This window comes from Sorex araneus, chromosome 2 (assembly GCF_027595985.1).
Source record: "Sorex araneus isolate mSorAra2 chromosome 2, mSorAra2.pri, whole genome shotgun sequence".
NCBI lineage: Eukaryota > Metazoa > Chordata > Mammalia > Eulipotyphla > Soricidae > Sorex > Sorex araneus.
Genome location: NC_073303.1, coordinates 291,617,193 through 291,688,705, shown reverse-complemented (window position 1 = coordinate 291,688,705; position 71,513 = coordinate 291,617,193). Strand labels below are relative to the sequence as shown.

Below are 71,513 nucleotides of genomic sequence, written 5' to 3'. Positions count from 1 at the left end.
CAATGGACTAACTCACCATTTTACAGAGTAAACCCGAGGCTCAGAGCTGTCCTATAGAGGCAACATGGTGTACCAAGAGTCCTGATCTGGGAGTGAGAAAATATTGATCCAACTCCTGTATTTGCCCCCACGAACTCTGTGAATATGGGCCACTTTTGTCTCCAGTCTTGCCCATCTTCTTTCTCCGTAGGGTAGGGTGAAAGGCCGATGGTCCTATGGCTTCCATAGTTCCAGTCATCTCAGATGCTAGAAAACCTCTTGGTGATCCCTGTAATGAAATTAGAATGAAAATCACAAAGGAGGAGCAGAGGCACCCAGCAAGAGACTCTGGCGGGATACTTGCATTTGTTCCTATGTTGAATTTGGTTCACACTTCTACGATTCTACAATTACAATGTCTCTGTCAAACAGCCACTGCTAGAGTGCCATGAACAGTCCTCTGGGAAATAAGAATGCCAAATCGCTAATAGCACCCTGGGGGCCTCGCACTTCAGGCTATCATTGCCTTAGATGGTTTTGAAATCATATTTGAGTTGATTAAAATAGCAATTTTTTTGTGGTTAGAAACATAGAAGTCTATGCCAACACACAATGGCAGAAAACGCTGTCCACCAGAAGAGGCCAGCTCACATGGGTGTCTACTTCAACCTGTTGGAAACTCTGAAGGACCCTGCTCTGATGGGCTGCACGAAGCGGTTGCGGGGGGGAGGCTTTGAGTTTCACAGAATATCTTGGGTAAAGCTGTTTACCCAAGTGCAAGTTAGGATGAGTTAAAGCAGAGGCTCGGTGAGCATGGGTGGAGGTGAGAAAAGAATTAACAGGATTTGGATCTGGGCTGCTACTTGTGGCTCTCTGAGCCAGCAATTTCCTCGCTCTACACTTTGGTTTTCTCATCTTCAGAACTTCTGGTTGAGAAATGCCATCAAAATTGAATAGGCTTGGGGCCGGAGTGATACCACAGCAGGTAGGGCATTTGTCTTGCACGTGGCCAACCTGGGTTCGATTCCCAGCATCCCATATGGCCCCTGAAGCACCGCCAGGAGTAATTCCTGAGTACAGAGCCAGAAGTAACCCCCGAGCATCGCTGGGTGTGCGAACGCCCTACGCGCTGTGCTATTGCTCTGGCACCAAAGTAAAACCAGTTTTTATTCATAGTGAGAGCTTCACTGACATGTCACCTCCTGGGGATGCTGCCTATGTCCTAAGAGTTTTACAGAATACCTTGGGTAAAGCTGTTTCATCCACAAAGAGAAGACAGGTCTATCCAAGATAATGATTTCCAAGGAGTAACGGCTTCCTGAGGAATCCAAACCCTGAAACCTTTATGACTGACAGTGGGACACTATTTAAGAGTCAAGTAATAAAGTAATAGAGTAGATTCCCTCCTGCCATCACTCATTTCTTCTTATCAGGATCTTTTTTTTTATTAGTTTATTTTTAATTTGAGAGTCATCGTGAGGGTACAGTTACAGATCCATACATCTTTGTGCTCATGTTTCCCCCATACAAAGTTCGATAACCCATCCCTTCACCAGTGCCCATTCTCCACCACCAGTAAACCCAACATCCCTCCCCCCCTCCCCAGTCCCGTCTCCCCCCACCCCACCCTGCCACTATGGCAGGGAATTCCCTTTTGTTCTCTCTCTCTGATTAGGTGTTGTGGTTTGCAATAAAGGTGTTGAGTGGCCATTGTGTTCAGTCTCTAGTCTGTATTCGGCCCGCATCACCCTTCCCCCACATGACCTCCAACCACATTTTACTTGGTGGTCCCTTCCCTGAGTTACCCAGAATGAGAGACCAGCCTCCAAGCCATGGAAACAATCTCCTGGTACTTATTTCTACTATTCTTGGGCGTTAGTCTTATAGTCTATTATTCTATATTCCACAGATGAGTGCAATCTTTCTATGTCTGTCTCTCTCTTTCTGACTCATTTCACTTAGCATGATACGTTCCATGTTGATCCACTTATATGCAAACATCATGACCTCATTTTTTCTAACAGCTGCATAGTATTCCATTGTATAGATGTACCAGAGTTTCTTCAACCAGTCATCTGTTCTAGGGCACTCAGGTTTTTTCCAGATTCTGGCTATTGTAAACAGTGCTGCGGTGAACATATAAGTGCATATGTCACTTCGACTATACTTTTTGGCTTTTCTGGGATATATTCCCAGCAGTGGTATTGCTGGGTCAAATGGGAGCTCAACCTCTAGTTTTTTGAGAATCGTCCATACTGTTCTTATCAGGATCTTTTTGTTTTCAACTGGTAGACTAAAATTCAAAGGGGTGCGGAGGGTGACAAATTTCAGTCTCTGTAAGATGACTTTGAGGGAGTCTCTGTGTGATCTTTGATAAATTAAGCTGTTATCTTCCAGAGAAATCTTGGGGCCAGAGAGATAATACAGTGGATCAGGCTCTTGCCTTGCATGTGGCCAACCCAGGTTTGACCCCACAGTATCCAATATTATCTCCCAAGCACTACCAGGAGTGATTCCTGAGTCAGGAATAGCCTCTTATAATTTCCAGTTGTGCTTCCCCCAGAAAAGAAATATTTAAAATTCCTAGCCCACTTGTAGCTGTATGAAAACCACCTAACACATAACAGGTGCAAGATGAATGTCCACATAAAATCAGACCGTTGGTGGCATCAGAACAAGATGCCATCCTCAATAAGTTCATGGTCTACAGAGGAACAGAAATATTGAGAGATAACCACAATTCAGACTTTGATAGAGGGGTGGATTATAGGAACACACAGAGGCCATTTCAGGAAGGGAGAGATTGTTGAGAAAGACTCCTCTGAGGTGACTCAAAGAAAGAAAAGGAATGAGAAATCCTAGGGCAAGAAGATGAAAGGGCTGTTTGGAGCCAGATGAGGCACCTCAGGGTGAACCACCAGTGTTCTGAGCAAACTATGTTGAGACCTTGGTTATGAGTCATGGTCCAGGGTATATGGATCCAGTTCAGAGCAGAAAGAACCTGGGAGACTGGAAGGGTTTGAACCAAGAAAGTGATGCAGTCACAGTTGTGTCCAGAGTCTAAGTGGAAAGCAGAGAGGCGGTGACCCAGTAAGGAGTGAGAGACAGCAGGGAGGACAGAAGCACAGGTGAGGCGTGGAGGCAGAAAGGAGGCTTGGAGTATTCTGCCAAAGGCAGATCATGTGGGATTTGGTAACCAGGTGAGAAGGGGGAAGAAAGAATGAGGACAGATGATGACCACATGCTGGAGCTCCAACACGGTGGCTGAGCAGACAGTGATCAGGAGCCCTATCTATGGAGGAGAGAGAAGTTAAATCCACCAGAAAGAAAAATGGGAGGAGACTGTAGAACATCGCTGGTATTTCAGAGATGGAATAATGTGGCCTGAACGGGCAAGGAGCTGAGCAAACTCTGGCCCTCTAGTCTCTTCTCCCTACTGAGCCCTGGAGTTGGCAACGGAGGGGGGCAGGGCAGAGTCGGGAACTTGAGGGAACGAGGAGGAAACAGCTGCCATGAGAGTGGGTGAGGGAGTTGATTGGGGACACAGGAAGGACTGCCAAGCACGGATTGTTTTCTCCTGGCCTGACAGCTGCTGTCACTCAGAGTACCAGATGGAATAATGAGGTGAGATTCTGCCAGCACAGAAGCTCCATGCTGGGAGCAGAGCAGGTACTTTTAGATACAGAATCCGAGCCTCGAAGCCACTAGAGGCTGCTGGTGTCGTGCAGCTAGCTGCTAACTGCACAGACAGAGGCTTGATCCAGCTCCCTGATGCCCTGGGGTACCCACCAGGAGCAGGGACTTTCTTGTTGCAGAAGACTTAAAGAAGACTCCAGCTGGAGTATAAACTATACCGGATGTCTAAACATTATGAACTATAAATTACGAGATTTCCATCCAGGGCCTCAAAATCCTTCCCAGGATCTACCCTAACTTCCAGGGACCTAACAGTGGTCAACGGTCCCTCGGTTCACTCTGCCCCCATGAGCCAGAGGAGTGGTTCAGATCTGCTGAGTCGTGATGGAACAGAAGCCGGACCTGGTGCAGGAACACCCACTGATGAACAAACCATCGAAATCCATGGCCAAAACTGACACAAGCTCCAGGAAGCCAAGGAAATTGGCTTTCCCTCCTTTGCATGTCTTTTCAACAGCTCCTGCTTTCCAGAAGGTGCTAAGCACCTCAGCAAAGCACATCTACCAGGTAGAGAAGGAAAGGAAAAAAAATCTTAGCTGCCTCGTGGAAACTTCTGTAGGTACAACTCACTTTGAGTGATTGGAAGTAACCATAAATAAAGCAGAACTTCTGGAAATAATTCAGTCTCCTCCATCTGATAAAGAGTAAAATAAAATGTGTTACATCCATATAATAGAATATGGCTCCATGATAATAATAAACAATACAATATTTAACAATAGAGATACATCTCAAAAGCATCATATTAAGTAAAAGAAGCACAAACTCATTATTTCATCTACTTGACACTGGGGAAAGTTGGGAGGGGGGTGAGCAATAGTTTGTGAGGAAGGAGAATCAAGGGTTAGACTGCAAAGGCATTGAAAATGTTCTGTATCTTGATTATGTTGGTGGTTATACAAGTGTGCGCTGTTGTCAATACTCATCAAATTAAACTCTTATGAACATTAATTTTTATATTTGCTTTTGTTTGTGGGCCGCACCTGGCAGTGCTCAGGGCTAACTCCTGGTTCTGTGCTCAGGGATCACTCCTGGTGGTGCTCAGGGAGTAGGTGAAGCACCAGGGATAGAGCCGGGCTGGCTGCATGCAAGGCACGTGCCTTCACCCCTGCTGTATCTCCCAGCCTGTGTGAATTTTATAGTTTGTAAATGATAGAATAAAGCTAGCCTCCCCCAAAAGTAAACGTGTAAACCAATCAATCACCATCCCCTCTCCCTCTGGTTTTGAGGGCAGAGATTGATATTCTCCTCACTCCCCCGTTCCACTATTCTGAGATGCATCTCCCAATCTATGGGCTCCATTCTCATTCAAGTCAACATTTCCGGTAATTACTCTTTACTCAGTTGACCATTAAAGCAGAGAAAGATATGTCACTGTCACTGTCATTCCGTTGCTCATCGATCTGTTCGAGCGGGCACCAGTAATGTCTCTCATTGAGAGACTTATTGTTACTGTTTTTGGCATATCCAATATGCACGGGTAGTTTGCCAGGCTCTGCCGCTTGGACTTGATACTCTTGGTAGCTTGCTGGGCTCTCCGAGAGGGGCAGAGGATTTGAACTCAGGTTGGCCGAGTGAAAGGCGAATGCTCAACCGATATGAAAAGAGAGAAAATGGAGGAGTAAGAGAGATAGAGATAGATTTAGACAGAAAAGGGAAAAAATACAATAATTTGTATTTTGGAATTTGTGAAATCTAGAAACTTCCTACATGTGGGCCCTAAGGCACCCCACAACAGTCTTTCCAGGGTCTGAGAATATATGAGCATGCCATAGAGAAGAAACTCAGATCTGGGTCTCCCTTAACTTCTGCCACCCAGTAGACTCTCTTTCATTTCACACACAGCTCTTAAACCTTTTATGAGCACCAAATTTTGATTCAAATCAAATTCTGCATTTTATAAGAGTTTCACTTTTTTAAAAAAGGGAATTCAATAGTTTTTTTTTTTTTGCTTTTTGGGTCACACCCAGCAATGCTCAGGGGTTACTCCTGGCAGTGCTTGGGGGACCATATGGGATGCCGGGGATCGAACCCGGGTCCGCCGCGTGCAAGGCAAACGCCCTACCCGCTGTGCTATCGCTCCGGCCCCAATAGTCATTTTAAGTAAAAAGTTTCCTGTTTAATTTCCTTGTCTTGAAATTTGGAATTTCTCATAGATTGCATTTGCTTAAAAGGGAAGATATAGGCTGGAGTGATAGTACAGCAAGTACGGCACTTGCCTTGCACGTGGCTGTCTCAGGTTCAATCCCTAGCATTTCATATGGTCTCTCGAGCACAACCAGGAGTGATCCCTGAGTGCAGAGCCAGGAATAAACCTTGAGCACAGCTGGGTTTGGCCGAAAGAACAAAATAAAAAGAGAAAGAAAATGCATGAAGGGTAAGCTACTAAGAACAATACCCCTCCCCCAGCCCCTTCTTGCTTAATAGACTCATTGTGTGTCTTTTCACTATGGCAGACCTTACAGGAAACCAGAAAGATGGGGGACCAGACAGGAGGAGGGAATGCAAAACACAAACATCACCACACACTTGATGCCTGTTCACTGAGAGAGATACATTTCCCCCTGCCCAGCTCCTCACCACCCACTGGCGTTTCACTAAGATTACCTATAATCAGAGGCGACACCTGCTCTGAAAGAACGCTTTGTACTTCTGATAAAATGGGGGGAATGGCTTCTGAAAAACGTGATCTCATAGGGAAGCCTTTTGGCAAGAACACATGACAGCAAGGGATCCAGGAAGTCTGCAGCCCCTCCCCCTAATGTCAGACAGTTTCCGTGAGTCACTTTTCAGTAACTGTCTCTCCTTTTCTCATAACTGAAGGTCAGAGGAGATATGGTATGGGGAAGTGCTTTATGCACTCTGAAATAATGCCTGTCAATGTGGCTGGTGCTGAGTGGATATAAGACGCAGCCAGGGCCCATGAAAACATGACTCCTGTCCTTGAAAGGAGCGCCCCCCCCCCAATGTTAGCAGTTGGTCTTCTTTCTATTTCCCCTTTAGAACCAGTGTGCAGGGCACCCTTTTCCTCCAGGCAGACCCTATGTGAAGGGCCTTAGACAGGAACCTAATCTAAAGATTTCTGGATCCTGTAGCCACTTGTCAGGTTGGCCGGAGCTCAGCCAGTCATTGGTGTGTTCTGAGAATTCACAGCGGTCAGCACTAGAGCTGGACCTCCATTGTGCGGCCCTGTGGTTCAGTGGACTGGCTAATGGGGCCAGTTCACGGCGACCGGGCACGAACAATGCCCGGGAGCACAACAACACCAGCTGTGTTCCCGGGGGCAACCTGCCGGGCAGGATTTCTCTAGGAGCTCATCAATTCCAGTCACTCAACCAGGATGAGGACCCCTGAGGCCCAACTCACAAGGGGCCCCACTGGTGCTGGAGAGACAGGAAGTGAAGGGGACATGAGATCATTTAGCACAGATCCTTAAGGACCAACAGGGCAGTGTTAGGTGGGCAGAAATGAAATGAGAGAAATTAAGTTGCCATTTTCTTGGCAACTTGCTCCTCCTCTCAGCTGCACAGAGCTCTCTGGCTCTCTGCAAGTCCCCCCACCCACCCACCCCTCACCTTCCCTCCACTTGCTAAATGGGATTTAGCTCCAGATACCTCAGTCATTGCCCATGAAAACACGGGGGAGCCAGAGAGACCAGCAGGTAGCACCCGGTATTTTCTCCCCCGTGCTACCTTTATTGAGTACCTCCCCTTTGGCTGGTTCCCTGAGCTAAGAAAGCTCTTCTCATTCGGTGCCAACAAAACCACTGGGAAGTAGGTATTACTATATACGGATTTCACATATGAGAGCGTCATGGTAAAGGGAGAAGTGTTGGAATGAAATCCTACACAGAGTTGGAAGTTTGGCTTGGAATGAAATCTGTATGGCTTCAGGACGTCACCATGCTAATCACATTTAAGAATGAAACTCAGGGGTCCAAGGGATGGCTCAGTGGCATGAAGCATTTGCCTTGCAAACATGAGGCTCAGTGCTCAATGCTCAGGGTCTCTTCCATGCACAACTCTGCTGTCTGTCCCTGCCACCCCCAGAGCCACAATAGGGCCAACACAGTGTGTGATCTCCAAAGTGCTGCAGCCAGGTGTATTCGAGCACCTTGGCTAAGGTGCATACCCCTGGCGAGTACTGCAGCTGAAGATGTTGGGGTTCTGTGACCAGGAATGTGTCTGAACACCACAGAGATTCCAGGCAAACACTATAACCAGTACCTGCACAAGCACCAGAGCTAAAGAAGTACAGTCCCCAGCAGCAAACACAACGTCAAATGTTTAAGCACCAAAACTCAAGTGTGTGTGTATGTGTGTGTGTGAAAGAGAGAGAGAGAGAGAGAGAGAGAGAGAGAGAGAGAGAGGAAGAGAGAAAGAGAGAGAGAGAGAGTTCATTGATCATCACAACAATAGATGCAAAGGGAAGGGAGAGGGATAATAAAAACAAGAAAGCTTATGCTTCTAGCAATTGAACTTTTAGGCATATACTTAAGAGAAGTGATGTGGAGCAGGTTGACAGACACTGGTGCAGATAAGACCTGACCTTGCAAAGCAGCCCAGAATTGAAGCCTCACACAAGGGAGTATCTGGGAAAAGTTGGCAAGAACAGGGTGTCAGCCAGCACTGGGTGTTAAGCCTTGAGCCTCACTTGACCTCCTAGTCACATGAGCCCGAGACACAGAAACTGTTACTTATGCTTAGCAAGTTATCCTAACTGCAGCATCTAGCATTGACTGGGATTGGACCGGGGCATAACAGAGAAGGAGCGGTGATAGGCCAATAATGCTGAACTTCATGTGATTGGACTTGCTTGTAAAGCCAAGACCGTCTATAATATCTGTGTGCATTTGGCAGTAAAGTGAATACCCATCACCTGCTCCTGGAGGGTGTTTCTCCACGTGCCCATTTTCCTTCACCCCACATCTGCCTGGACCCGGTATGCAACATGTCTGGGCACCGTTGGGGGGAAAACTGTTCCCCAACAAAGTAGAAATGTTATATATAAAATATTATACATAAAAGTATGTACATATTGGGGCCGGAGCGATAGTACAGTGGGTAAGGCATTTGCCTTGCTCGCTGCTGACCCGAGTTCGATCCCCAGCATCCCATATGGTTCCCGAGCACCTCCAGGAGTAATTCCTGAGTGCAGAACTAGGAGCAATCCCTGAGCATTGCTGGGTGTGACCTAAAAAAAAGTACATACTGATTAGCAAGGTTATTTATAAAAGTAAAAAAGCAAAAAATGAAAACAGCTTCAATGTCCATCAGCTAATGAATGTCACAAGGTCAGTGATGCTAGAGTGTATGCCATACATGCAGGAACCCTTGGGTTGGGTCACAGCACCACACACACACACACACACACACACACACACACACACACACACACGAATCATCGACCCACTGAAATTTACTTGGTTATAAAAAGGAATGAAACACGTACAGGTGCTCCACATGGATGAACCAGGGAAATATTTTGCTAAATGAAAGAAACCAATCACAAAACAATATCATTTATTATTTCATTTCTCTTACATAACGTGTACAAAATAGGCAAATACATAAATTCAGAAAGTAGATTAGTAATCGCTGGGGGTTGGACAGGGAAATGAAAGAGGAGTGGTGAACTCTAAAAGATACGGGGTTATTTCCTATATGGTCTAAAATTCAGGCCAGAGAGCTAGCACAGGAGGTAAAGCTCTTGCCATAGAGCCAGCTCCACTTCAATCCCCAGCACTGCATACGGTCCCCTAATCACTACTGCCAGGGCTCACATTGAGCACAGAGCCAGGAATAGCCTTTGCGCACTACTCGGTGTGACCCCCAACACAAAGACATATTAAAATTGACATATTAAAAAGACATATTACCAACAAGATAGTAAAGTTGAATAAAGTGAAAGAAAAAGTTTTCTTTTAAAAAGAGAAAGAAGGGCAGAATCTCCTGCCCCCACGCCAGGCTGTCTTCACCAGGGCCCCCTCAGAGGAGGGCGGGTTGAATTTCCCTCCCCACCCCAAGCAGAGCCCCGGCAACTGAAACCTCCAGAACCCAGTCACAGTCATGCTCAAGGCCACTCTCCACATGCTCAGATGAGCCTCACCCATGAGGGAACCAACAGAAGAACGAAGGTATGCAGGACCCATGGCTGAGATCTCCAACCCTGCTTGGATTGGGACTGGGCCTCCTCCACCCAGATCTCCATTTTTCCAGTAGCTTGGCAGTCACACCCACAAACTGCCCCTGGAGCCATGTAATCTCATCAATGGCCAAGATCCAGAGACTATAAAAAAAAGCTCCAGGAAGAGAGCAACGCACCATCTACCGAAAGCAGCACACATATGTTCGGTTTTAACATACTTGCTTGTATTCTCTTATATACGGGCTTAAAGAATGAAATCAACAACCTTTACACACTTCCCTCTAATTATGGTTAGAAGATGCTTGCTGGTTGGGTGGGTGTTTGAATATCATATGAAATGAACTATTGTGAACTACTTAATGAAAATTTAATGTATAAAAATTGCAAAAATTTTTAAAATTGCAAAAAAATAAAATAAAATAAAGAAAGGACATGTTCTAAAATTAACTGATGAAAGACCCTAATCCTTGACTTCGTCTAGGATCCCTGATTCAACATTCATCTGAGTGCACCATCTTTATAGGATGTAATTCCCCCCAATCAAGGGGATCAGACCTTATTTCATTTTAAAGCCCGATTTATTTTGCAGAGAAAAAAATTATTTGCTTGTATTTGCTAATCTACTAACAAAATTGAGCTGTATGCTCTTAATGAGTGAACCAGGTATTTCATCTAGATAAAGCTATTATAAAGGAAATACCTTATGTGAGAACTGATAAGGGAGTGAGGTTCTATCTGGTGATTGTTGAGAAACAGAAGCTTTAGAACCAGTGACCTTGGACAGGTTGTTTAGCTTCTCTGAACCCTAGATCCTCTGTTATAGTGTATGGGAAGCCAATCTCACCCCACCATCACTCCAGTTCTAAAAGCACACAAAGTTGCTAGAGCAGCAGTGCAAGGGATAGGCACTTGCCTTGCATGCAGCCAAGCTGAGTTTGATCCCTGGCATTCCAAATGGTCCCCCTTGAGCCTGCCAAGAGGGATCCCTGAGTGCAGATCCATGAGTAAGACTCGAACACCGCCTGTTGTGGCCCCAAAACCAAAAAGGGCATGAATTTGAGATCTGAGGCTTGAATGCAGAGGTAGAGGATGGTTGTGTATGAGGAACATAGTGGTTCTCTTACACTGAAGTCAAATTACAGATTCTCTCTCCAGCTGACCCACCAAAGGGCTGGACGGAGATCTGGGTGATTCACTGCCTCTGTCACTTGAGAGCGGATATCGAAGAGGAGACAGTGAGTAAAGGTTAGATGACCAGGAGGATTTGTGTGGACTCCAGGAAACCCTGCTGACCTTTTAAACCAGGGAGGGGCTTGAACTGGGAAGGAGACAAGTGTTAGCCTGACTCCTAGTAAAATGTGATATTTTCTCAAAGGTAGTGTTGGGTTTCCGCTCTACTTCTTCCCAACAATGAAGCATCTGCCAAAAAATGCAGAGATGCTCTTCTGAAAGCAACTGGGGAACAGAAAGAGACTTTGTTTTGTTTGGGGGCTGTAGGATAACATAGCCTCAGGTAGTTTAGGTTTATTGGGTTACTCCCGCTACAGAGCTCCTATTACTCTTTGTTTATTTGTAGCTTCTTTCTTAGTGTTCTGTTGACTTGTAAACAATGTTTTTCTCTTCTCCTTGAGTCCTTTACATAGTTTATTCATAGCAAGTCCTTTTAGTATGGACACAGGAAGACTTAAGAAATGTTATGCTTTTGTAACCTGGGAGTCATTTGACTCTACATGATATTTTCCTCCAGGGCATCTGTTCTCTTGAACTAAGCTTCAGCTGCCCTTACTTCCTAGCATCCCCAAAGCAGGGTCCCGACGACGTGGGACGAGAAGGACCCAGGGCAAGCGGTGAGTTGTGTGCTACCCTGGCATTGAAATTGGCCTATCCAAAGTGCCTAATGCTTAACTATAAGTTAAGAGCTTGATCATGGACAAATGTTGTCAATGATCCAAACAGTGATAACTAGATTCGGACCCTGCTAGGGTGAGGAATGATTAATCTGGCCTGAGTGCTGTGGTCTGAGCCTGTGGCAAGATGTTGTCAGGAGAGCTGCCTTGCAAGCCTCAATGTATCCCTTGCTATGTCCATACAAAAAAAACTAGTATTAAGATGTTAATAAGTTCCTGGACTAAGGAAAAGAAAAAAACCTTAAGAGTGAGGAGGGCTTTGGAATGCCCAGCCCTCAGGAAGGGCTTTCTTATGTTGATTTTGCTACCTGGCTGGGTGTAGCCTAGAAGGCGAGGGGGGAGAGAGAAGGAGAGATGAGAGAAGCCAGGGAGAGGGAGAGGCGGCAGTTGATCCAGAGAGAGGCAGGAGCTGGGAGTGCAGGAGATGAGAAAGATGGAAGATTGAATAAACGGTAACTAATCAGTAACTATCTTGGTCCTCGTTCTTCCTTCGCCTGTCCTTGACCACCAGCCGTCCCGATCCAGTCCATATACTGCAGTTCCAGGGCACCGAACGCGGGCGGTGAGATAGAACCGCCCGGAGAGCCCGAGAGTGCACTCACCCCTCAGCGAGCCTTAGTTTTTTACAGAGGGCCACACCTGGCTGTGCTCAGGGCTTACCCTTGACTCTGTTTACAGGGATCACTCCTGGCAGTCGGGGGTGGCCATATATGAGGTACCAGGGAAAATCCCTGGTCGGTTGTGTGCAAGGCAAGCACCCTGCCCACTATACTGAAAGTGGCTTTTTTTTTTTTTTTTGCTTTTTGGGTCACACCTGGCGATGCACAGGGGTTACTCCTGGCTCTGCACTCAGGAATTACCCCTGGCCGTGCTCAGGGGACCATATGGGATGCTGGGATTTGAACCCGGGTCGGCCGCGTGCAAGGCAAACGCCCTACCCGCTTTGCTATCTCTCCAGCCCCATGAAAGTGGCTTTTTTTAAAAACTAAATACCTGGACATGTGGAGTTCTTGAGCCTGAGACCACACCATCAGGGCCATGGGGAAGTGGGGCTTGGCTTTTCCCCTTTCCAATTAAGTTGTTAGCCAAGTTTAAAGAAACAAGAAGAAAGGAAACCCAACAACTTGGTAACAGAAGTACTTAAGTATGAGGGACTTGCCCTAAAGTAACTATGGGAGAATAGTATAGTTGATCTTCATTGTTTGCTGATTCTGTTTGTGAATTTTTTAATGTATATAGTTTTGGGACCACAGCTGGCTGTGCTTACCCCTGGATCTGTGCTCAGAGACAAGTCATGAAAGAATTCTGAGCACTCATGTGGTTCTGGGGATTGAACCTGACATGGCAACCTGCAAGGCAGGTGCCTAACCTGTTGTACTATCTCTCTGATTCCTAAAATGTATTTATAGTCCCCCAAACCACTAGTCATAGGGCTTTCTAGTTCATTGATAATGGGTGTGTTTAGAGCAGTGGAAAAGTGAGTTTTCTCAGTGTACATGTTCCCGGCTAGGGTAAACACCCTGCCTTATTGTCTCTCTACCCATACTATAAACCAGTGGCCTAAGTCCTATATATATATATATATATATATATATATATATATATATATATATACTGCTTTTTGGGTCACACCTGGCAATGCACAGGGGTTAATCCCGGCTCTGCACTCAGGAATTACTCCTGGCGGTGCTCAGGGGACCATATGGGACGCTGGGAATCGAACCCGGGGTCAGCCACGTGCAAGGCAAACACCCTACCCGCTGTGCTATCGCTCCAGCCCCTAAGTCCTATATTTTTTGCATTGTTTCCTCTTGGTGTTTTCACTGTATATAACAATCCCAAATGTGATGCTGAAATGCTGTCAGCTGTCCTTAAGAAAAAGAAATTTCTCCCATGCCCTTCAGAGAAAATAGTATGTTAATCTTCATCAGGCACATGTTGGCTATGAATACAATGTAATCAATCAACATGATTCTATATTCAATAAGTTTCTTTAAACAGAAACACATACTTTTTAAAAAGAAAGGTTATGGAAGAATCTGGAAACAACCTGAGTGTTTGAACAGATGATTGGTTAAAGAAACTATGGTACATCTACACAATGGAATACTACACAGCTGTTAAGAAAAAAAACGAAGCTATTACATTTGCTTATAAATGGATGGACATGGAGAGTATCATGCTGAGTGAAATGAGTCATCAGGAGAGAGATATAGAATGACCACATTCGCTTGTGGTATATAAAAAATATATAGTAGAAGATTAATATCCAAAGCCAGGGAAAAGAAGGTCTAGGAAGACTGTCAATAGTTGGAATCTACCACAACTATATGTGGGGTGGAAGATAGGTAATATAGAGAAGGGACCAGTATGACAATAACAGTTGGAAATAATTATGCTGGACAAGAACTGAGTGTTAAAAGTTGGCAAAGGAATATACACGACAATCTTTCATTATCTGTATTGCAAACCACAATGCCTAAAATCAGAGAGAGAGAGGAGACAGAGAGAGAGAGAGAGAGAGAGAGAGAGAGAGAGAGAGAGAGAGAGAAGTACCTGCCATAGAGGAAGGCTGGGGGTGAGGTGGTGATGGGAAGGAAACAGGGGACACTGGTGCTGGGAAATGTACACAGGTAGAGGGATGGGTGTTGGAACTCTGTATGACTGAAACCTAACCATGAGCAGCTAGGCAAGGGTCTAACTCACAGTGATTCAGTAAGAGAAATCTTGGGGCAAAATAAGTAAATAAAAGTTATGGATACTAGAGAGATAGCATTCAGCAATTAACACATTAAAGAATTAAGATATATGCAAATATTCAGACAATAAGGGATTAAGACACATACTGTGCATATGACTGACCCCAGATGGATCCCTGATACCACATGGTCCCTCAGGCTTGTCAGGTGTGACTCTGGATGCTCTCTGAGCACCACCAGGTACAACTCTGCAGGCTCCAGAGCACCCCTGGGGTGGCCTTAGGTAATCCCCAGCATCACAGTGGAGTACCACATCCTCAGGCCCTTCTACTGAACTGCCAGCCCAGTTGGCAGAAAATTGCCAGGAGGGGTCCCTGGGACTTCTAGGTATCATTTGGGAGGCCCCCGAAAAATACTGTGAACTGATCAGTTAGTAAACATGTGAGTACAAGCCCATAGAACTCTAACCCCTTATTGCCTCTAGCAACACTGGTTCAGCATATACCATTCAGTGCTCAAGAGTTTTTGTAGAATGTAACCACCAAAATAACAAGAATCATACTTCATCTCATTTTAATGCCCACAAGTTGTGATTTTCTTTATGGATAAGGAAATTGGGATTATGCTCAGAAGATTATGTGATTTGGAGCTGCCACCAGGAAGCGGTAGGATTAGGATCCATTTCTCTCTAACTCCCTAAAGGAGAAGAGAATGCTCTAGACTTTGGACTGCGCCAGTCCTTGCAAGAGGGTGGCAAGTCTGTCTCTGAGAAGGTAAAAAAGGGCACAGCAGATCTGATCCTCATTAGCAGCTGAATATCCGAGAAAGGAAGGGAAAGGAAGTGAATGACAGTGAACTCCAGAGAGAGTCTGCTCTAGCTAGACCACAGCACCACAGAGAAAGACAGCCTGCAATCAGCAAAGTGAGGCACCAGAATGGGAGAGAATCTGGGAACTCACCACATCAAGGGGAAAAAACAACAGAAAGAAGAGGAAATGTTAGTCTAGTAATGACAGCGTAGAGGTGAATAAGTGAGATCTTTAACGGAAGACCTAGTTTGTGTGCGTAACTAAATAGAAAACAAAAACTTGCTCAGCCAATTGAAGGTTATAGAAAGCAGATTTTTGCTCATTGCAAGGAATATTTTCTGATACAGCCCTCCAAACAGCCAAAATTGTAAAATGGAAGCTCACAAGATAAATCTCAATACACATTTTCTCTCTTTTTTTTTTTTGTTTGTTTTTGTTCAAAGTATTTGTTTGAAACATATGTTTTTTTGTGGTGCTGGGGATTGAAGCAAGACCCATGTATGTAAGGAAAATGATCTTAGACCCCATTCCTAGCCCTAAAAATTACATTTGAATGCCCTTTTGTGGGGCATGTGCTATCATTTTCACAGCCAGTATTTCTTATCTGAGACACCCACATCACTCATACATACTTGCCCGTGGAGCAGGGTGGACAGACTTACTACATAAAAAGACAAAAATGCAAAGATAAATATAAATTGCAAAAGATAAATAACTTATTATACTCTGATTATGCTGCAGGCAATATTTGGGACGCTTTTATATTATATTCATATGTTATGTGCCTAAAATTGCGACTTATGAAGACTGAACTACTTAATCTGGCAACCCTACTCCATGGGCTTTAAGCAGGAGGCCCTGATGTTCCATTTTGAGGAAGTGAGCTACATAATTGAGAAGTATTTCCAGACTCTTCTGTAAGAAATGCTCAAGATAGAAACAGGGCCAAAAGGTCTGAACATGCCCTGGCCAGGCCCCTATTTCAGATCAATAATACAAAATGGTAGAGGGATATTATCTTGGAATAACAACTTTGGGTGTGGTGCATGACTTCTGGCACTACCAGAACGAGATAGATTGATAAAGACATAGTGCTTTTGACCTCTAACATCAATCACTAGTAAAATGCCTTTTTAAGTGCATGTTGACTGATTTGTCTACAGCTGGGTAAAATGGGGGTGATCTCTTTGTGGGTCGGGGCATGAACCAAGAAGCATGCTACATCCTCAAATTACAGTCCTGCTCTGTCTGTCAAAAGCCACTTGCTACTTCTCTGAGACTGTGGTTAGTCATCCTGGCACTTATTTTCTTAGCTTGCTGCCAGAATTGCTTCTCTGTTGTTTTGGACAGACTGTGATTGACTTACCAGTGTTTGGAACATGGTGACAATTGGTATGAGAAAAGAGACAGGCACCAGCTCTGTGACTACAGACTAAGTTTCCCTGGCACAAAAGGAAGGGCAGGGCCTCTGAGGTCACGTTTAGAAATTGTGCCTCTAAAAATGAGTGCTCTATGGTTATCAGCTATGTCTCTTAGTATCTGGTCCCCCAGACATTTAGAATATTTAGGTTTGACAGATAAGAATTTTCATCAAGCAACTTGTTTAAGCCAGTCAGTTTGGAGATCAGGAAAGTTGGCTTCAAAATAGGTTGACCAGGTCCAGAACTTGAACAACCTTGCAAATGGCCTCCATTCCTCTGCTTTGGTTCCTCGTGTCTCCACTGCCTCTACCACAACCTCCTCTTAATTTTCTTAGTCCCTCACCTCAAACAGAAGAACAAAAAATCAGTAAATTTGGGACCAGATTGTTAGTACAGCAAGCAGGGAGCTTGCCTTGCTTACAGCAGATTCAGACTAAATCCCTAGCATCCCACGTGGTCCCCCAAGCCCATGAGGGTGATCCCTGAGCACAAAGCCAGGAATAAACCCTGAGCATTGGCAGGTGTGGTGCAAAAACAAACAAAAAATTAGGGAAGTTAACAAAGTGAATAAAAATATTTGGGAGAGAGTAAGCCCTACACACTAGAGTATAAACTAGTATAAACAAAGAAAATCCTTAGCAATTCTAGTTTGTCCTTTGGTGTGATATTATTCCCTAGAGATAGGGGCTTTGTTATTTTCTTTAAAGACAGGTGTATTTAGTACATCCCCAAATTGACCTGGATTCTCACTAAATATTCCCAGGGATGCTATTTCTCTCCTTATTAAAATAAGAAAAGAAACTTTCAGTGGTTGCTCAAAGTATAACTCAATAAAATGTTATTTCAAGTATGATAGAGACACATTGTTGATGTTTGCCTTTATTTATTTACTTACTTTTGCTTTTTGGGTCACAGCCAGCGATGTTCAGGGATTGTTCCTGGTTCTGCACTGAGGAATTACTCCCAGCAGTGCTCAGGGGGCCCTAGGGGATGCTGGGGGTCAAACCCGGGTCAGTCGTTTGCAAGGCAAACACCCTACCCGCTGTGCTATCGCTCCAGCCCCTGCCTTTTTATTTGTAATGATTTGTTCTTTAGCAATAGAGCCAACATTATGTTTAATATGTGCAGTGTTTCTCTACCATACCTACAATCAAAGTGCCTGGATACCCCAAATTTTATTCTGCCACCCCACACCCCAAATCACAGTTCTAGTCACCCTATCTCAAAGTTGTTTCCATTGAGAATTCTCTAACCTTTGCTTTGTCTCCTTATATTCCACAAATTATCACCTGATGCTTCACTTTTCCTTTCTGACTCACATCACGTATTATGACTTCCTCCAGTTCCATTCAAGTTGCAGCAAACTGCATGATTTCATCTTATCTCATAGCTGAGCAATATTCCAGTATGTATACAAATATAGTTTCTTTACCACTCACCTGATGCTGGGAACCTGGGCTGTTTCCAGATCTAGGCTAGTGTAAATAATGCTGAAATGAATACAGATGTATATATGTACTTTTGGATTAAAGCTCTTGTGTTAAAAAAAAAAAAGTAAAGCTCTTATGTTTTGGGGTACTAGGAGTGGGATGGCAGAGTCAAAGAAAAGCTCTGTTATAAATCTCTGAAAACTCTCCTGTTCTTTCTTTTTGTAGAAAAATAAAAAGGACAGTTGAGAAGTAGCTGACACAGGATTCTCTGGCTCTAAAACAATGATTTTCTGGTGATGTGTGTCTCTTCTCTAGGGCAGCCCTGTTTTCACTGGTCATTCTTGGTGGGCATTTTGTCTCGGCCAGACCATCAAAGAACTCTGTTGTTTTTTTTTTACTTTATTTTCCAGGATCTTATACTTACATTATGCTCACAGACCCTAGTAAATATGTGTCGGAAGAGTGAGTTGGAAATAGAGAAAAGAGGAAGTATTTTGGAAACAAATATTCTGGACCAATTCACCAAGTTGGTATACTTGGATAAGTACAAATTTTTGTTAGGCTCCTTCCTTATTTGGAAAATATGCAGAAAACCTCGACAGCTTGTTGCGAGAAGAAAATGAGATAATAAAGGCACTCAATAACTAGCTATTATATAAATATCTATTGAATAAAAAATTAATCAAGAAACATTACATGGCAGTATGATTTTCTAACCCTTTAATACAATTCTTTGTCCACTCATCTGATGTTGGGCATAATCCCATTTTCCTTGGCACAAAGTGGCTGACTGGAAGCTGAAAGATGAATTTCTGTGTCTAGCTGCCCACTGGGCCCATTGCCTACTTTACTGGGCCCTAAAGTATTTAAAGAGGAGCATTACAGTCAACAGTGGAATGCTTGCCAATTGTTTTATTTATGCTGCTTACTGAGATGACAAGGCAGGCCAGTGTTTGGCCTCCAAGAAAAAGCTGATGGCCCATCTACATCATTAGTCCACAACGCAGCAGAAGGACCGGACACCTGCAGAGGCAGCACCCCAATCAATGGGCTTTTAGCACTCCATCCTGTCCAGGAGATACTGCCAGCCACAGCAGTTGGGTAGCTCAGAGAAAATTCATACCCTTTTTCCCGCCAGCACCTTCCAGGAGTGGACCTCTCTCATGCACGTGAAATAGTTCCCAGATGGAAGGGCAGTCTTCAGTAGCTTCATTCATCTTACAATTAAAATCCCCTTTCTCAAAGATCTGAATCCTATATTGGTTTCCACTGGACTAAAAAACACAGGAAGAAATGAACAGCATCCACGGCAGAAATCACAGCAGGTGAAGAACTCAGAGAAGCTCATGGGTCAGAACCTGCCATCTTGAAAACTAGTTGATCACCAGCCCCGTCCTCACTGTGCACTGAAGCAGCTGACTTTTGTTAGAGAAAACTTCACTCCATAAAATATCCTCAATGTGGAGAAAGTACTAGTGAAATCGCTTGCATATTTAATCTTATGATAAACTGAGCTAAGGGTTTTTGGTTTTTATTTTTGTTTCATTTGGGGGCCACACCCAGCAGTGCACATGGGGGGAGAGGGTTATTTCTGACTCTAAGCTCAACGATCACTCCTAGTAGTTTTCACACAGCCATGTAGGGTCCTGGGGTGGACCCTGGGTTGCCCACGTGAAAGGTAAACACCCTACCTGCTGTACCATCACTCCAGTCCCTGAGCTAAGAGTTTTAGGATGAGAAAAATTGGGTAAAGGTGGTCAACTGTGGGAGCCAGAGAGATAATGCAGGGGCTAAGGTGCTCACCTTGCATATGGTGACCGGGTTTTTATTCCCCACTCTGCATTATGTTCCCTGAGCACCACCACGAGGGATCCCTGAGCATATAGAACAGGAGTAAGCTCAGAACACCACTGGGGGTGACTCAAAGACAAAAACCAAAATAGCAGTCAATTGCATAGCAAAAGTTGGAAAGGACTTCTTCTCCTGCAGAAATATTAGCTAATAATGTCAATTTACAATAATGTGCACCTGAAACTATGTTACAGTGCAGTATCACTTTAACAACAAATGAAAAAAAAAAAGTCACTTACTCCTTACTCCTCAGCAGCTAGAAAGCAAGACAGTTTTTTGTTGTTTTCACCTGAGGCTGCTTAGAAGCTAATTAATAAGCTACTCTTGGCTTATTGCTAGGGGTCACTTCCAGCAGTGCTCAGGGGATCATGTGGTGGTGGGTATCAAACCTATGCCTCCTGCATGCTAAGCATGTGAATCTCTCTCTCTCTCTCTCTCTCTCTCTCTCTCTCTCTCTCTCTCTCTCTCTCTCTCTCTCTCTCTCTCTCTCTCTCTCTCTCTCTCTCTTCTGCCCCCACCCCAGCCCAAGACAAAAGCAATGATAGTAGTAAGAATAATAATAATGAGAGAGGAAGGAGAAGTGTGCCTCCACATTTAGCAGACAGACAGCCCTCCTGGAGCCCAGGCGGTCACTAACGCCCAGCCAATACTGGTATTCAGGGTTCTCACTCTGAGGCAAGACAAACATATGCCCAACCAAGTGAGGCATATGTTTGTCTTGTACACAACTGGGTTTTGTACACAACCCAGTTTACCTCCTTCCACTCTTAAGGGACATGTGGAAATCTGCACCATCGCTGTCATGGTCACAGTGGTGACCTGGAAAATCTTTCCTTCATACAAGGTTATCTGAAGCACAGGGCAGACAATGAGAATGAAACTGGGTGGCTTTATATGCTGATAAAACTCCTTTCTCCTCAATTTTGAGGAAATAGTCCTACTTCTCATAACCTTTACCTTCTAGCAGACAACTCTGGTTGTCAACCACTGGAGTAAGGAGTTTCTTCATAAAAAGTTAAAATAAAGCAGAATAAGAGGGCGCTAAACATGTCAGCAATTTGAGACTCATTATTTTCTTTCGATTCCCACATCTTGCTGTGCTTACATTATATAATAAATGTATATAATTTTCCACTTCTCTGTCTGTCTCCCCTGCCAGACTCTTACGAGATTTCTAACGACAAGGCTTCAGCCTTATTTCAGCTCTGAACTCCTGTAAGCAGCCCTTGACAAACCCTGAGCACATGTTTGATGAAGAGGGGTGGTTTCCCAAGGCAGAAATTCACTGGGAATTTCTGACTGGTAATGTGGAAGATCCGACCAGCCGATATATAGGGCCGCGACCTCAGCTTCAGAAAGTTTATTTTACATAGAAGAGAGCACAGATGCATGCAAGTACAGCATGCTGTGTCTGTATTATTTTATTGCCAACAGAAGTTGGAGAGACAGTACAGGGCACTTGTCTCCCCAACGCTAAATTCCTGGCATTGCATATGGTCCCCAAGTACCGCCAAGAAGATCCCTTGGGTCCCGCATCTGGGTGTGATCCAAATAAAACCAAAGAGAGAAAAGAAGGCACTTTCCTCTAAACCCTAACCAGCCCTCTACTTTGGCAAATAAGCGCTGGGACTCACACAGGCCACTGGGAAACCGGAAGTGACTGACCCGGGCTCTGCAGCTGAACCTCCCCAGCAGGCCCTGAATGTTAGCCAAACTCTCCCCCAGGCTCCAGTTTCCTTCTGTCTAGTGAAAGGACTAGATTGGAAACTTTGGTAGCAAAATAAAATTTGACCTTTCTGTTTGAAAGAGATGGAGTTCACAGGAACTTCTAGTTCTTAAAGCAGTTTCTTAAACCCACTAGACCAAGCGGAACATAGAGTTTCTCTCTTTTTGTCCAATAAGCCAAGGACAAAAGATTGAAAATTAGTTTGTAATTTGCCCCCTTCTCTGCTGCTGTGGCGCACTGGGAATCTCACTTTTAATGGTAGTGTAGGGGTGATAAACTGAAACCACAGGTAGCCTCAATTCCAGTAATTTACTGGCACTAGGCTGCCATCTTGTGGATAATTTACACAATCAGTTCAAAAGGAGAAATTCCTATTTCATCTGGGAAAAGCAGGACTCTCTGAGTCTTCCAGAGGATGGATGGCTGAGAAACAAAAGGTAATGCAACGTGAGTGGTGATGAGGAAAACAATCAAAAGGAATTAAAGATTTGGCAGCTAATTAGATGTTGGAATGAAGAGCTGGAAGAAATTAAGTATGGCTTATAAATAAGCATAAAAACTCATTCCTTTCTTCCCCAGAGTCTTTCCTGAAAGTAATCCGCTAACAAATATTTTATTCTTATTCTTACTTAATCTTTCTCTTGCCTTTCACATCTTCTCTTAACACTTCTATTTTCTGTTCTCCCAAAGCGACCTTTCCCACTTCAACCAGTAAACCACCTATTTTATCTACTTTCTTCCATTCCAAAATTTGTTTCTTCCAGGTTCCTTTCCCATTTTAGCAAAGCAGATTTAAAGACACATGACCCCAGTTTACAAGTAAAAAAAAAAAAAAAATCCCAGCACTAGGTAATCTCTGTGACTTGGACAGGCCATTAAAACTCTGCAAAGTGCCATGTCTTCAGTTGCAAATTGTTAATGGCAAGAGAGTCAGGGTAGCTGAAGGGAAAATCCCTAATTAGTAATTTGAGGTTCATTTTCCTTTTCTATCTTCCTATCGTAGAGCTGGATCTGTTCAAATGCACAGCACTGACGCTTAGAATGTAATTATCTTGAGTCTAAGGACCTCAAATTCAGGGAAGTTTTCTGAAAAAGCCATGGAGATTCTTTTAAGAAAAACTACAGTTTTTTAAAATTATGAATAGATTTCAACCCCTCAGTTCAAATTTCTTTAGGGTTTGGCCAACAACTCACCAACACAGTTTTAGTAAGGGATAGGCTATAGGAAATTGTTATTATCTTTCTTCATTTTTTCTTAGAATTATTGTTCATCATAGCTTCCCCCAGTATCTAAGAAATAGAAATACACGTTCTATTCTACAAGGTCACCTGGCGGCCCACCCCCCCCAGCCCACCAGCCCACAACCATCCTAAGATTAAAATAAGCCCAAGCACTGCTCTGGAACCATCACCAGCTCTAGTCCAAGTACTGTCAAAATCCTGCCAAATCTCAGGGTCCAAATAATGTTAGACTACCTATACTCAGCAATTTTAGACTTATTATTTCCTTTTTATTCTCACATCTTGTGCTTATGTAATATATATATACATATATAAATTTTCACTTCTCTGTCTGCCTCCCCTCCCAAACTCTTCTTACCGGACTTCTACGGACGAGGCTTCAGACTTACTTAGACTCAAAGCTCCTGTAACTAGCCCTTGACAAACACTGAGCAAGTCTGCTGGATCATGAAATGTACATGGTCAGCACAGAGGCGGTCTGACTAAATACTTGGGTAAAATTTCTTGCAGAGGGGACGAGGACTACGGCCCAAATGGATAAAGCACCTACCTTGAGTTTAAAGTTTGAAAGTAAATCTTTAGGAGGAAAAAAACAAATCAAGTACTGATGACTGTCTTAAACAACCATGTCAGAAAAAGACTGTACTGAGGGTAGGGCACTAGCCTTACATATAACTGACCTGGGTTATATGTAACCCTAGTGCTGGAGGTGGCCTCTTAGCACCTCCAAAAAAAAAGAATGAAGTTAGATATTGCCTGCTTGAGAGATTAGTTTTCTGTTCAATAACTGAATCAAGTATTTTAGAGGCAACTTTCCTAAATTAAGCATGTTAGGGGACAGAATGACAATAATTGCTTAAAAGAATGGGATATGCAGAATATAGCTTGACTGGTTCATATACTTTTTCTGGTTCACCTAGTCATATGTCTGGTTCATAGGACAGATTCAAAAGACTGGTTGATATATCTTTTAGAACATTAATGACTGAGGTTAAATTTCATACATTTTTAACTGAATATTAAATTTTCTGCTCCACATAATTCTCTTATCAGCATGTTTGCCTCTGGTAAAAATTCATAGAATGCTAGTTGTGGGAAGACAAAAATCATGTGATATTTACCTATTGCATACCAATGAAGTGTTTAACATCACACCAGGGAAGTGTTTAATTTATAACACCTTAATAAACTGTTTAAACAAACCCACAACAAAGTACTTATTAGAGTAAATGCTAGCAGAGCAAAAAACATAATAAATATTTTTTTTTCAATTCCAGTCTTCTAACCACTTGCATATTTATCTTTAGACAAAAAAGTAATGTTCTCCATGTTCTTCATTAGAAGGAAAAAAGTGAGTAGGGTAACATCTGAGTGACCGTTTGCTTACCTTGTTTCCAGTTTTAGACACTGTTGCATATATTAGTGTGTTATATTGGTGTCATCAGAGTTGAAATCCAAGAACAGCTACAGAGTTCAAGGGACAGGGACATTTATACTGAGCTGATTTCATACCAATCACTTGCTTAGTCATGAGATTAGGATCCAAAAATTGAGTCAATCATTTAGTCTATTTATGGTTTGTAGAAAAACAATTGGGACTATGAAATAAAAGCAATATTCAGTATTCTCTTTAATGCTTACACAAGCCTTGATTATACCAGCTTTATAGACTTTGCTGACTGGTTTTCTGTAAAACCCACCAAAAATTTTTATGTTAAAAAACTTAACAAAAAGTCCCTCTTTCCTAAGACAATTTGGTTTTCTAACAAGTAGCCACCCTGCAATCCCTCTTTTTTGTTTTCTTTAAAGTTTGCAAATGAGCCAAAAGTCACCCTGTATTTTTGAACAAAAAGTGACATGTGCTGGGCCAAAAGAGGGAATTCAGTGGTCTACCTGCATGCACTGTTATGTGGGAGTTTAATGGCTGTTGCCATGTGGTCCCTGAGAACTGCTGGGAGCAGGCCCAAGCACACAGCTAGGAGCAGACCCCATGCACTGAAAAGAACACGTTCAAAAGCAACACAATTTACATGACATGGCAAAGGAAATGCATGGGAAAAAAATCATAAGACATTTTGGGAATGATTAGTGAAAATTTAAAATTAGACAGTAATTATTATTTTTTTTAATTTATTTATTTTTAATTAGAGAATCACCGTGAGGGTACAGTTACAGATTTATACACTTTTGTGCTTATACTTCCCTCATACAAAGTTCGGGAACCCATCCCTTCACCAGTGCCCATTCTCCACCACCCGTAAACCCAGTGTCCCTCCCACCCTCCCCAATCCCATCTCCCCCCCACCCCACCCTGCCACTGTGGCAAGGCATTCCCTTCTGTTCTCTCTCTCTAATTAGCTGTTGTGGTTTGCAATAAAGGTGTTGAGTGGCCGCTGTGCTCAGTCTCTAGCCCTCATTCAGCCCGAAATTCCCTTCCCCCACATGGCCTTCGACTACAATGTAGTTGGTGATCGCTTCTCTGAGTTGACCTTTCCCCGGAACGTGAGGCCAGCCTCGAAGCCATGGAGTCAACCTCCTGGTACTTATTTCTACAGTTCTTGGGTGTTAGTCTCCCACTCTGTTATTCTATATACCATAGATGAGTGCAATCTTTCTATGTCTGAAATTAGACAGTAATTAAATAAGATTATTACACCATCCATTGTTAAGCTTTCTGAATTCAATCATTTGTACTATGACTATATAAGGGAACACCCCTATCTTTGGAAAGAACATGCCAATGGATGCAGGAGTGAATGCCTAAGATAACCTACTCTAAAACTGGGAACAGCAGTAGTACTACTATTTAGTGGTAGAAAGTTGCAACAGTGGCAAAATGTTAGCAATTGGTGCTTCTAGACAAAGCGTTTGTGGGAATTTAGGTTCTTGTCATTATTTTTACCTGATTTTTTTCCAAAACACATAGAAGCATACACAAGTTCTAATCAACTAAAAACGGTGCTGTACAGTAAGTAACTTTGTAGACTTAAAGCTCCTGTGCAAATCATGAATTTACAAAGGGTTAATACTTAAAGCCCACTTTGTTACCTCGTAGATAGCCCTGTCCTGCTACGATATCATATTGGCATCTGTTTAGAGAACATTTCCTGGCACCTCTGATTTTAGGAAAGATAATATAATTTTAAACAAAACACGTATGGTCCCCAAACCAACTTTTCTTCAATGTAATTTTCAACTATCTTGTCAAAAGGAAAGCTTCCTCTTTGCACTAACAAAGTTATACCAAAAATTAAAATGTGTGTGCGTGTATGAGAGAGAAAGTATGTTTGGGCTACACCCAGAACTGTGTAGGGCTTACTCCTGACTCTGCACAGGATTCATTCCTGGCAGTGCTCAAGGGTTCATATGTGGTGGTGGAGATCAAACTAGGGCCAGTCTCACACAAGCCAAGCATCTTAAAACTCTGTACTATCTCTCCAGTTCCTCCAACAAATACTTTTCTAAATGGGATACACTCAGGATACATTTCGATCATTTCAGAAAATGGATAATGTCTAACATAAAAATTAAGAAATAAAACTTTGAGTAGCAATGTTAATGCTTGGTTTTCTAAATTTTATAAACTTTTAAAAGCATCTACTACATACTATTAATTTTAAAATAGACTTGTACTACTTCATGTGGTAATGCTGTTTTCTTGAATTTTACCTTAAAGTAGAAAAAATGAAAACTTCAATTAAAATTAATAAACACTATGGGGTTATTTTTCACTTTAGAAATAAAAGAGCATGTCCTTTTTTAAACTAAATGTAAACTTTATTTTGCTGTAACATCACAGAATTTGCTGTAACACAAAATTAAAAAATAAAGCTTTATCTTAGCAAAAGGAAAAAATTACTTTTGTTTATTGAAAATTTGAACCAGAAAATGAAAAACTTCACACAATTTCATTGTTTTTACTTTGTAAAAAACTATTTCTACTATATTTATACATCAAACATCAAAATTTCCTTCCAATTATTTTTTAAGGTAGTAACAATTTTTTATGTAGTTATAAAGAACAATTTATACATCAAACATCAAAATTTCCTTCCAATTATTTTTTTAAAGTAGTAACAATTTTTTTTATATAGTTATAAAGAACAACAAAATTCTTATTTAAATTCTAGGAAGGCTGGAACCCTTTAATCACACATTTAAATGTGACTTTCACTGGCAAACCTACAATCAGGTCAATATTAACATGTAAACAGTAAGACTGATTTCATTCATCTTTTCTATTTAGCATTGCAAAGATGAACCTTCTGCTGACCTATTAACAGTAATATATTTAGTTACAATTCAACCTAAACAGGAATAAATTAGTATGGAATAGAAATCCAGGGAGTATCTTTAAAAAAGGGGAAAAATACCCTCAAAACCCAAAGTCTTTTAAGAAGCTCGAGCACCATTCCAATTTAGGTTCAAGATGCACACCATCTATCAAGCATCCTCACGAATCCAAGGTCCTGAAGATAAAAGAAAAATACCAGTAACTCAACTTTCTATTGTCTTCATGAAAATAATAAGAAAATAACCTTGCATTTATAAAGCGACATAAAACAATATCCACTGGTAGCTTAGAACGGTAAGGCACATAAAATTTAAAGTTAATTATATTCTTTTTTCTGAGGGTCACATTAATTATAACACAGGAAATTCATACAGACATATAAACATGGCAGGATATTAGTCTAAATTAAAAATTTACCCTCATATAGCTCCATTTCCTTTGTATAACCCTCATTAGATTTCTTAATTCTTAATCTCAACATTAACAAAATGTTGTCAAATGCACAATGAACTGTACATGCCTTTAAAAATGTAAATAATATAGAAAGTAAACAAAAAATACTTTTCATAGTTTTGGAAAGCAGTTTGAATAGTTCTTAAAAAACCCAGGGCTGGAGTGATAGCACAGTGGGTAGGGCATTTGCCTTGCACGTGGCTGACCCGGGTTCGATTCCCAGCATCCCATATGGTGCCCTGAGCTCTACCAGGAGTAATTCCTGAGTGCAAAGCCAGGAGTAACCCCTGTGCATCGCCAGGTGTGACCACAAAAACAAACAAACAAACAAAAAAGTTAAACATGACTTTGCAATTTTACTTCTAGATATGTGCCCAAGAGAAATGAAACATATGCTTTAGGTAGGAACTTGCAAACAAGTACACGATCTATTTCAGCATAGCTGAAAGTAAAATCAACTTACATGCCCACTGAAAATAAACACATAAACAAGATTTCCCTGAATAGTTTGTTTTTAAGTGGTTAACATTTAAGTGCCTACCAGTGTTCTGATGTAGAAATCTCATCCCGCTGCTTGTTTTGAGGCTGCTGCAGGCGGCACGAGGCTATCCAGCTGTTGACGATGACCTGTAGTAACCAACCACTCATAAAACTTGTTCTCCACAAGCATCTGGAACTGCTTCCTTTGCTCCCTAAGATTGCAATTGGGAGGGAGAGGTGGCAAAACATGATTTCTTGTTGAATTTATGCCAAGTGATCATAAAACAGGATAAATTATTTCTAGTTATTCATTTGCTTTCTACAAACAGCTGCCCTGTTAAACTCTGCACTGTGGATTGTTCATATACAATGTGCTCCTTAGAAAGCCTTATTAGTAATTACACATTTTGTTCTGCTGTGATTATTCATTAAACATTTGCTGAGGATCAGTGGTGCTGACCAGTGTTCTAACTATAGTGCTCTGACAGGGATAAGTGCTTACAAGTGCTTACTGAAAAGAGAAGAGACAGGAACTGCACGACTCTGAAAGGTACAGCTCACACTGTGATGGGTGAAGGGGATTGTATATTCTATCAGAAAAGATAAGCATTGCAAATACACACACACACACACACACACACACACACACACGAAATTTAGTATTTATTAAGTACTTAGGAGAAAAATACAGCAGGGTTAAAAAAAAGAGTTTTGGGAATACTATTGTAGAAAACGAGTGAACACCTAATAGTGTCATTTCTAAAATGACAGTAAAGCAGAGATCTGACCAAAGTATAGATTAAGTAAAAGACATATCTGAAAAACATTCCAGACAGAGGAAATAAAAAGCTGCCAAGACTCTAAATTATATTATAGAGTATTTGTAAATATTCAAGATAAGAAAGAGAAGATGGCCCCACTTTCCCTTTCAAGACCAGCAAGGTCTTGGTATAACTACTATTTGTTCCAGTTTCTTTTTCTAGACAAGAGGTTCCCAAACTTATTTGCTTTACCACCTACTTTTGGGGAGGTGACAGCTGCATGCACAAAACCCTATTATTAATAGTGCTATAAATGCCAGTGTCCAAAATTGTCAAAAATGAACAAAAGTCCAGTAGCCTTAAAAAAAAAAAAAGATTCTGTCCTCATTTTCTACATAAACTCTGCTCATTCTTCAAAGACAAAAACAAATCCTACTCCCTCCATAAATCCTCTGAATGTCTGACTAACAAACTGATGACTTCTGAATCATTAAACCATACAGTGTGTCCCTGGCTTTTAGAATCCAGAAACCAACATCCTGGAAATAAAATTTCAAGGCAGACATAATAAACTGCAACTATCCACTATCGTAAGTTAATTATTTAAAATTGTTTATACACCAGCAGAAAGAAGCAAGCAATCTCAGAACAAAAGATAATATCTATAACGGCTACATTTGGCTTTTAAAATACTGTATTTATTTTTTACTCTTTATTATTGATTCAGGAAAACTCTTGATAAAAACTGGCATTATGTAACACTTGCACAGTTGTAAATAATGTATGCACTGTAATATCACTTTAATTATGTGTAAAAATAAAATCTAAAAACAAAACAAAAAATAATGGCATTAGTTTATGGAGCAGCTGTATTAGGAATCCACCCATGGAGAATCTGTCGGCAGAGTGGAGAAGCCAGAAATCTGTTTTTAACAAGTTCCTCAGATGATTCTATTGCACAAGCAAGTTTAGAATCTCCTGTATAGTGCAGAGAAATACAAAACTAGAACCAACACATTCAATTATTGGATTATGTGGCTCTTTCACTTATATATCTTATATCTACAAACTAAACCAAAGCTTCATAAAAGAAGGAAACCTAAAACTCAAATACCCACTCTCATTTCCCAACCAAAAGTTTTAGCAAGATACACTGTTTTCATTACTTCAGTACAGCTATTAAGCACATCCACAATAATTTGCTTTCCTGTAGAGTTGTACATTAAACACAGGATTGCTTCTAGAAAAGACTCACTTTGTCAGTCGAGCCTCCTTCACAGTTTTCTGCCAGATCTGTATCTTCTGTTCTCTTTGACCCAGGGCTTTCTGGTATGCAGATGGAAGACCCCCAGGGATCTCGGTTGTGTCCCCTTCCATTTCAAAGGGAGTAATAAACACATAGAATTCACAGGGTGGTAAAATCCGGAAGACATGTGGGTCTCTGTTCTCTCTGCACACAATCATTGGGTTGTCCCAATAGTTAGGCACTGTAGCTAGGCCTGTCCTGGCCATATGATCTTCCAGCATTGGGTAATGGGTATGAAAGGGGGCAAAAGTTACTGCCTGGTTCCCAGAGAGAATGAGTGGGCGAGTAGGTGTCAGAAGGTGAAAGATGCAGCCTGTTGTAGAAGATATGGATAAACGGTGGCAAACAGAAATGACTTTAACATTGTCACAGCTGTGGAGGTGAAGAGCAGTCTGTACGGGACCCAGGACAAAGGTGCTATTCCTGCACTTCTCAATTGTCACAGATCTAAAACGTTGGAAAAAAACAAAAAGAATTCCTCTGTATGGGAGTTAAGATACAAAATATCTCCTTATAATATTATCAATTTTTTTATTACAATGTTACTCTCTGATGGCAAAAGAAAAATCAATCATAGTCAAAAGAAAATGTCATAACGTTAGAACAGTATGAAGACGGTGCTTACCGTAAGGGAGAGAGCAGATATATAAAAGATTCGTTGCAGCGATGGATCTTCACGTGAGCACCCACCAGAGTATCTGAACTCTTGGCCAATGTCTGCTTGTAAACTTGGCTCATCACCACCATGCGGTGGGTCCGAGGCGCCACATGAATATTACAAGCAATTTTAGCTCTTTTGGTCGCCCCTTCAACTATTTAAAAATAAATAAGTGGGACAATTTCAATTCAAGAGAACTCTATATGCAATTACAAGAATCTTCATGTAAACATGTTTAAATCTAAATACATGTGAAGCTACAAAAACATTATATTTGGGTGTCAGGTGGTGTGTCTCCTATACCACTTCTCTATTATGTTTGCCATAGTTCACAATTTTTGTTAAAAAAAAAAATTTAAATCTCCAGTTTGTTCAATATTGCCCATAAATTGAAAGTTTTCTTCACCTGTCTTTCAAATTATACAAAATGCCCAAGGCCATATGGCCAATAAATGACAGCGCTGACTCACCAATGATGTCTACCCTTACATGTCTTAACTTACATCCCAATCCCTAAACAATCTCTTAAATTTCACGAAACTAATTTTAAGCCTTGCCTGAATTAATTAGTGTGCCATTCCCATTTGGGTTCATGTATTTATTCCCAAGACCAGTACAAAGAGCATATCTTCCTGTCATACATGGTACCCTGCAAAAGCTGATACACAAAAGAATCCTTGTACGTTATTCTGAAAATACTATACTGCAATTGCATGATTTGCTTTGCAGACTGTATGTCTCCCTAAGACATAATCCCCACAATCTTGTGAAGAAAATAGCCAAATGTCAAGACCTATACAAGTATATGCCTATTCTTCTTTTAAATTAGTTTATAAATACTACTCAGCTGCAAGAGAAGATGAGGTTTTGTCTTTTGCTACAAAATACAGAATTGTAGGGTACTGTACTAAGTGAAATAAGACAAAGGGAGGAAGACAAAAAATACCTGATGACCCCCTTATAGGCAGCATATTAAAGAAGCAAAGCAAGGGAATAGACAAGTCTAATGAGAGAAAAATCAGATTCTCACAAAAGAGTCTGCAGAAGTGGGGATTGTAAGGGTCTTATGGACTGTGGTAGTGGGTTACTGGCCTCAGGTGGTGGATGCGGTAGGGTATCAGGAACAAAAAACCTGTAAACATTTGCACTCTTATAAATTAATTTTACTTCAGAAGTAATTTAAAGATTATGCAATAATTTCTATCAGTCCTTCGTTACAAATATGTTTACTGTAGAAAAATTTAAATATAGTAGTAAAAGATGAACTATTTGAAATCTTGGGGGCCAGAGAAACAGTATAGCAGGTGTGTTTGGCTTGCACACAGCTGACCCAGGTGTGACCCAGGTGTGACCCCTGGCAACGCATAGGGTCCTGCAAGTCCTCCAGGAATGATCCCTGAGCACAGAGCCAGGAATAAGTCCTGAGGACAGCTGGATGTGGCTCACAATCACACAAAATTATTTGTAACCCTACTATTTTCCACCAGTAACATTTCAGTGTAATCCTAAAATGTTATCTACACCTCCTTTTTCCTAGAAGTGCCTAACCTAACAATGTTTCAGACTTTACTTGACTATATATTATTTTTATCAACATCTTCTCCATACTATGGGAGCCTTACAAATGTAAGACTTTCTGACGTCATTCTAGAGCAATACGTTAGTTGGAAAGGAAATTGCAGGATCACAGACTCTTTGCTTCAAGATTCTGTTGAATATAATTGCTCAATCCATTTTATTTTTTGTATTATAAAAATATGATACAAAATGGATTTTTTAATACAAGTACAGACAGAACTCATATTTTCTTCTGAATGTTCACTTAGAGCCAGAAGATTTGCTTATGCTTGATACTGAAAGGTTGTGTCAATATATTCTAGTGTTTTGGGTTTGTTTTCTTCCCATTAATTTGTCGGGCATTTACCTTAGTGTAATATTTACTGAAATGTGTGCTCAGTTCCTTTTTTATTTCAATATACACTTCGATTATAACATCATATTCCTTTAGCCATTACTGAGCTTCAGAAATAGATACAGATACAGCCAAGGTCAGATTCTCTCTAAATTTAAATTCCAATTAAGAAATCTCTCATCTACTTGTATCTGTGTAGATAAAAAGGGAACTCATAACTAATCTAAGGTTGTAACTGTGGAATGACCAAATTCTGCTACGTTGTGTAGAAAATAACCTCAAGTCAATAAGCATATGAAAGAGAGGAACAGAGTTAGAAAACTGGGGCCAAGGAGATGGCTCAAAGGACTAAAGTACTCGCTTTATGGGAGTTCTAGGTGGCACCTCAGCACGCTAGGATTCCCACAGTAGTATCGGATATGCCAGGCCTACCCCACCCCCCAAAGTCAGAAATGAGGAAAGTAGTAGAAAGAGAAGACACACTAAAGCCAGAATATCTGTTAACTGCAACCAAAATAACCTGGGCTAATAAATAAAATCCAGAGCTGTTGCTGCTTTCAGAGGAAAGTCACATACAAAAGAGAGAAGGTGCGTTGTTCTTTTATAGTAGCAATTATTTTAGGTCTCCTACAGAAGATGTATGACTATTAATACATCAGAAAACACTAGGTTCCTAATTTGTCATTCAATTGAATATCATTTAAAATATTTTAAAAATACCTTGGTAAGCCCAAGCCAATTTCTTTCCAGACTTGAGGCAAGCAGATGTACCAAAGGGATTATCAGTCAAAGAGGATCTCAACCAGGCTTCCAGCTTGCAGTAAGAAAAGGTCTTAGAGAACTTTGAGAAGCCACTTTCTTCATGCAGTGGTTGCCACAGCGCAAGTTCATGAAGTGGATGTATCTTCCTGCCTCTCTTCACTGTACCTTCGATAAGAAAGCTAAGTGCCACAACAGCCTCTCGAGAGACTAGACTATTATGAGTTGAATGAAATGATGCAGTGAGTTGTTCTGGATCTAAAAGCAGCTCAAGAAGATCTGACAGATGATCAGAGACAAAAGCTTGATGACTGTAATCATTCCAGTTCTAAAAAATATCAAAAGAAAGCATGCTTAACAAAATAGATTCTCTAAGACCTAAAACATAAATATTTTCATTATCTTGTGCTTGAATTTGCCTCATTCCCAAAGAAGTATTGAAGATGGGAATATAAACCTTATGAAATTTTTGTGCATATGATAGGTATAAACAGATTCTTTTTCCAACTCAGAAAATTCAAAAGCAATACTAACAATTCAGTGTCCCAAAACACAACATTATAAATTTAATATTTTAAGCTAACCACAATCTTAAGATAAATGCCATTACCACACTCAACTATATCAATGAGGAAATACACATACGAAAAGGTAAGGAACTTACTCAAAGTCACATGGCTAGTGAACACTCTTTAAAGTTTAAAAAGAGAATTCAAATAACCATCTCATTTATTCCATGAAGCAGAGGGTTTCTTTATCCTCTCAAATCAACAGATTTCAAATTCTACTGGATGCAACAAAGAAACTTGTCTTAAGTGACTAAATTTAAGGGAAAAGGATAACTTTGAGAATAAGCTTCCTGTTGGCAGATGTTCCCAGATTTGGCTCATTTGACATATTTTTTGAATTTCCCTTTCATGTTATGAGCCATATCAAGTGACGAATTATGCAAATTAAGCAGTTCTGTCCCCCTAGGAACTCAAGAGTTTATATGATGTAATTTAAAAAATAAACATAAAATAAATTAACCATTTAGCAGAGATTCATAAAGAAATTCTACGAGCATGAGAAAAATCATGAACTGCACTTGGGAAAAAAACAATACAGTGGAGTGCTGTTTGAATAGATTCTTAATTGATATAGGAAGGGGCCGTGTAAGCTGGGACCAAGCACATTACGCCTTATGTGAAATGCTGAAACAGCAGAACTTTATTTTCAAACTAGTTTCTAAATAGCTGTACTTTATGTTCTTAATAAACTCCCATTCAGAGGCCAAAAAGACTACCAAAGCAAAACTGTTCACATCCTCCCCCGATCTTGTTACACATGCCCCCTTTCCCTGCCCCAACCACAGAAGGCCCTGAGATGACTACTTGGAGAACACTGGGAAAATAACAATGACAACTAGAATCCACGAATGGAGTTTAGATAGGAGATGCAATTTTAAAAGTATAGAACAGTTTGAGGATTGAAAACTAAAGGCATGGATCTAATTACAGAGATCAAGCCCTCCTCTCATGCCCCCCTCCATCAAAAGTCATTAGTACCTGTATCAGAGGTGGGGGAGGGGGTGGAGAGGGAGAGAAAGAACAGGTTTTTAAAGAGTTATATCAGAGGTAGAATTAGTGAGATATAAAAACTAATTAGACATTAGATAGATTTAAAAAAAAGCCTCAGTGGCTGGTGGTCCACTTTGACCTATAAACATAATATAATTTAAATAAAGGGAGATTTTAGTATAGGAATGTACTGAAGTCTAATACTAATATTTTACTGAATTTTCATCACTATTATCCTTCTCTTCTAAAAGAGGAAAGCAAAAGACTGGAGAAGTTAATTGATAACTCAAGTTATGTAAGAATTAGAGGAAGAACAAGATTTGAATGTAGGCTACAGTAGCCCTATGGTGACAATCCAGTAGGAACTACATGTGCAATGAGCAGGCAATGAATAACATCTCTAAAACTGCTGAATTTGTACATTCTGAACTTGAGGTAAAGATGGACATCTATGTGGACAAAATATAGACTGGACATAAATTCAGGAGTCACTGAGAAATATGAAGTCTGAGAAGAGAAACTATGATGTCACAGAAGGAGACAAATTTGCTAGAGGCAGAATCCTGAAGGAACAGCAACAGGTAATTGTTAGGGAAGAGAATTTATGAAGAGTGAGAAAAATTCAAAGCAGAACTAGGAGAACAGTGTCATGAAATAAGACAGAATTTAAAAAGAATATTAAAGAATTAAATATAAGAATTTGTTTAAGGCTTAAAACATGTTTAAAGAGACTATACATGGCAATAAAACTGAACTCCAAGTTTTAATTAGTTTTTTTCAAAATACTTTTCCCAAACTATGGACTGGAGTGGTAGTACAGTGGGTAGGGTGTTTGTTTTGCTGCAGTCAAAGTGGAATCGACCCCCAGCATCACATATATTCCCCAGAGCACTGCCAAGACTAATTCCCCAGTGTAGAGCCAGGAACAAGCCCTAAGCATGGCAGGGTATGACCCAAAAAATAAATAAGTACAGAAAACAAAAAGGAATGATTCATTTGGTTGGAGTGATAGTACAGTAGGCAAGGCTCTTGCCTTGTACACTGCCCACAAAAGGTTCGATACCAGGCTTTACCTATGGTTCCCAAGCACCACCAAGAGTAATTGCTAATCCAGAGCCAGGAGTCACCCCTGAACATCACCAGATGTGGCCCCAAAAAGGAAAATTTGGGGCCAGAGTGATAGTACAGTGGGTACGGTACATGCTCCACATGCGGCCAACCCAGATTCAATCCCTGGCATTCCATATGGTCTCCCGAGCACCACATGGAGAAATTCCTGGTACAGAGCCAAGAGTAGCGAGCCCTAGAGCATTGCTGGGTGTGCCACTTCCCCCACGCCCCCCAAAAAACCCTATCAAATAAACAGAAAATACTTTTCCCGAAGTAGGTTTGATGTCCTTAATATACAAGAAAAAATAGAACATTTTCTAAAACTCACAATGTGACGGAGTTAAATTTAACATCTAGGTTATCACATCATTTATAATTATTCAAGCACGCTGAGTTTAAATATGTTTAGGCAAATTACTTATGCATAGGACAGTATTTTTATAAAATGTGCCAGAAAATTCAACAAATTCAACATTTGTAAATACTACATCTTCTCATGTACACTTCATCAAAGAAGCAGATTTAAGTTCATCAATGTGCAAATAAATGGAATGCAAAAAAATGTATGGTGAATAATTTCCCAAAATTGTGTATGGGATTTCTGTGTCAGTGAGGGAACAAAAATAACTTCTCTATTTTGATTAAGATTACACAAATTGATTTTGTTTTGTAATTTGGTGCAGAAAAGTAAAAAGCAAACAAAAGCTAGCAAATCACTGGCTTATGTAAGCAATACCAACAAGCCCCAGGTTGCTCATAAATTATCCCTTTCATAAGATGAGCTGAAAATGTAACAGTACCTTAGGACAACTGGACTTTTCAGTGAGGTCAGGAGACTGAGATCTGTTTCGAGGACTAGGCCACTCTTCTCCGATCAAAGAGGTCCTCAGAGAGACCTTGTTTAATTGCTGTATATATAAGAAAAGCAAAAACTGCAGGGTGTCCACTGAAAGCTGTACAAAAAGAAAATAAATGATGACCACCATCAATCACTAGTCAACCAACACCAAGTAGATACAGTAAAATAAAGTTACAACTATTACTAATCTTAAGACAACTATAAAAACATTGTCAGCACTTGATGTCTCTGATATTCCAATGTAGGAGCTTCTGAAACTGACTTGTAGTCATTTACCCCCTCCACAGGCTACCTCTGGCCTTCTAAAACCAAATCTTTTCTCTCAAAAATGGATTGAAAAAAAAAAGATTAAGTACAGACATTTATAATTCAGAAGTTTAAAACTGTTAAAAACAAATAAACAAAAAACCTTCCAGGGTCAGGGATAGTTAAGCGGGTTGGAGTACCTTCTTTCCATGTGGAAGCCCAGGGTTTGACCCTTGGCACTATAGGGTTTATGATCCCCAGAGCACATTGAGTATTACCAAAAACAAAAACAAAACCTTCATAATTTGAAAAAATAAATGAAGGAAAGGAATAAAAAAAATTTAGTGAGGATAAGAAGATTATCTTAACCAAAGACTTAGAGGTGTATCAAGGAAGTTTTAGATATTAGTGCATTGTCTGAAATTACATGCAAATTTCTAGTATTCAAGCATTTTCGGGAGAGCTTTAAGTTCTCATCAAATTTTAAAAGAAGTGTTTAACTTAATAAATAAAGTAAAAAAACTACTGATGTGATAGGTGTTTATAAGTCATTTCTTTTTTTGAAGTATTATGTTTAACCTCTTGTTTTGAAGACTGTGATTATGCTCATAAACCTGTTCTCATGCAAGTGAGAAAGTTATTGTGCCAAGTCAATGAAATGCTGGGATTGCTTGTTAATGTGATTAGCTTACTCCGATTAATATACTTTCTCTGTGAAATCTTTCTTGGTCATCAGAATTTCCTGAAGGAATTATCTGGTTTTTTTTTTAATGTATCTTATTTCATGCAGTTTTATTATTGTACATATTACACATTAAATAGCACTTTATTCGTTCTTTTTAGGTCTTACCCAGTAGTGCCTGGGGACCAGTACTGTCAGGGATTACACCTGGCCTCCCATATGCAAAGCATGTGTTCCAGTCCTCTGTGCTGTCTCCTGGACCCTAAACAGCACTTTTATTTATTTTTACACACCAGCTTCCCTTACAGTCTAAGAGCTTCATGGTGACATAGATGCCAATCTAGTCATTTCTAAACCCTAGCACATGGTAAAGACTCATTTAAAAATAATAGTGGAGCAGGTAGGGGTTTGCTTTACACTCGACCAACCCAGGTTTGACCCCAGAATCCCATATGGGCCCTCCAGCAATGCCAGGAGTAATTCCTAAGTGCAGAGCCAGTAATAACCCCTGAGCATTGCCTGGTGTGCCCCCTCAAAAAAAAAAAATAAACAGTGCGGAGTTTTTTGGTTTTTGGTTTTTTTTTTTTTTGCTTTTTTTTTAGGGTCACACCTGGCGATGCACAGGGGTTACTCCTGGCTTTGCACTCAGGAATTACTCCTGGCGGTGCTCAGGGGATCATATGGGATGCTGGGAATCGAACCCAGGTCGGCCAAGTGCAATGCAAATGCCCCACCCACTGTGCTATCTCTCCAGTCCAATGGTGCAGAGTTCTGATAGTAAAGTATTATCAGTGGCTGGTTCATAGACCCTCACCTCAAAATATTTTTCAAGTCAACAAAAACATTTCTCTCTTTCAATTACAGAGTTTCTGTACTATTACTGTCTTGGGAGTAGGTGAATAAGGATTGCTAAGTATGGACTAAATCACTAAGCACTGTAACTGGGAACTGCTAAAGCTCAAATAGTACTCTGGAGTCACAACAGTCATTAACCTGAAACACTGTACAGCTACTACCAAAATAAGCAGTTCATTCTCCAAAATAATTATATACATTCACATGCATCTAAACCCATACCTGATTTCTCCTCTGTTCAATTTCCTCCTCAGACAAGCAGTTGGACAAAATCTCGGACCATTCCAGGCGCTCCTGTGGTGTCTTCACGGCAAGACTATCAAATACTTCAAAGTAAAGCCATGCCAGATCCTTAGCCAACTGCAGCTTCCCACATGCAATGTGCCTCCATGTAGACCAGTACAGGCGTGGGTATGCACCCTCTGAGGCCCGGGCTCGCACATAAGTAGCTATCTTCCTGAGATAGTGAAGACTGAATTTGGATGGAGGGGGCACCTGCAAGGCGCCCACAATAAAGGGTTCTGCTTTCACCCAAAGGAGAACTCCTCTGCATTGATCCATAATATCCTTAAGGACATCTGTGTAAAAAGGCTTCTTTGCATACCTAGGAAACAAAGTTTCTTCACAAACTGAGCTACAACAAAGGTCTTTTATGTATTTTCCCTTATGATGACTCCTCTGTTTTTAAACGTGCTGTATCCTTCTAAAAGACATTGGGGGAGGAGGGGCAGCTGGGGAATCTGCACAGTGGTAAAATGTAGGTCTTACATTGCACAGATTAATTTTTAAAAGCTTAATCTAATTCATCAACTAAAACCAGAATCAATTTTTGGGGTCAGATCTCATGTGATCTATTTTGAGTAAGAAAACAGGGGATAAGGGGAGCTCCCAAGCAGGGTTCAGGAGATGGGGAAGGGGAGGTTGCCTCATGGACTGCACCTGACAATCTTCCCCACAATGCTCAGGATCCATGCTGTGATGGAGACTGAACTGGGTTGGTTGCCTGGAAGGAAAATGCCTTAGTGCTGTATCTGGCTCCTGATCAAGATGGTTTATTGTGAAGAAACAAAATTATTTTAATTGTTCAAAGTGGATGTTGAAGCAGAGTGTGTGAATACATGAGGTATGAGAGTTACATCCCTGCTCAGGACAAAAGGGCCAAAAAAAAGAAAAAAGTCATCTTACATGGGAAATATTGTTATTCTCTGAAGACGGATGCCAGTTAAAATAAGCACAATGAAATTTTATAGTCAAATCACTTACACATAAAGTTTGACTGGTTTAAGATTTGGGAGTCTTCACTGGCCACTTAAGTTCAGTATGAAGCAATAAGGCCAGGAGACACGAATGCTTACATAAACATAAACTGCAAGAAGAGATCAAGAGAAATTAAAGTATCTTTACTCTGTTCCAGTAAAGTACAGTGAAGTTGCTACATCAAATTCTACTATGCTTGGCTCAGTCAGTACTTTTCCTTGTTTTGTTGTTACATAATTCTTATGAAATACTTATAAAATACCTAAAAATTGAAGGGAAAGAAATTATCTTCAGGCCTAACACCAATGGGAAACCAGTTAGTAACTTTATGGTAAATCCTATCTTTTATCTACACAGGAACTAAATATTTTCAAATCTTTGTAATTTTTTAATACCATATGACCAATTCTGTATTATTTTGAAAGGTACATAAATCCTAAATATCTTAGTCTTTGAACTCTTCGAGAATTTGTCTAGCAGATTTTCCAGTTTCTACCAGAAAGTACCCCCCAAAATAAATATATATATATATATATGTAACCTGCTTATTCCAGTTATTCTTTTTATTTATTTATTTTTTGCTTTTTGGGTCACACCCAGCAATGCTCAGGGGTTACTCCTGGCTTTACACTCAGGAATTGCTTGGGGGACCATATGGGATGCTGGGAATTGAACCTGGGTCTACCAGATGCAAGGCAAATGCCCACCCGCTGTGCTATTGCTCCAGCCCCCTTATTCTCTTTTTAAATTTACAAGAATGGCAACCACTAAACTGGGTGTTAAGCACATGGGTTCACTTCCCTATTCCACTTTTGCATGTTAAAATTTTCTATTATAAAAGTTTTCAGGTTTTCACTGTTATACACACTATAGTTACCCTTTCTGTATGTCTTCTATACCGATTCTACAGCAAAAATTCAGATATGCACTGTGAAGTAACTGATATTTCTGAAGCTTCTGACATATCTTCACTGTTTTCCAAAATGAATGTACTAAATTGTACTTGGCCAAAGTATCTTCTTCAGGAAGCATTCCTTAACATTAAGTAACAAAGCTTAAAAATGTGACTACCTTGCAGGGGCTGGAGAGATGACAGTTCAGGTATTATGGCAGTTGTCTTGCAACCAGTCGGACTACGGAAATCCCCAAAACAATCCCAGTAGTTATCCCTGAAGCACAAAGCCAAGAATCAGTCCTGAGCACCCCTGGGTGCCACCCAACTCCCTCAATTCCCCTCTCTCCCTCCACCACCAAAGAGTCCTTGTGTACTGGAAAAGGTTTCTTGGCTATTATACTATTACACTTTGCATCTGATTTTAAGAAAAATGTACTTCTTTGGGGGTAATTATAGCTTCACAAGAAGAACTGACATCAGTTCAGGGCTGCTGCGCCAATTTAGCATACTTCACCCTCTCTGTCTCAGAAAGATGTGGAGAAATATAGTCAGACCACACACACCCCCCAAGTCACATCACACACACACACAGACACATATACACACCCCAAACTCACATCACACACACACACACCAGAGACACATCTCACACACACACACACCGAAGTCACATCACACACACACACCAGAGACACATCACACTCACACACACACACACACACACACACACACACACACACACACACACACACCTGTCTCGGAAACACGTGGAGAAATATAGGACTTACCCCCATTATCAGACCCCCCCCCCAATACACACACCAAAGTCACATCACACACACACACACACACACACACACACACACACACCTCTGTCTCGGAAACACGTGGAGAAATATAGGACTTACCCCCATTATCAGACCCCCCCCCATACACACCCCAAAGTCACATCTTTAAGCTGTCCTAGCGCGAAGTGGAATGGAAGTCTGTCTGACTTGAGTTGCTTAAGAACAGTTTTGGAATTCAGGGAAAAAATTTAAAAAATGAGTACATGGACCCAGAAGGATTAGCAGATGCGGGAAGCGGAGGGATGAACCCAAAGGCTTCCGGGCCGCGGGCCGCACAGGACCTGCCTTCGGGTGGGAGCTGGCTCGGGAAAATCTTCTGGGAAACTCGAAGGAAGGACCCCTGGCTGAGCGCGCTCGGCGTGGGCCCTCGGAAAGGCGTGGGCTGAGGGCGGCGCCCCAGCCCCTGGCGCGAGGGGGACTGCACAGCCCGCGCTCCGGAACGAAGCCGCGAGTCTGACGGGGGCTCACGAACCAGCTCGAGTCGGAAAGGGGGTGGTCTTTCCCGTTCAAACAAACGCCCGCGAGGGGCGGCCGGCGGCGGAGGCCGGGGACAGCCGGGACTCCGGCCGGGGAGCGACGCCGCGGCGTGAGAAACAGCCAGAGGCCGGCAGCTGGGCTCCACGGCGGCCCTCAGGGCCCCCCGCCCCTCCGCCCCGCGCCTCGGCGCGCGAGACAGCGGCCTCGGCCCAGCCCGAGCCGCCTCCCGGTTACCTGCACCGGCCCGCGCGCCGCCGCGCCCCGCTCCGGGCCCGCCCCGCGTCCTCCGCACCCACTACGCAGGCGCCGCGCCGCGCACCACCGAGACCCCGCGGGCGGCCTGGCTAGAGCGGCCGGGCGCCGCTGGGCTGGACCCAGACGCAGTTGTCAGGGCGATCAGGGTTCTTCAGTTCCTCCGCGCCGCGTGCGCGCTTACCTGAAGACGGCGGACGGCTTCGAGTGTGTCTGGCTTTTCACATCGAGCGAGGGGCGGGGGGTGCGCGGGTACGAAGTTTGGTTGTTGTTCCACAGCACTTGTGGCTAGTCGACAGCTACTGGAAAGTTTGCACGCTTTGATCGGTAATATTAGGGGTGATGGCATTTATCAAATGCTTACTGTGGGATGACAGTATGCATCAAATTTAGTATGCATTATCGCCGTCTTTCCCAAAGCCCTTTAAAAGTAATTTCACACCCTCCCCGCACTGTGGAGGAATTTGCCCATAGAGAATTGAAAGCAGCAATACCCCTATTCCCCCACCCCCACCCCCAAGACAGTTTATAGGCTAGGAAGGCGCACAAAAAGTGCCCAAAACTATTCCACAGAGTCAGAGTGTTAAGACGACCACGCTGCGAAAAATTGGCAAAGATAAAAACTCAGTCCATCTGCGACCCGGGTTTGATTGCTCGGCATCCCATATGGTCCCCCCCCCCCCCCCCCCCCGAACCAGAAGTGATCCCTGAGTGCAGAGCCAGTATAAGCCCTGAATACCACCTGGTTTGGCCCCAAATCGAAACAATAAAAGCTCAAGCCATCTGAAGCCGGATCCAAGGTCATTAGCTCCTCCACTCTGTTAGCTTTCTTGCCTTGGTACCTCGTTCATGAAATCCATGGGGTGGGGGGGGGGAGGGTGGAGTTCACAGTGTCCTTTAAACCTCTGCTTCGTGATTTGTTGGGCCATTTCCTACTTCCCTAGTCCGTTTATGGCTTCTCTGGGTGTGGAAGCTGCAAAGGTAAATAAGACCACATGGAGAAATTTGTTCCTCTTTTATTGACTTCTCACCTTGATAGGTGTCTTCCTGGAAGCAGTAGCCATTCTGCATGTCAAGAGGTAAAGAGCAGGGGATTTGGATTCTAACAGGAGATGAGGATCAGACTGCACCACAAAGTGGATCAGTGACACTGAGCAGATGTCCTCATTTGTGCCTTTGTTTTCTGCAATAGTAATTATTATGTCTAATACAGTGCTAGACACTAAGATCAGAGTAGTGGGCAGTGGGGGCCGGGACAAAATTCTTGCTTTCTTGGTGTGTATATTATAATAGGGCTGGGGCGATAGCACAGCAGGTAGGGCATTTGCCTTGCACGTGGTGGACCCAGTTTGATAAGTCCGTCCCTCTCAGAGAGCCTGACAAGCTACCGAAAGTATCTCTCCCACACGACAGAGCCTGGCAAGCTACTCTTGGAGTACTCGATATGCCAAAAACAGTAACGACAAGTCTCACAATGGAGACGTTACTGGTGCCTGCTCTTTCAAATCGATGAGCAATGGGATGACAGTGATACAGTGATATTATAATAGGGGGAATAGATAATGTGCATTGAGAAAATAAAAAAGGATACTTTCTAATAGTAAGAAATGCTGGCAGGGGCGGAGGATGGGATATATCCAGTGCTGAATTTGAACTGAGTCCTGAAAATAAGCATTGGAAGATCACAGTCAAAGCAACTTTATTCTGTGGCAGGCTTTGTTCTAAAGGTATTGTTCTGTTGACTGCTCAACAGAACAGTCCAGATTCAGGCTCTCAGGAAACTGGCATTCTGTGTGAATGTAGGGGATGGGGTAGAAATTAGTCAGGTACAGTAAGGACTTGGTAAGGGAGGTTTATTAGTTGGTCATGGAAGTGATCTCTTCGGTGGTGCACTTAAGTTTGATACCTGAGTTTTTTAATAGACACGTATGTTAGGATCCAAGGGAAGAGGTAGAATAAAGGCCATGGACAGAAATGAGGTTGGTGCATTCCAAAAAGAGGCAGGAAACCAGATTTTCTGGAATATGGTAAGGAGTATACTAGATAAATGTATGCATTACACATCTAACTTTATTGAGATAGATAAGGTTTTAAAAGCTATCATAAAGAGTTAGTATTTGGGGCCAGAGCCATAGGTAGGGCATTTACCTTGCATGCAGCCAACATGGGATCAGTTCCGGGCACTCCATATGGGCCTCTTAGCCCACCAAAAGTGATCCCTGTGTGCAGAGCCAGGAGTAATCCCTGAACAGTTCTGGGTGTGCTCCTCCTCAAAAAAAAAAAGTTGGGGGACTGGAGAGATAGTACAGCAGGTAGGTTGTTTGCCCTGTACATGGCCAACCTGGGTTCCATCCCTGCCATCCCCTATAGTTTTCCAAGCACTGCCTGGAGTAATTCCTGAGTGCAGAGTCAGGAGTAAACCCCAAGCATTGCTGGGTGTGACCTAAAAAAACAAAGAAGAAAAAAGTTGGTGTTTTAATTCTAAGTGCAGCAAAATACATTCAAGGAAATGGCATGATCTGACTTCTGTAAAATATGGGAGGCGGGAAGAACTAAGACACTGGGAGTGGAGGCATGGTGGGGGTGGGACAGTTTAACAGATTGAGCAGGGAGATCAGAAGTCTCCTCTTGTCTTAATTATTCACAGCGTGTTTACTATACATTTGTCCGGTTATCCATACACTCTACTAGCGACTTGCAGATATTTATCCCATTAAAATTTCATACTGGGCTGGAGCAATAGTAGAGCGGGTAGGGCGTTTGCCTTGCACGTGGCAGACCCAGGTTCAATCCCCAGCATCCCATATGGTCGCCTGTGCACTGCCAGGAGTGTTTCCTGAGTGCAGAGCCAGGAATAACCCCTGAGCATCGCTGGGTGTGACCCCAAAGCCCCCCCCTCCCAAACTTCACACTTCCATAAAATGCTTAAAAGCTTAGGCTGAGACTAGGGGGCTGAAAAGTGTTGCAATCTGAATTTCAACCTCCCAGCCTCCAGACTCTTTCTCCGTTGGACATGTTTCTGTTGGACATGTCAGGAAAGACCAATTAAGAACCTATCGGACATGTCAGGAAAGGCCAAATAAGATCTCCTAAGTGATGCGGGAGCCAGGCCAGCAAATTGGAGTAACTGGCCCCGCCCCTGTCACTTAAGTCCCTGTCTCCCGCATCCAGCTCTCAATGAATGAAATTCCGAGATTTGTAGCCCAGATAAAACTTCTGTTCCGTCATTGGACAGTTTGGAAGAAGAGCCGCCTGATTGGTGAAGAGTCCAAGGGGGCGGGCCGGGGAAAACTTTGTGAATCTGGGTTGCTTAGCCGGGCACTCTTTCTCCCCACTACCTTTTACGTAATCTCCTCTGACCCGCGGACGCCGGGACCGAGAGGGTTCCAGTGGCGGCGCGATTCTCTGACGTGTCCTCTTCTGATTGGCCGGGCCCTGCGGCCGCAGTCCCGCTGCCTAACTGGCCGCCCGCGCCGCCTCGACGGTGAAGTGTACCGCGCTGATTGGCTGCGAGGCGCCGGTCGCTCGTGATGTCCTGAGTGGCGATTGGCTCTCGGCGCCCGGGGGGCTTCTCTCTCCGGGACTCGGGACTCCCGGGAAGTGGACGGGCGGAGGAGGGGGGCTCGCCAGCTGTCGCCGCGGCCCGAGCGAGCGAGCGACGACCCCTGCGTGAGGCGGCCTCTCGGGGGCGGGTGGGCAGGCCAGCCGACGCGGCGGCGCACGCAGGCCGAGCGAGGGCTGCTTGGGCCGGGGGGCCGGCGCCGAGACCGGTACGGAAACCATGGCCCCGCAGAACCTGGGCACCTTCTGCCTGTTGCTGCTGTACCTCATCGGGGCCGTCCTCGCCGGGTGAGGAGCGGGCGGGTGGGGAGGCGGAGCGGGACGTTGCCGGGCTGTGGGAGTGGAGCCGGGCACGGCTGTGGTGACCCACCGGTGGGGCCGGGGGAATGGGGTGCACCGGGCTGGCGGCGTGGGTGGCACGAATGACAGGGGCACGGAAGCGGAGCGTTGGGAGAGCTGGACCTGACCAGCCCGAGGAGTGGGAGCTGGGTGCAGTGCCGTTGCCTCCGTGGGAGCGGCGTGGGGGCTGCAGAGCCGGGGAAGAGGACGATCCCGTACCCAGCCTGCCGGGAGCCCCGGGGGCGGGGGGCCGGGCTGACGTTAAAGTGGGCGAGGAAGTGCGAAGAGCAGGTGCAGGGAGCTAGCTAGCTGGGACTGAAGGAAATTGGGTTGAGTGAGCCGGGGCCGACCTCCTAGAGAACCTTGCAGTTCGCAGCTTCTTGCGATCCTTGAGCCTCAGTTGTCATCATGCTTCGCGGCACCTTGGGTCCATTCTTGGGACGCCTGATGGTTCTTAGGAGGGTAAGAGCCCCGTGGCCCGTGGACTCCAGTCCCACACTCCTGAACGATGTGACCTTGAAGGAGCCACCTAAGTCGTTATGGGTAACTTGATAATAATGTGCCGGCCGGGTGAAGGGGAGTTGGACCACGTGAACGCCTGGGGAGCCTTTAAAATTCATGATCCTCGAAGTCCAGTAGCCACAGGATGCCATTTGCCCAGTTCACGTTTTAGAATGTAGAGAAGGGTAAAGTCTTAGCTTTTAACGCTGTATAGGGTGTGCTAGAGAAAGTATTAACCTAGTGCGGAGCTTTCAAAAAATGTTTATTTCCCAAACTGTTTTCTCTGTTCATAAATGCCTCATTTTTTTCTTTGCGAAAGATTTTAGGTTTGTTTTTAAAATCACCTCCTAAGTAGTGTTTTATTGGTTTTCCCAAATGCTTTCTGTTTTTTTCTTTTACACTTAAAGCAAAAAGCATCCTAAGATATTTAGACAAAACATCAAGGTAAATATCAATACTGCAGCCATAAACTTCATAAAGGGGGCTCTTGGGAACTCTGGTTGATGCTAACCTGTGCTCGCCATCATTTTCCTTTGTATTTTTCTGAGCTGTTGTTAACTATATTTTATTAAGCCTATCATAAGCTTCATTCTTTATAGTTAGCTATTTTGTTACTAATCTTAACGAATCTTTTGAAGTAATCTTTCAAGAGATAAGTCCTTACAGATTTGGGATAGGAAAGGAGGATAAAGTACCAAAGTAGGCTTCATGGACTCCCTTAGGGGTGTTAATTTTAAAACACCATACAATGCTTAAATGATGATATTCCTAAATATGTCTAAGTATTTAAAAAGTCATTTTTTAACTGTTATATCTTACACCACCTGGATTTTGTGCCCCATCCATATTTCCCTAAATACTTCTTTTTCTCTTTTCTTTTTTTTTGCTTTTGGACCACACCCAAAGGTGCTCGGGGCTTACTCCTAGATCTCTGTGCAGGGCTGGTGGGGCTGGATGGGAGGTACCAGAGATCAAATGGGTTGGCTGCGTGCAAGGCAAGTATCTTACTTGCTGTGGGATTGCTCTGGCCCCTCTAAATGCATCTTAAAATGATCTTTACTGCTGCACCAGTGTCTTTATTGTGAACAGATTTCTTTACCTCTCAATTGAGAGAGTATATTATGAGATGCAACTTCAGGTGGCTAAAATGACTCAAAAAAGGAATTGATTTTTTGTGAGGATGTATATTTTAACAAATATTTTGGAGTGTCTCTTTTTGAACTGGCTATGATCCTTGCCCTGACACTTTATTACCCTATTTTGCTAGCTTCCCATTGGCCCTTCTTGATCAAAGTGCCTCTTTACAGTCAATTTAGATTCAGCCATAGTCCTTGGTCAGTGAATCTCTAACTTATCTTCCAGCTCATGCCATATGCATATTTGCTGGTGCTGAGATGTTCAGACTTGTGCATATGGACTTTAGCAAGTATCTATATAATTAAGACTTAGCCTACACAAATTAGTACCATTACTAGCAACGACTGCAAAATTGATATGTTCTCTTTCTTTTTGCAGAAACACTGTAACTCATAACCTATTATTATTCTTTCATCAACATTTTTATTTGGTCTTTGGCTTTATAACCTCTGACATTAACTTTGGTTGCTTCATCTTTAACATTTGGAGAGTACAACTATTTGAACATATATGTAACCTAATTATCTTTATTAGGAAAATCAGATTTGGGCGTGGTTATTTGACTTTTGGAAACAGGTCATCTGAAGTCCTTAATGGAGGAAAGGGGAGAGTTAAATTGTGTTATTGGATTATTCTTGAAAATAGCCTGTGGCCATAAGATAAAATGAGTTTCTCAATTAAATGCTACAGGTGTTTTGAATAATTGTAACCTTGCTCAAAGTACATAACCTCTCATTTTGATAACCAGTATGTATACAACTCTTTACACATTCTAGTGTGTTCCATTTTAGTTCTTTGTGATGTGTGTATATCACATCTTCATTTTTCTAACCTCTTTGCTTAGGCACAAATCTAGATGTAAAGAAAAGTATATAATATTCTCTCCTTTTCTCTCCCCAGGCGAGATTTCTATAAGATCTTGGGTGTGCCTCGCAGTGCCTCTATAAAGGATATTAAAAAGGCCTACAGAAAACTAGCTCTGCAGCTTCATCCTGACAGGAACCCTGATGATCCACAAGCTCAAGAAAAGTTTCAAGATTTGGGTGCTGCTTATGAGGTGAGTTGGGAATAAAGTATAAATAAAAACGGCAGATATAGGAACAATCATGTAAAATAGAAATATTTCCTCCTTTTGGATTTTTCCCTCCCTGATTTTGGGGCAACACATGGTGGTGTGCAGGACTTACTCCTATCTCTGTGCTCAGGGGACCATATGCAGTGTCAGGGATCGGACCAGTCGGCCACATGCAAGACAAGTACACTCCCTCTTGCCGAATCACATAGTTTTACTTGCACGTGTAGTTTGAATTTGCAATCTCTAGTCTAATGATCTGCCTTTATACCTATCATCTAATTTAATCTTCACTAGGAAACCATGGAATATAGTTGATTTGAATTTATTCTTGTTTCCATTTCTCTTTTTTTAAATCAGTATAGATACCGATTTCTAAGTGAACTGCTCCTTAAAAACTACTATATACAACCTATTTCATCGCTAGTAAAAAAAATGTTAAATAGCCTTTTCTTAATTTTTTATATCTATTAACTTTTTTGTATGTATATTATTTGCCTTTCCTCTTGAAAGAGAATAAAATACCTTATTTTCTTCCAGCTTTATTAAAATGAAATTGACAGATTAAAGTAAAATATATTTCAAGTGTACATTGGGATGCTTTGAAATATATTATGGATTCATTCATTTAGTTCTAGACATGTCCAACACCTCATATGTAATACCATGTTGTCAATTATAGTCACCACTCTCATTTTCTAAAAGGATACAAAATTAATTAAGCCTCAAAAGTCATAGAACTAGAGTTTCTGAATTAAGTTAAAAATCTTATATGGTGATAAGACTAGAAACAAATATGGAAAATATTTCAGTAGGGAAAAGGATGCAAAGGAAGAAGAATCCCAAGCTCTCCTAAATTAAGGGTGATGCTGAATGAAAGCAGTGATTTATCCTCAGCTAAAATCTAGATTTGGGTGCTGCTTCTTCATTCTTCCCAATATGAGAAGAATGGGTTCCCCCTTCTTCTCATATTGATAATTTCAGGAATCCTGAAGACTTAAAATTCCTAATTAGTTCATGAATATTCAAACTATATGACATTTCATTTCTTGTTGATAATTTGCACTGTATTTCCCATGAGCAGTCTCACTCTTTGCTAGGAACCCAACACTCAAAAAATGTCTTCTTGGAAGGCTGTGTTCTTTACTGGGAAACTGCCCAGCAGTGCTGCAGGGCCCCATTTTTGTTAGGACTCTGCTCAGTGATGTTATTCAGACCCAGAGGTGCTGGGAGCGAATCAGAACTACACCCTTCATTTTCAGGGGGCCACACCGTGCCACAGATGGAACTCAGGCCTTGAGCAGTCTCAAAGTGGGTATTACTGCTCCTTGGGAGGGAGCTGAAATGATTCAGGATACTGTGGCAGACACGGTGGTACACTCAGGTATAGTTGGGGTGCAGTTTCTGTTTGTTCACTTAAAAGAAGGATAGATTTTATTCTGAGGGCTGCCAAGTAAATTTTTATTATTATTATTATTATTATTATTATTATTATTATTATTTTGGACAGGGTATGGTAGACCAAGTAAGTTTGAAAACCTCCAGGCCTTGTGGGCTATCTCCCGGCCTTTCTTATGCTCTTTTAAAAATCTACCACGTTCTTTAGCCATGACCTAGTAGGCAGTTTTCATGGGCTGTTCATGACATTGTATCTTTGCTTTAAAATTTACTTTTTTTTTTCCTTTGTTCTATTCAGACTTGATTACCTTTGATTCTTAGATAAATTGGTGTTTACAAATAAGAATTCCAGTAAAGCTGAAGAGTATTTTTTTCTGGTTTCTCTGCTGAATTGAGATAAATGACATACTACTAGCATTTTAATTAGTTGAGATTTTGTGAGATTGTCTGACTAATCAACTGAAAACCTTAAAAAAAAAATCTGAAACATGGCCTATAGTTGAATTCCTTAGGTGTGAAAAAGTAAAGTAGCTGAGAGATAACACAGAAGGTAAGGCACTTGCCTTGCATGCGACTGACACCGGTTTGAGTTCGGGCAACACATATGGTCCTCCAAGCATTGCCAGTGGTCACTCCTGAGCAGAGAGCCAGGAGTAGCCTTTGAGCACCACCTGGTGTGACCCAACCAGCTCCATTTTCCCCAAATACAGCAAGGAAGAAAAGTAAATGGTGATAGATAATGTTAAGGTTATCAGGGAGAGATTATTAAAACAACCTCTGGTGTTTTGTAACTGATTTAAAAATAGTCTTGGAGCGTGGGTGATATACATCAGGTAGAGCATTTGCCCTCAGGGAGCCAACCCAGGTTTGATCCTCGGCCCCACAGATGGTTCCCTAGCTCCTCAGGAGTGATCTCTGAGTGCTGAGCCAAGAGTCAGTCCTGAGCACCACCAAGTGTGACCAAAAACGCAAAATTAAAAAAAATTTTTTTTAAAATATTTCCTTTGTTTTGAAGTTTGGAAGTAAGTTTTTTTAAACCCAAATGTGACATTCATTTCTTTGCCAAAATAAGACCAAAGAAATAGAATAGGACATTTACTAAAATATTCTTCTTAGCTGGTCTGCCATGATGGCTTCACTGAGTCCTCTAGTCATTTCTGAACACACCTATTTATTTGTCTTTGCTTTCAAGAGTGCTCACTCTCTTGTACGCTCAATTTCTATTTATCCTTCTAAAAATATCAGTCAATTTTTGCTGTGGGTCTTTACACATCGTGTGAACACTTTGCCAAATATATGTCCTACTGGAATATGCCGATCATACCTTCTCTTTCTTGCTTTTAGCAAGCCCCGTCTACTTCTAAACACTTTCCTAAGCCATCATAACTGTGCGTTCAAAATAAATTTCTTAGAGTTGGCTGTTTAAATAGGAGTTTAGAAGGGTCAGAGAAAGAGCCTGAGTATATCATTATTTTTAAATGATATAGGTCCATAATACATATTAGACTGTTCAAAACAGAAGGGAAGCTTTTTATATGCATAGTGAAGGCAAATTTCGAAAGGTATGGAAGTTTAGTTTGTTTTTGCATTCTTCAGTAGTCTATATGGAGCAGGCCCGATGAGAGCTGTGTCTGTGTTTATAGTTTTCCACACCAATTGAAATTTCAGAAAGTCTTTTCAACTTGTGAAATTGACCTTGAGCACCCTTCATGGAGCAGTTGTCCCTTTTTACTCTCTGAAATTCTAATGTAGGATGTTCCAAACACATGGCAAATAATATATACATTTTTACACAAATGGATTTCTTCATTCACCCAAAAATGAAAAAAGGATATGAAACCATAGCTGTATAGATTTTTTAGAAGGCCAATAATTTCATTCCTGTGACTTACCAATCTCTTAATGTGTTTGTAGGGTGTGGGGAAGTATGGTGAAGAAGAAAGATAGGTTTGTGGTATGGAAATGGAGGAATGAGAAAATTTTTTTATTGTATTTAAAATTTTTTTAAGTTTTATTTTCATAAAGTTGTTCACAATAATTTATTACGTTCAATATTCAACACCAATCCCACCACCATTACACCTTCGCACCACCATTGTTAGAATTTTCCCATCTCCACTCAAGCCTGCCCCAAAGGCAAATGCTAAATAATTTATTTTGTATTGCTTGTTGGACTAGAGCATAGCACAGTGGGTAGGGCATTTGCCTTGCACACAGCCGACCTGAATTTGATTCCTCCGTCCCTCTCGGAGAGCCCGGCAAGCTACTGAGAGTATCCCATCCGCACAGCAGAGCCTGGCAAGCTTCCCGTGGCATATTCGATATGCAAAAAACAGTAACAAGTCTCACAATGGAGATGTTACTGGTGCCCGCTCGAGCAAATCGATGAACAAGGGGACGGCAGTGCTACAGTGCAGTATTGCTTATTATGAATAATCAACTAAAAATGATTCAAAAATGTTTCCTTAGAGGAAAGTGTGTGAGAATTGTTGTATCTCACCTTGGATGCATAAAGCCCCTATATAAGAGATCACTAACATGTTGTTACAGATTGAGCCTTGTGTGTTTGCATATATATATATATATATATATATATATATATATACATATATATGTAGTATATACGTATTTTTTTAATCAAGATCACTTGTCTTCTACCTTATACCCTATCAAATGTGGTGTGCTATGCTTGTTATATCAGTGGCGTATAATATGAGATGTCACGAGGTTGCAAAAGTGGCCACGTGCTCCAAGAATTCGAAAAATTTTAAATAGGGTGTTAGAGCTGGAGTTAAATTTTTAACTGGTTGGTGGTCTGGGGGCATCTCTGCAGCATGTTGCTCTCTTCTGAAATTTATTTGGGAGTCTCTGGATTATGACCACTAATGCACTTATATGGTGCTCAGAGGCAGTTCGTGGGTATGACTGCCAGGGACCCAGAAACACAGGGAGATGGCAGAGGGGTGGGGGGAGCATTACCTAGTCCTTGCAAGCCTGGAGATTTCAGTCACAAGTCCCACATGGGTTTTTCACCAGATTCATGGAATGAAAAGTTTTATGAGTGTTCTGATTTGTTGTTTCTGTTACCAAATGACCATCTGTCATAGTCCGATCCTTATTAATAGTATAAGTACTGGAATCTAACTACAAGGGAAATAAGTCTTAGTAATTCATCTCACATTTTCCTACTACCACCCTCACTTTCAGAACCTCATTGTTAATCTTAGATAGGTTTTTGTTTTGGTCATTTTGAACCATACTCAGCAGTGTTCAGGGCTTATAATTGGCTCTGTCCTCAGGAGTGATTCCTGGTGATGCTCACAGGACATTTGAGTGCAGGGGAACAAACCAGGCTTGGCTGTATGCAAGGCAAACACCTTATACCGCTGCTATTTCTCTGACCCCCAGAAAAAATTCTTATGTGACTAGGTGACTTGATTAAAAACATGTTTGGACAATGTGGAAATTACTAATGAAGAATACATAGAATAATTTATCTATTAAAATAAGCTTATAAATGTACTTACTTATAATGCCATACTTAAGGAAAATTACATTCCTCAAGTAACATAAGTTTTGAAAAATCTTTTCCTTCGTTGGTTTTATCCCCAGGTTCTTTCAGATAGTGAGAAACGGAAACAGTATGACACTTATGGTGAAGAAGGCTTAAAAGATGGCCATCAGAGCTCCCATGGAGACATATTTTCACAGTAAGTAATTTACCAACTGAAGTATATAGAGGAACTTTTGCTGCTTTCTTGTTCAGAAGATTTAATATTGATCAAAAGTGGGAAATGTTCATCTTAATGCTCACAAAGCCCCAGAAAAGACAGGCTGCACTGAGAGGATGACCCCTGTAGCCAGTCGTATAAGTCAGATCAGCTCTGACTCTCTCTCTTTGTCTGTCTCTGTCTCTGTCTCTGTCTCCTTCCTCTCTCTTTCTCCTTCCCTCCCCCTTCACTCCCTCTCTCTCTCCCCCTTCACTTCCTCTCTCTCTCCCCCTTCCTCCCTCTCTCTCTCTTCCCCTCTTTCCCGCCCTCTCTCCCTCTCTCTTCCTTTCTCCCTCCTCTGGACCTTGAGAACTGCTTTTCTTACAGTTGTACTCGGAGGAGATGGTCATGATAATAAGCATTGGAAGAAGGTTTTAGGGTATATGGTATATGTACCATTATCTCCTGCTGTGTGCAGCCTGTAGGGAATGATGGGTGACTGGAATAATTAATGCTTCTTTCCTTTCTGCTCTTTGAACCCTTCTTTGTTGAGCTTTTGAATTTCCATGTAGCCTAATGTTGCCATTTACCAGAAACTCATCTGGAGTTTCAAGACAAACACAAGATGTTTGAGTATGCATATAGTATAACAAAAGGATGGCTGACTTTGCATTTCTATAGGAACAGTTTTTTTGCTTTCTTCAGATTCTCAAAGGTTTTGTAAATTCTTCTCCACAGAGTAAGAATCATTATGGAATATAATAGTTTTTTATATTATATGGGGGCTAGAGCGATAGCACAGCGGGTATGGTGTTTGCCTTGTACGCAGCCAACCTGGGTTCAAATCCCAACATTCCATATGGTCCCCTGAGCACTGCCAGGAGTAATTCCTGAGTGCAGAGCCAGGAGTAACCCCTGAGCATCGCTGGGTGTGACCCAAAAAGAAAAAAAAATAATAGCTACCATAGTCATTTTTGAGGATACCGGTTTAAATTTTTAGAACTTCTGAAGATGTGTGAATAAATAGGATCAGGATATTTTTTTCTTCCTTCAGGTTGATATTAACTGTTTTAGCCCAATGCGGAAGGGTGCTCTTCCTTTGCCCTTGGCTATTAGAAGTGTTACAAAGGGACGCAGAAAGAGAACAAGTTTCTGTTCCCCTCGCCTTCTCTGCTCAATCCTTCCTCTTGGTTTTATTTAAGATTTTGAAAATTTCCTAGAGTTGTTTTTTGGGGAGAGAAATTATGTAGTTGCCATCATTACTATGCTAATAGCTGATACTTCTTAACACCAAAAATTAAGATTATAATGCCTGCACAGTTAAGCCACTGTTTATATTCATCCAGAAGTTTTGTTTGTTACTGGCAAAAACTCACTTGATCAAGTGGATATACCAACATTTTCTTTCTCTCAGGTCTAGAGGTTTCACCTAAGGTGATACTTTTAGCATGTTTATAACCCAAGATTTTATGCAGAGCAATAGCTACCTTAATGTCTAAAAGGATTTAAAGTGAATACAATACACAGAATTACCATGTGTTTTACTAACTGTATGTACCCTTTCTCAGGATCATACCCAAGTACTTCTCAATATTAACATAGATAATAGTTTTATTGACTAAACCTATGTTTGTATTCGTTGGCATTGAACTATGTGTCTGGACCATAGTATATTAAAAAGTAAAAAAAAAATTTGGTGGTAAGGACAAAATTAAAAATTTAATAAATTTGCATTAAAAAAAAGTTTTAGTTTTGTACAACATGTAGGTAAGGCCCATTAGTTTTTCAATGTAAAGAAAACTAAATTCTAAGCCATGAATTCTGGTTTTTGTTTCTGATAATTTTACATTTACCTACAGCTTCTTTGGAGATTTTGGTTTCATGTTTGGAGGAAACCCTCGTCAACAAGACAGAAATATACCAAGAGGAAGTGATATTATTGTAGATCTAGAAGTCACTTTGGAAGAAGTATATGCAGGAAATTTTGTGGAAGTAAGTCCAACAATATAACTATGCATATTGATAAGAATTGCTTTATTCCTTTCACACATTGTTTTGACTTCTTTCTGGGTACTTTCTCTGTCTTTGAAGAGAGAATGTCAGAAGCACAGACTTGAATTAGTCATAACCCTTTGTTCTTGATAGAGTTATTTTTCAGGAATTCATCATGCAGTTCAAGGGTTGAAAACAACAGTATCACAAATTTCATCTATCTATAAACTTCCCCCACCTGTTTCCCTTGATTCCTTTCAAAAGTAACTTTATCTTCAATTTTCTCTTTATTGGTCCTTTGCATTCTTGTTTACTACAGGAGAATGATTAAATAAAATAGTTTATTTCATTCATTATCTTTTGCGACTAAATTTTTTTCACACACTATTATGTTACCAAGATTCACATATATTGTTGCTGATAGCTATAATTCTGATGACCAAAATTGTCAGTACCATGTTATCATTATCACGTTTCAATAGGCTTGAAAGTAATTTCCAATACCTTTTCAATTCCAGACTTTGCTTTGTCTGAGCATTTGTCTTCCTTTGTGGGAGAGCTGTGGGCTTAGGGCCATAGCTGGTGGTGCTTGGGGGTTTCTTCCAGCAGTGCTGGGGCACTGGACCATCCTGGGGATCGAACTGGGATTGGCCACTTTCAAGGCAACCTCCGTTAGCTTCCCTGTGCTAGCTCTCTAGCCCCTGTGTGAACATTCTTGGGGTATATCCAAGATTTTCTCTTGAGTGCCTGTATGTAAGACTAGTGTTAATGGGTAATGTGAACTATTGTTTATTTGTACAATTTAATACCATGTTGTTTCTTGATATTGGTACCAGTGCTTCCACTAGCAAGTCACAAGAGATTCAATAGAGCTGTCACTTCTCTAATACTTGTAATTATTACATGTCTCAATTTTTGCCTATTTAAGGAATATAAAATGATAACCTCATTATAGTAGCAATTAGTGTTTTCTTGATTAATAAATAGGATAGGTAGGGCCAGAGCAATAGTATAGCAGGTAGGATGTTTGCCTTGAACATGGCTGACCCGGGTTCGGTCCCTAGCATCCCATATGGTCACCCGCCAGGAGTGATCCCTGAGCACAGTGTCAGGAGTAAGCCCTGAGCACCACTGCATGTATTCCAACCCCACCCCATCCCTTCATCCCCCCTAAAATTTCTCAGAAAAGTATTATTACTATTACTCTTTTGTTATATATGATATAAATATATTCCCATCAGTTTATAACTTGCTTTCTTATCATACTGAAGATTTGTTTAAGTGAACAGGAATGATAAATATGGTCAAATCTATCAGTCTTTTATTGTTAGTGTTTGAGTCGAGTTTAAAAAATTCTTCTTTGTCCTCAAATCAGAAAGTATTGCACCTATATTTTTTACTAAAACTTAAGGATCTTTTAATTTGAGGGTATTCATCTTGTTTCATTTTGGAAATTTATTGCTGTTATTTTAAAAAGTGTTTCTCTTCATTGATCCTTCTACTTCTGTCTGCTTTTACCTTTCTTTTAAATATTAAAAATCGGGGTGGGGGGTGATGGAAGGGAACCAGGAAATCCTAGTGCTTGGAAATGTGCCCTGGTGGAGGGATGGGTACTGGAATTCTGTCTATGACTGAAATCCAGTCATGAACAGCAGGGATTCAATAAAAATGTTAAAAAGTAAATATTTGACGGGCACCTTTTACATACACTTTTTGGCCCTAAAAAATAAAATTCTTTATCTTTTCTATTCTTTTGCTGCTTCTTTCTAGGAGTCACTGCCTTCTTCCTCCAGCTCAGTCCTCTGTCTCCAGCTCTGGCCACACTAATAATATGCTAGCAAATGTATTTTATTTCAACTCATATTTATACATAGTATTTCTGTTCAGCTCTTATATTCTTTAATTATTATTTGCTTATAAGGCTTTTGCTTGAAATAACAAACATGTAATGTTAAAAATAAGTTAACGACCTACCATACCATATTTTGTTTGACGTACTTCAGAGCATCATTCATCTTTTGTTGTTTCTTCATTTTGCTAGCTGGCTCAGTTGCATATTATTTCTTATTTCATTTCACTAATGTCTTTCCTTCTTAACTACTACCATGTTGTTTCAGATTTTATCTGTCCTCTGTTATATTTGCTTAAAATAAAATTATGGCAGTTTGTGGTCATTGGGGAGGAGAATTGGATTCTTTGGGGCTGTAGCTATTTTATTTTGAAGTCTACATTTCCATGTGTATTTGCCACTGTTTCTCTCATAAGATTTGCTAAACTGATCTAGTGGTTAATTTGGGGCACTTGCTTTCAAGTGTCCAGGTTGGGAGGTGGTGTCTATGTTTTCTGGGGAAAAAGATTAGTGGGGAGAGGGGCAGGAGCAGCACTTTGCCTTTTCTAATCCCTCACCTCCTTGTTACCCTGACCTATAGCCCCCACTTTATACATAAGCCTGTTCAAAATAGCCTTCTATCCCTGGAGTTCTCCTATAAATTTGTTTTGTAATTATTGCTCTGGAAGCCATGTTTTCTTGGAGTTTTTCCAGGATTCTGGAGGAGGTAGCCAGTGCCATGCACATGTGCCATGCACATGTGCCATGCACATGTGCCATTTTGGTAAGAAGTATTTTCTTCACAGCGTGGCTGTTGAATAGTTGAAAGGAGGGCACTGTCTGTTACAGGAGATGCAGATGTAAAACTTGTTCAGACTGAAGAATGGCAGAAAAGGGTATTAAAGATATTTGGACCTTCTTCCCATCTCTTCCCAAAACTCCTGTCATGAGTTGTTCAAGTGAGACAAAAAAGGTTAGACAATTACCTTCTTCCATTTCGTCCCAAAATACCTATTAGAGATTGTTCAGATGAAACAGAAAAAGTGAGCCAAATTAACTGTGTTCCTTTCTTCAGTCATCTTTTTTTTTTTTTGCAATTAGTTGTATTCCTGAATAAATTCTTGTTGAACCTCCTTATTGTAAAAGGCATAAAAACCTTGCTACTTAAATAACCCATGATAAATTCATTTAAGAAAAAATTTTCTTGAGAGAGCACAGTGATTAGAAACGGGCTTTTGGTGCTTGATTTCCTGGTTTCGGATCTTGGCTCTGCCATGTAAAGTTGGTCACGATTCCGAAGCTTTCTATGCTTTGATTGCCTCTTCTGTGAAATGGAGTTAAGAAAAGTACCTGCCTCACAGGGTGGAAGGATTCATTAGGCCTTCCTACTTATGTACGTGAAAGTGACTTGAAAAGTAATCTTATGTATGTGAAAGTGACTCAAGCATTGCTGACAATGTTGTACCTGCCATCGTGTGCTCTTGTTACTATTATTCTGTGGAACTGGGTTTTCCATGTTGTCCAGTCACTTATGTCATCCTGCCACATGGGCATGTGTCTTGCAATTAGACATTTACTAATTTGACGGGTAAAAACGAATATCCCCCTTTCTTCACATGTTTTAGTGTCCACATACACAGAGGGGGCAGAGTGATTGTAGTCAGCTGCAAAGAAATGCTTATTTATGTTGAAAGTATCTGAATTAAGATTAGCACTGGGAAACAGTCATAGGTTGTTGGCCTGAAACAAGGAGGCATTTTCATGAGTTTCATCAGAGCTGAGCCTCTGATAGTAGTTTATAAAGGCTGTGGTTGTTCTTTCGACAACGGTGTTTGCTTCACACAGCTCAGATTTCCTACAAGACAGTAATGCTCTGAACTACTTTAACTCAGCAGTTAGTTCTGGCTAAGAAATGGTGAGTATCAGACAGAATATTTTTCTAGTTTTCTTCTTTCATACCCCCTTCTCTTTTCTCCAGCTTTTGGAATTTGGTCATTGAAATATCTGTTTCCCGCATTCCCATCTGAGAGCAGATTGATAACTTCTCCAAGTGTTCTGTTGATTTTCAGTCTCTCTGACCTGGCCAGAAATCCCTGGCACTCCCACAGACTGAGGCTTGTGGAGCCTGTTTGACTTGCACAAGGAGCTGACATTATTTGTACCTTTTTCAGGTAGTTAGAAACAAACCAGTGGCAAGGCAGGCTCCTGGCAAACGAAAATGCAACTGTCGTCAAGAGATGCGAACTACCCAGCTGGGCCCAGGGCGTTTCCAGATGACCCAGGAGGTGGTGTGTGATGAGTGCCCTAATGTCAAGTAAGTGCAAGAGTCTTTGTTCTATCAGCGACACTGCCCTTTTCATTTGTCTAATAAAATGCTAATAGCCCTACCGGGATGATGATAAAACCAAGAAATGGAGGCTTCCTTTTTTTTTTTCCAAAAGCTTGTCTTTTAAATATTTTCTTTTATATTTCTGAACTTAATAAGCAGTGCCCTTTATTTCTGAGTATGCATGACCGATGTTAATCTTTCACTTTTTTCTTACTTGGAATGCTAGAACAATCTTATAAATCCAGGTAACATTTCAGATTAGAGAATTACCATTTATTGATTGTTATCAACACAACTGTCAAGCTTTGATCAGTTTGTAGGATTAGGAACAGAATCGGGTAGGATTACCTTTCCTTCTGGGTTCTGATAGGTGGCCTTGCCTTCCTATTTGCAGAAATCCAAATGATTGGTTAGTGAAGATTTTTATATGGCTGATTATATCTGTTTCTATCACTCACTTTATAGTAATCGGTCTGCTGCAGGCAGCAGATACAGTTATGTGGCTTTAGTAACTTGCCTGGCTCATAGTGTGTAGAAAATGCAAATGGGATATCCAGTATCTCCAGAGGCAGGATTGTCCCCCCCAAAAAAACTGATCAAATTGGTAAAACTGGAATTTGTTTGGGGTTTGGTTTATATTTTCACTTTTTTTTTTTTTAATCTTCTCTTTGTCTCAGATTAGTGAACGAAGAACGAACACTGGAGGTAGAAATAGAACCTGGGGTGAGAGATGGCATGGAATACCCCTTTATTGGAGAAGGTGAAATAGTGATATTTATGCTTTATTATTACAACTTTCTGTTCTCTTCTTGCTTGTCAATACTGCCTACTCCCTACTTTAATGGCCTCAGAGTATGTGCATATATAATTTCTAATACTCTTCCATAAGGTCTCAAGTGCAGGAAAGTTTTTGTGGTCATCAAGTTAGTAATCTTAGCACACTGACAGCCAGCACTGCGATTTGTGTTAATTAAGCTACACCCAAGTGTGAGCTACCAGTGGTATGCGCCGGCACCACCGTGTTAAGCAGTAGCGTTACTGCTTATCCGTGGATTATCCTGCCTGGCCAGTAATACTACCAGGTAGCCTAAGTCAAGCCAAAATTTAGGGTGTCCATGGGTCAGGGAGATGACTCCAAGGACAGAAGTGCATGCTTTGCATAAGGAAGCTGGGGAGCCACCCTGAGCACCACCAGATGTACCCAAAAAGATGGGGGAGGAGTTAGGGTGTGTGACCTTATTGTATTTTAACAGCAATGTTAGCACTAAGCACCATGGAGGTGGCCCTGGTATTTCCCAAGTTCTGCCCAGGCCCAAGCACTGAGCCCCTCAGCTCCTCTGAATGTGGCCTCTCTTAAACCGAAGTATTCTAAACTGGAGACTAGTATAGGATTTAAGGCATTTGCCTGGCATGCTGCTGACCCTGATTGGGTCCCCCACAGCAAAAGGTACCCTTAGGCACCACCAGAGGTCGCTCCTGAGTATAGAGCCAGGAGGAGTCCCTGGTATGCCCCCAAAATATTCTAAGTAAGTTAATTTTAAATAAACAAAAATTATTTCATGTGCCTAATAGACTTTTTTTTTAGTGTTGCACTGATGTGAATTACAATGTGCTATAATCTGTTTGGACCAGGTGAGCCTCACGTGGATGGGGAACCAGGAGACTTACGGTTCCGAATCAAAGTTGTCAAGTAAGTCATCTAATTCCAGGGCGCATTTGTAGCCCCATTTTCCAGATAAATTATGTTAAGGAAACATGGGGAACCATCAAAGCGCTTAAAAGAATTTTCTGTTTTATGCTACTCCCCTAAATGATTATGGATTACTCTACAGCAAGATTTAAACTAGAGGATTGATCCTAGTTCTCTCTAAAGTTGTGGTATGCAAATCTAAAAGGAGAGCAGGGACAATAGCTCAAAGGGCTGTTGCGTATCTAAGGCATGCCCTAGGCCCTGAGTTGGATCCCTGGCAACATGTGCCTCCCTCTTCCCCACCAGCACCAATTGGACTTGAGTGGCACCAGATCACTAGGACTGAGCACTGATCCCAGGGCCAGCTGCTGGGATTGGCCCTCAGACCCGCTGAGCACAGTTTGGGAGGCTGCTTGGCAGGGGAGCCAAAAAACTGAGAGGAGGTATGAATGAATGAATGAATGAATGAATGAATGAATGAATGAATATGACAAGTAAGGTCTTAGCAAAGAAAGGCATGTAGAGGAAGCAAGAGGCAGGAGGTATGAGACTGCAGCTGCAGAAATGTGGTTTCATGGGGCCAGAGTGATAGTACAGCAGGGAGGGCGTTTGTTTAGTGTGTGGCCTACCCGGGTTCAATCCCCAGCATCCCATATGTGCCCCTGAGCACCACCAGGAGTAATTTCTGAGTGTAGAGCTAGGAGTTAGCCCTGAGCATCGCTGCTGGTTGTGACACCAACCCCCAACCCCTAAAAAAAAGAAAGAAAAGAAATATGGTTCCATGTAAGACCACACACAGGCTGGACTTTTTTTTTTTTTTATAATTTATTTATTTTTAATTAGTGAATCACCGTGAGGGTACAGTTACAGATTTATACATTTTTGTGCTCATGTTTTCCCCATACAAAGTTCGAGAACCCATCCCTTCACCAGTGCCCATTCTCTACCACCAGTAAACCCAGCGTCCCTCCCACCCTCCCCAGTCCCGTCTCCCCCCACCCCACACTGCCACTATGGCAGGGTATTCCCTTTTGTTCTCTCTCTCAGATTAGGTGTTGTGGTTTGCAATAAAGGTGTTGCGTGGCCATTGCGTTCAGTCTCTAGTCTACATTCGGCATGCGTCACCCCTCCCCCGCATGACCTCCGACCACATTTTACTTGGTGTTCCCTTCTCTGAGTTGCCCAGAATGAGAGACCAGTCTCCAAGCCATGGAGTCAGCCTCCTGGTACTTATTTCTACTATTCTTGGGTGTTAGTCTCCTAGTCTATTATTCTATATTCCACAGATGAGCGCAATCTTTCTATGTCTGTCTCTCTCTTTCTGACTCATTTCACTTAGCATGATACTTTCCAGGCTGATCCACTTATATGCAAACTTCATGACCTCATTTTTTCTAACAGCTGCATAGTATTCCATTGTATAGATGTACCAAAGTTTCTTCAACCAGTCATCTGTTCTAGGGCACTCGGGTTTTTTCCAGATTCTGGCTATTGTAAACAGTGCTGCGATGAACATATAAGTGCAGATGTCATTTCGACTATACTTTTTTGCTCCTCTGGGATATATTCCCAGCAGTGGTATTGCTGGGTCAAATGGGAGCTCAACCTCTAGTTTTTTGAGAATCGTCCATATTATTTTCCAAAAGGGCTGAACCAGTCGGCATTCCCACCAGCAGTGTAGAAGGGTCCCTTTCTCCCCACATCCTCTCCAACAGTGGTTGCTTTTGTTGTTTTGGATGTGTGCTAGTCTCTGGTGTGAGGTGGTATCTCATGGATGTTTCAGGCTGGACTTTCTATCCCATAACCTGCCGCTTCTCTGCACTGCAGGTGTTTTTTCTGTTGCCTTCTCTTCAGTGTGAGGCTCCCTTTGATTAGAGTTTTACCTGGTAGCAGAAGCTGAGGCCTGGTCCTTAATAGGAAGCATATCATTGTAGGGAGGATGGTGGGGGGAACAACGCTGGGACATAGTGGAGGGAAGCCGGCCTTCCGGGGGAGAGTGTGGTGTTGGAATGTTTATTCACAAAACCCTACCGATATCAGTGCTGTAAGTTGGTGTCTAAAATAAAATTACCAAAAAAAATTTTTTTTAAAGGAAAAGGGAAGAATTTTGCCCCGGAGTCACACTTTCTGTTTTTTTTTTTTCCTTTCTTTTTCGGAAAGCAGAGATCCTCTTCTTTTTGGGATTCTTTGAAAGTTTCTTCCTTACTCTGGGAAAGTGGGTCCCCAGTGGCTCGGGCTCCTCCCTCCCAGCTCTCTTTCATCGATGCCAATCTTTCCTCGGCTTTCCGTACCACGTTGTCTTCCTCAACACCTCGCAGAGAAACTTAACATGCATGCAGTGGTCATTCTCTGTAAACATGGCATCTTCTCAAGTCCTTGTCATGTTGTCTGTCAGAATTCTCTGTCAGCTGATCCCATCCTTCCCAGCACACATCTTATCTTCCTCTTTAGAGCCGACTGAGCCTTGCGAGCCCAGCTCAGGAACTTCCCCAAACCTGTTCCTCTAACCTTGGTGCCAGAATTTTTTTTTCTTTAGCTTGTTTTAGTTACTTGTATTTTATTTCTGATTGTCAGCCCCTTAAGAATAGGTTTCAGTAAATTTCATACAATTTTATAGTCTTGATTAACACTATACACAGAGGAGTGGCTAGCAAGTAAACACAGTTTATGTGGTATTTGTCCTCTCCTAAGATTTTTCTGATGTTTATGCCCATACTAAGCACTACCAGGAATCCCCAAACACAGCTGCAGTTTCCCAGCACCCCAGGGCCTAATCAGCTCATCCTGGGGCCTGAGCACCTGGCCCAGTTGACTGAATACCACTGGAGGTGGCCCCTGGGCAATTCTAGGGCTAGAATTGCTTAAAGGGGAACTCCCAAGACAAAGAAGAACTTCCTAAAGAAATATGCCAATGATTTTCATGCCCTGTTCTGTTTCTCAGGCATCCGATATTTGAAAGGAGAGGAGATGACTTATACACGAATGTGACCATCTCCCTGGTTGAGTCTCTGGTGGGATTTGACATGGATATCGCGCACTTGGATGGTCACAAGGTAAGCAATCCCGCTTTCCTCCTTCCTGCCCTTGGAAAGCCCTCGTGCCTGTGGTTTTGTGGTTCTGTCAGCATTGTCTGTGGAGGCTCCTCTCCCAGTCTTTGTTCTCTCACCTCACTCCACTGCAGCAACACTGCCCCACACACCTTTCAGCCACCCAGGACTGGTTGTCTGGCCTTCGGCAATTTTGTTCGTAATGGTTGCCAGTGGCAAAACTGCTACTTGCGTGTTTGGTTTTGCCTTTGAAAACTGTTTCTTGGGCTCACAGTGTTCTGGTGGTGGTTCCCCTGCCCCTTCACCTTAGCTTCTTTGCTCAACAGGACATGAACTGTGGGCACCATTTAGCTTCACTTGAAGCTCTGCTTTGAAAATACCAGTCCTGCTCCAGTCCATTCCCTTTCCTTTCCCAGGTACATATTTCCCGGGATAAGATCACTAAACCAGGAGCTAAGCTATGGAAGAAAGGGGAAGGACTCCCCAACTTTGACAACAACAACATCAAGGGCTCTTTGATCATCACTTTTGATGTGGATTTTCCAAAAGAACAGTTAACAGAGGAAGCCAGAGAAGGTAAAGTGGGGGAGGGAGGATGGGAGAGAGGGGTGTGTGTGTGTGTGTGTGTGCGCGCGCGCGTGCGCTGCGTAGTGTATGATAAAGGTGCAATTAAAAGAGGATAGGTAATATAAACCCCTGCTGTGACATCCAGTGTGTCCCACTAACACCAGTGAACATAGAACAAGGCGTGAACTCACTATTCTCTGTAAAGGCAGTTTAAGTCCCTGTGTCACCACATCACAAGGATGGTATGAGCTGGATTCAAACTCAGGGAGTGATAGATTTTCTGGGTGTGTTTTCTGCGAAAACAGGATCACTTTAGTTAGCTGGGCTGAACTATAAAAAAAAAGAAACAAATGTGCATTATTAGAACAGGAGGCTCAGGCATGAGGTCTGGATGCCTGAGAAGCAGACCCCGTTACTGGGCCCTAAGTGAAAAGGCCCTGGGGGGAGAGGTCAGAGCTGAGGGCAGAGCTGAAAGAAGGAAAGGCGTGTGGAGAGCCTTCTTTCTGTTTGGGCACCACTTCTCATGACTTCTGTGTTAGGTTTGTGTGGGCTGATGTGGGCTGTGTGTGCCTGAGAAACAGAGACAAGGGTCCTCGTGAGTGTGTGTGCCTTGGGTAGCCGCCTGAGAGGAAGTGGGACTTTGATAGCTGTTTCTTTCCAGTCCAGAGTTGTCAAAGGGTCGTCTGGAGCTTCCCCGTGAAATTAGCTCTTTCTTTATTATTGTTTGATTTTAATTTTTTGGATTTTGGTCCACACCAGGCTTTGTTTGGGGCTTACTCATGACACTTTGCCCAAGGAATCTGTCCTGGTGGCGCTCAGAAAAACCCTATGTGGTGTCAGAGACAAACCTCGGTCAGTCCTTTGCAGGGCAAGCATTGCACCTCCTGTTCAGTCTTTCCAGCCCCCAAATCAGCTCTTTAGACTAGAACATATGGTTTTTGTTTTTTAATATAGTCTTGTTCATTCTTTTCTTAGGTATCAAACAACTACTGAAACAAGGATCAGTGCAGAAGGTATACAATGGACTGCAAGGATACTAAGTGAATAAAATTGGACTTTGTTTAAAATAAGTGAATCAGTGATATTTATTATCTGCAGGGGGTTATGTTTTGTTGATGTGTTTTTATTTTCAATATTCAAGTTTGGCTTACATTTTTTCTTCCAACGATCATCATGAAATGAATAAGAGGGCCTAAGAATTTGTCCGTTTGAATTCAGAAAAGAATGACCAGCAAAAGGCTTAATAATACCTCTCCCTTTGGGGATTTAATGTCTGGTGCTGCCACCTGAGTTTCAGGAATTACAGAAGCAAGAGGACTCCAGGAGCTAAAGGAACACAGCAAAACAAAAAGGGTTGGAGTTCATCGTTAGCTATTTCACTAAATGCCAACTGGAGAAGCCTGTTTTAAATACATTTTATTGTTATTTTTTTTCTCGACTCCTGTTTCTTGTTGATTTAAGCTGCTCTGTTGTCTCCTCCATCTCCACTTTCCCTTTATTTGGTTTCCCTCCTTGGTGCTTAATATATATTAGTTCGGTTGTCTCCCATCAAACAAGGTGGATGCACAGTCCCACAAAGAAGTGGAGATCATTCTCCCCGGCTAGTTAAACATACACTTCATCTTCTAGAAAGGAGCTCGAAGGAACTGGTTATATTAGAGTTAGGGGTAGATGAATCCAGGTTACACAAAGCTCTAATTGTCCTTTAATTTGGAAATATTGGTGCCTGATACTTTACTCTTTAGAAAGCACTTTGTTCCTACCTAATCTCAGTTTACTTCATGATTAAAAACCTTTGGCTTGTGTTCAAAGGTAAGATTTCCATTGACTCTGGAAAATGAATTTAAAGCAGAGTTGCAAATTGCATTTCTCTCTCCCACTGTCACCTAGATGCTATGTGACTTGAGAAGATTTGGCTTTTGACCCTCTTCTGCTTTGTTTTACAGTCACCCCACACCCCACTTTTCATATACTTTCAGACTTCTTGCCTCAGCTAGTGATGCCAGTGATGTTGAACAGTTTCTCTTGCAATGTCTGTGAAGTTGCCTTCCGGCCATCACTATAATTCTAGCAGCATTCCCACATTTGACTATTCTGGAGCCAGCTCTACTATTTACCTTTGTCAGTGCATGTCATGCCTGGATTTCCAAAAATTAAGAAGAGGACACCTGAGACACTAGCCTTGAATAGTCAGACTGTGTTTACTTGTGAAGGTACAGAACAAAATAGAACCTATTTGAAATGCTAAAAGTCTCTCTTAGAAATCAAATAAAACTGGGGCTGGAGTGATAGCACAGTGGGTAGGGTGTTTGCCTTGTACACGGCCGACCTGGGTTCGATTCCCAGCATCCCATATGGTCCCCTGAGCACGGCCAAGGGTAATTCCTGAGTGCAGAGCCAGGAGTGACCCCCGAGCATCGCTGGGTGTGACCCAAAAAAAGAAAAAAAAAATCAAACAAAACTTACATATGTGAATATGTAAGTTTTGTGAACCTTTTATACATTTTATATTATGCACTGAGTTGTCCTAATTGAACAGTTAGAGTAATAGATTCAGAAGTCTCCTATATTCCCCCCCCCCTTTTATTTTTCCAGCTCTCTTTAGCCCAGTTTTATTCCCCTTTTGTTCATACTCAAATTATAAAACTACAAGTTCCACCACTGTGAGTTGCTAGGGTGACAGCCCTTTCTCTGAATTCTTTCTGGGAGTCCCAAAGGCTGATTTACAGTTTAAGATTGTTTCCTTCATCTTAAGTTTCCCTACAATCTTAGCTCACAACTGTGAACCATTATTTGCATTTACACATTCTCCCTGCATTCAGGAATTTTGTAGATCACTAACATTCTAAAAGCCGTTACTAATCTTTGCTATAGACCCTAGAGTCTTGGTACAAATAAGAATTCTCTTGGAAATTTGTCACTCATTTTTATAGTTCAGTTTACCTTTTTTGGGGTGGGGGGGGAGTTTGGGGGCCACACAGCAGTGTTTGGGGGCTACTTCCAGCTCTGGTGCCAGGGATTGAACCAGGGCAGCAGTATGCTAAACAAGTAGCTTAATCCCTATACTATCTCTCCCCATCTGCAGGCTGCCATGTGAAAAAAAAAAGCCGATTCCCTCATCATTTCATCATTTGACTCTGCATTTAAGCTTGCTTTTGAATGCTTAAAATGAACGTTTTTTTTTTAATCAAAGTGATTGCAAGTTAGATAATTATGTTTGCATGCAGGGAGCCCAGTTTAGCCCCTGGCATTGTGTGCTTCTTCTAGCACTGCCAGGAATTACTCCTGAACAACGTGCTGCAAGTTGCCCTTGAACACCAAAAAGTATGACCAGTAACAAAAGATTCTTTAGTTTTCTTATAAAATAGAGACAAGGGGGTGAAGATGGGAAGGTCATAAAACCAGGTTTGCAAACCAAGCTTTTGACACTATAGTTAGAGCTGTCCAAAAATGAAGAGGTTCCCCACCAGAGGTAAAAAAATACCCATCCATTCAGGAATGTTGCAGAGAGGCTCCTGGGCTTAAAAAGCAGTAATATCATGGGAATTGCCACTGGGCCAGAAGGTTCTATGGATTGCAGTGTCTTCTTTTTAATTTTTATTGAGATTCTGTGGTTTACAGTACTGTTAGTGATGGTTTCTCATACATGTCATTTCACCACACTGGATTACAGGGTTTTCAAGTAAACAACAGTGTACGTGTGAGTAACAAAACATGCTTGCTGTAAGCTGGATTCTGTTCAAGTAGATGAACTGATTTTCATGGAAGAGGGACTAACTGAAGAAACTGGATTACGTTTCACACCTTACAGAGTTATTTGAACCCTTACACAGATTTGAACCCAGGTCTGCTTCAAGCATGTCTCTCAGTTGCCATGAATCTACTAAGTAGAGATAACACTGCAGGAGAATTCTAGTTTGTGATGGTAGGAGAACAGACAATTGTGACTTCAGCCTTGCAAGGAATATATGTAATAAGTGAGGAACATGATGCACAGAGAGGATTCTTGCCCTGGAATTGGAGTTCACCTCTGTGACACTGGACAAGCCAGTTGTCCACCAAAAACTCGAGTTTTCTAGGAAAAGGAAAAAATATGTGAATGTACTGGTCTCTAAGATCCACGATGGGCTTACAGAGACACAGTCCTATCAGACAGGACTGTTTTATACTAGGATTTCAACACGGTGTCTCAGCAAGCTCTTGAACACAGTAAGGCTAGATGAAAAAATTATTTTCAAGGAGATTGATAGGACTTTATCCCGATGATTTGGTAATGACAGCTTTGAGAAGTTTTTAGAGGCAAAGCCCAATGGTCAGTTGTCATTCTTTGGTCAGCATTTTGATTCACTGTTGGACAAAAATCTTGATGTTTCAACCAATACAGAGATTAGATAAAATGGCATGGAGAGGCACAGACAAACACCGCATGATTGAGTTGGTATCCCACCTTAACTCTGAACCACAGGACTGAATTGTATGAAAGGTAATTGCATAGGGGTGATCAGGAGACCCTTTATCCCAAGGTACCAGCCAATTTCTCCCATGTTAAGTAGTGACTTGGATGCCACAGCACCATAAACACAAATACAATGTGAGCTACACACCTAGTTAAGGATGAGAGAACACTGCTATGTCCTATATGCCCTGAACCACCCTCACAAAATTTGTGCCATAAACCTGAGAAGTCAGTCTGCTGCTCAGTAAGCAGCTAAAGCTCTGTCCCATCCTCTTGTAAGGCATCCATTGGACTTAGATGGGATGCATTTTAGACAATGAGGCTAAACATGAGACTTTTAAGATGTTGGGAATACGAATATTTTTTGGTGCACTTCAATGGTTAGATTTTAGAAAGTGCCCATTTAGATTTAAAGAAGGGATACAAACCTTCCCAAACAAGAGCCAGCAACACTTGCAACAATTAGGACAATCCTGCACGAAGTGCTTTAAAGGCCACCAATAAAAGCAAACAGTTATTTGCAAATATAACAACCCCCCCATGGCAGCACAGCCATTTATATTAATAATCTCTCTCAATGTTAATGGACCAAATTCTTCTATCAAAAAGCACAGAGTAGCTGAGTGGATGAAGAAAGAAAAATCTTGCTGCTTACAGGAAACACACCTAAATTCACAGTTTAGCTAACAAGCTCAGAGTGAAAGGATGGAAAATGATTATACAAGGCAATCATAGACAAAAAAAATTTTTTTTGCTGGTAGAGTCATACTTTTATCAGACCAACTAGCATTCAGTCTAAAGAGAGTAGACAGGGATGAACATCATTTATTGGTTAAGGGAGCAATTGATCAAGAAGTATTAACTCTTGTAAACATTTATGTACCAAATGAAGGTTCAGCAAAGTTCACAAAGCTTCTGCTTACAAACTTCAAGAAATACATTGATGCAAACACATTAGTAGTAGCAGGAGGCTCCAACACTCCACTTTCCCCACTACACAGATCTAACAGAGGGAATATCAGTAAAGATACAAGACCTCAACATCTTAAGATAAAAGATAAAGATATAAATGGAGGAGCTAGAAGAACTAGGATGAAGAGTCAATTACAGGGGTCTGTATGCCCCCCAAATTGGATGCACATTCTTCTCTAGTGCCCACGGAATATTCCCTAGGATATATCACATAATAGGGCATAACTTAAGCCTGCATAAATTTAGAAATCATACTCTGAGGTCACAATACCATGAAAATAGAAACTAACCACAAAAAGATGAAAGATGGATGGCCAATATACACATCAAAAGTTCTTGTCATC

The 71,513-nt window shown here is 41.7% G+C and overlaps 3 protein-coding genes and 1 non-coding gene across 6 annotated transcripts; 2 read left to right on the top strand and 2 right to left on the bottom strand.

Annotated features, from left to right (window-relative positions):
• Positions 1-19,079: 19,079 nt before the first annotated feature.
• CRYGS (crystallin gamma S) lies at positions 19,080-20,648 on the bottom strand. Its single transcript, XM_055124795.1, is given in 3 exon segments — positions 19,080-19,256; positions 19,258-19,361; positions 20,537-20,648. Coding segments are annotated over 3 exon segments (393 nt in total).
• Positions 20,649-26,695: 6,047 nt separating this feature from the next.
• On the bottom strand, positions 26,696-42,603 carry TBCCD1 (TBCC domain containing 1). Of its 3 annotated transcripts, XM_055126946.1 has the most exons (9): positions 42,553-42,603; positions 41,170-41,267; positions 39,064-39,445; positions 37,000-37,152; positions 33,492-33,858; positions 30,827-31,013; positions 30,151-30,648; positions 28,196-28,346; positions 26,696-27,376 (listed from the first exon to the last, which is right to left on the bottom strand). In XM_055126946.1, exons 3-8 carry the CDS (start codon positions 39,400-39,402, stop codon positions 28,217-28,219), a joined length of 1,674 nt encoding a protein of 557 aa, XP_054982921.1. In that variant the 5' UTR covers positions 39,403-39,445; positions 41,170-41,267; positions 42,553-42,603; the 3' UTR covers positions 26,696-27,376; positions 28,196-28,216. The 3 variants fall into 3 exon arrangements, with proteins under 3 accessions (XP_054982921.1, XP_004603083.2, XP_054982922.1); XM_004603026.2 differs by lacking the exon at positions 41,170-41,267 and having other exon boundaries at positions 42,553-42,587; XM_055126947.1 differs by lacking the exons at positions 41,170-41,267; positions 42,553-42,603 and adding an exon at positions 41,430-41,565.
• On the top strand, positions 40,545-40,608 carry LOC129402938 (U7 small nuclear RNA). Its single transcript, XR_008628952.1, has one exon. It is a non-coding gene; the product is annotated as a U7 small nuclear RNA (small nuclear RNA).
• A 3,564-nt stretch (positions 42,604-46,167) lies between the features above and the next one.
• On the top strand, positions 46,168-67,179 carry DNAJB11 (DnaJ heat shock protein family (Hsp40) member B11). The gene is made up of 10 exons (XM_004603025.3): positions 46,168-46,419; positions 49,009-49,165; positions 54,191-54,288; positions 56,148-56,280; positions 60,280-60,422; positions 61,115-61,197; positions 62,070-62,127; positions 65,069-65,180; positions 65,591-65,750; positions 66,717-67,179. The coding sequence occupies exons 1-10, from the start codon at positions 46,352-46,354 to the stop codon at positions 66,779-66,781; spliced, it is 1,077 nt and encodes a 358-aa protein (XP_004603082.1). The 5' UTR covers positions 46,168-46,351; the 3' UTR covers positions 66,782-67,179.
• Positions 67,180-71,513: the final 4,334 nt, after the last annotated feature.

What these genes read in the sequence shown, in the direction of transcription:
- DNAJB11 (XM_004603025.3), top strand. Translation starts at nt 46,352, where the DNA reads ATGGCCCCGCAGAACCTGGGCACCTTCTGCCTGTTGCTGCTGTACCTC. An exon ending in ATACCCCTTTATTGGAGAAG is followed by an intron (nt 61,198 to 62,069) that starts GTGAAATAGTGA and finishes TGTTTGGACCAG; the next exon opens with GTGAGCCTCACGTGGATGGG. An exon ending in TTCCGAATCAAAGTTGTCAA is followed by an intron (nt 62,128 to 65,068) that starts GTAAGTCATCTA and finishes TCTGTTTCTCAG; the next exon opens with GCATCCGATATTTGAAAGGA.
- TBCCD1 (XM_055126946.1), bottom strand. Translation starts at nt 39,402, where the DNA reads ATGGATCAATGCAGAGGAGTTCTCCTTTGGGTGAAAGCAGAACCCTTT. An exon ending in TTGAACAGAGGAGAAATCAG is followed by an intron (nt 37,153 to 39,063) that starts GTATGGGTTTAG and finishes CTTTTTGTACAG; the next exon opens with CTTTCAGTGGACACCCTGCA. An exon ending in AAAAGTCCAGTTGTCCTAAG is followed by an intron (nt 33,859 to 36,999) that starts GTACTGTTACAT and finishes GATATTTTTTAG; the next exon opens with AACTGGAATGATTACAGTCA.